Source organism: Zingiber officinale, chromosome 1B, assembly GCF_018446385.1.
Source record: "Zingiber officinale cultivar Zhangliang chromosome 1B, Zo_v1.1, whole genome shotgun sequence".
Classification (NCBI taxonomy): Eukaryota; Viridiplantae; Streptophyta; class Magnoliopsida; order Zingiberales; family Zingiberaceae; genus Zingiber; species Zingiber officinale.
In genome coordinates, this window is record NC_055986.1 from 164,848,854 (window position 1) to 164,920,942 (window position 72,089).

Sequence of the window (72,089 nt, forward strand, 5' to 3'; positions counted from 1 at the left end):
AAGCGGGGCACTTCACGCGACATCCTCCGATGCATCAGTGCAGCGATTCTTCTTCCTTCTTCGTGATCCATCTCCTCCACTCCCAAGGACCAACGGCAACCTCCTCTCCACTGCCGACCGGCCGTCACCACACCTCATCTTCTAAAGCACCTACAATCATCCCTAACCTTCAACTCAAAGCCAACACAAAAGCCCTCTTCTCACGCGGACACACTCCCAATGCCAAGCACCTAACACCAGAACTCCTTCATCATCTTCTTCTTCCACCCATCGCCAACACCATCAAAGCTCCCCACCTCCTCTTCGAGTTAGAAGAGGAGAGCTTCTTCCTTCCTCTTCATCCTCCCAACCACGTCGTGAGTCCCTTCTTTGGGTAAGAAGAAGGGATCCATCCGACCATTTTCTCTAACAGCATCTCCAGCCATCCACATAGATCTTTCCTTCGGGCTAAAAGGGAAGCGCTCCCACCTTCCAGCAATTCCACCCAGAGCTCACAGCCACCTCTCCTCTTTGGATTAGAAGAGGAGAGCAAGGATAAATATGAGGATGTAACGATTAGAGTAAATACGTCAAACAGATTAACTGAAGCATTTTTAATAAGGATAAGGTTACATCAAGGATCAACTCTAAGTCTCTATCTTTTTACACCAATATGGACGAACTCATTGGACACATTCAAGATACAGTATCATGGTGCATGTTGTGTACAGATATTATTTTGATAGATAAAATATGTGAAGAAGTAAATGCTAAATAAGAATCTTAGCGAGAAATACTAGAAGTTAAAGGTTTTAGACTTAGTAGAGTACAGATAGAAGATATGGAATTTAAATTTAGCAATATTAGAAGTAATGAGAAATTATTAAGATATGAGATGACGAATTGTTTGGATTGAGAGTTTTAAGTATTTAGAATCATTTTATAAAATGATGGGGAAATTAAGAGAGATGTCTTACATATAATACAAGTAAAATGGTTGAAACGGAGGTTAACATCGGGTGTTTTATGTGATCATAAAGTACCTCCATAACTCAAAAGGGAGTTCTATAAAATGACAGTTAGACCTGTTATATTTTATGACTCTAAATGTTCGATTATAACTCAGGCACATGAGTAGAAAATGAAAGTTACAGAGATAAAGATGTTAAGGTAGATGTGTGAACATACAAGGATGAATAGAATAAGGAATGAAAGCATTTGAGAGAAAGTCGGAGTTGTATCTATTGAGGAAAAACTTTGAGAGACACATTTAAAATGATATGAATATGTACTTAGATAGTCAATAAATGTCCCAGTTAGGTGATGCGAAACTATAACAAATACACACATCAAACAAGGGAGAGAGACTAAAAAAGACTTGATTAGTTATATTAAAATAAGATAAAATTTATTTAAATATAAATGATGATATAATAGTGAATAAAGCACAATAACATAGAAGGATCCATATAGTTGACCCATGTAATGGAATAATATTTGATTATTATTATTGTATCATAGTAATTACAAAATCTCATGATACTTCAATTCTAAACAATAATAATAAATTGTATTATAATAGCTACCATTTGTATTATTTAATCCTACGAGATAGTACTAATGACAATAATGTAAATAATTTCTAATTGATTTCAATCAATTGAGATTTATTATATTTGGTACACAATCAAGATCGACATGAATCAAATAGTAAAAATAATATTTCCAAGTCCATTCTATGACTATGTTTATAATTATTATGATTGTATGCCTTATTTAAACTTTCCATTATTGTTTTGGACAATTTGTATAAATAAGTCTATTGGCTTTAGTAATAAGATTATCAAAACGTTTTAGTAATTTGCATCATGAGTATCGTTGCCTCCATGTTTCGACCGGACGGATATATATTTCTCGACATGTTACTTTTGATGAATCTCTTTTTCCGTTTGCAGTTGCTACCTCGGATCCTCCTTCAAATAATAAAGGCACATTTCTAATATCACTGAGTAATATATTAGAATCCCCACAGATTGCTCCATCTGGACATATTGAAAGAACAAGGGGGATCGTATCTTGGGTCCTGCTTCATCTCCATAAATTCCTGAAGACTCAGCGGCTAGTGGTGATCCACTCTCTAGTTCTGATTCCCATGCTCCATCTCCATAAATTCCTATGGACTCAGTGACTAGAGGAGATCCACTCTCTAGTTTTGATTCTCGTACGTCTGACCACTCATCTCCGAGTAGCTCTGATGATGATATTCCTCAGCGGATGCTTCCTCTAAGCGATATTTATACACGATGTCAACCAGTTTCCACTCGTTATCCTCTTCTGCGTGCTCTTCTTGCTTCTTCAAAGTTTTACACAGGCAATCAAAGATCCAAATTGGCGTGTTGCGATGGCTACAGAATTTGATGATCTTCTTCGTAATGCAACCTGGAGCTTAGTCCCTTATAACTCATCCATGAATATTGTGGGCTCTAAATGGGTTTATCGAATTAAGTATCGTGCAGATGGTTCTATTGAACGTTACAAAGCTCGCCTTGTTACTAAAGGCTTTAATCAACAGTCAGGTATTGACTTTAATGATACCTTTAGTCCAGTCGTTAAAATTACAACTATCATATTGTTACTATCTATAGTTGTAAGCTCTAATTGGCCAATACGCCAATTAGATGTTTCCAATGCTTTCCTTCCTGGGCACCTTGAAGAAACTGTTTATATAGAGCAACCTCCTGGATTCATTCACCCGCAACTTTCAACACATATGTGTCAACTTCAGAAGTCTATATATGGTCTTCGACAAGCACCTCGTGCATGGTTTAATCATCTATCTACCTGGCTTCATACTTAGAGATTTTCTGACTCAAAAATAGACTCTTCCCTATTCTTCAAATGTAATGAGAAATTTTCAATATTTGTTCTTATTTATGTGGATGATATATTAATAACTGCTAGTGATCAAAATGATATTATTACTTTACTACATCTTTTCCGTCAAGAGTTTCCTATTCGAGATCTTGACAATGCTCGTTTTTTCCTTGACATAGAGTTTCTCTCACATTCTGAAAGTTGTCTTCTCTCTCAGAGCAAATACATTACTGGGCTCCTACAACGAACTAAAATGGATGGTGCACGTCCTATCTCGACACCAATCATTAAGGGTGGTTTCACTGCACCTTTATCCTCCTCTTCGATGTCTGACCCCAGATCTACCGTAGTATTATTGGTGCCCTACAATATCTCACAATTACATGACCTGATATTGCTTTCGCTGTGAATCATGCCTGCCAATTTATGCATGCTCCTACTGAACATCATTGGGAAGGTGTTAAGAGAATTCTTCGATATCTTAAAGGCACTATTCTACATGGTCTTTTGTTATATCGTCAGTCTTCACGAGAATTGATTGCCTACAATGATGCAGATTGGGCTGGATCTCCCGAAGATAGACATTCTACTAGTGGATATGCTATATTTCTTGGGCGAACTTATTTCCTGGCTTTCAAAGAAGCAACCTACATTCTCTCGCTCGAGCACTGAAGCCGAATATAAAGCTATCGCTAACGCAACGTCAGAAATTATTTGACTACAATATCTTCTTTCAGAATTACACTTTTTCCCAACTGCTATGCCTAAAATATGGTGTGATAATATTGAAGCAACTTATCTTGCAGCAAATCCTATTTTTCATGCTCGTACCAAGCATGTAGAGATTGATTTTCATTTTGTTCGCGAGCGTGTGGCGACTCGATAACTTTCAGTTTCTTATATCTCTACGGAAGATCAAATTACTGATATATTTACCAAGTCATTATCTAGACAATGTTTCACCAAGTTAGCATTCAAACTCAATATTCAGGCACTCCCGTTGAGTTTGTCGGGGGTAATGACAATAATAAAAATAATCTCTAATTGATTTCAATCAATTATGATTTATTATATTTGGCACACAATCAAGATCGACATGAATCAAATAGTAAAAATAATATTTTCAAATTTATTCTATTACTATATTTATAATTATTATGATTGTATGCTTTATTTAAATTTTTCATTATTATTTTGGACAATTTATCTAAATAAACCTATTAACAAGATTATTAAAAAACATTTATATTATTTGTTTCCTCTACGAGTACAGTTAGATATGTTTCTCAACTCCCTATGTAAAGTTATGGAACTAACTATGCATGAGTAAACGTTATATAATTATAATTGTTAATAAAAATGTTTTTTAAAATTTAAAAAAAAAATCAAGGTTGATAATAAAAAAAAATATCTTTTTGATAATTTTAATAAAAAAAATCCCCTGGAACTTTTTATTGTCTTCTTTCTTACTGCAGACATGCTCGTCAAATACGGGGCAACAACGCGTATGATAATAAAGAGTTGACATCAAAATAGGGGCAACAACGCGTCTGAAAGATTGCAAAATCAACCCATTGTTCAAAATATCTTATTGGTTGACTACCAAATTAATTAATCATTTGGCGACTGATTCAATTCTGTATATCCACAACGACGCGCTGGTCTTTTGTTTCAATATCAGACGAGGCAACTAACAAGAGACGGCGACGACCTGCTACCTTCAAGTATTAACAAGAGACGACTCCGTCCCTGAGTGCATTACTATAAATAGAGCCCTGCAACTGATCCGCAATATTCAAACACATCTCATCATTCCTTCCTTCCTTTGCAATTTGTTAATTACTCCATCTCTGTAAAATGGCAGCCTCCTCAGTCATTCCTTCCTTGCTCCTCTTCCTCTTCGTAGCTGCCGCTGCCGCTGCCGCTGCCTCCTCCAACCCCAATGGCTACATGCACCTGCGCTTCTACAACCACGAGAGAATCCTTGGCTCCGGTCCCAGCGCCACTGTCGTCTACGCCGTCCAGCGTCGTGACTCCAACTCTGGGGCTGGCTTCGGTAACGTCATTGTCTACGACAACCTTCTGCGGTCCGGGGTGGAGACAGACTCGCCCATCGTCGGCCGAAACCAGGGCATGGGAGTGGGCTCGAGCTTGGCCGAGAACTCTGGCCTCACCAATTTCCAGCTAGTGTTCACTGCCGGCAAGTACAACGGCAGCTCCCTCGCCCTGCAGGGGTTGTTCCCGGTCGCCCCGCTCGGGACCGTGTTCGAACGGGCGATCACCGGAGGCACAGGAAAGTTCCGTTTGGCCAGAGGATACCTCTTGACCACCGAAGTTTGTGCTACCAACACGACCCTCACTGGACAACTCGACGCTTATATCACCTTCCGTTGAGACTTGAGATCAACATTTATATATGTAACTATTCTTTTCTACTCATTTATAATTCATTATTTCATAATCCTTGATTTTATGTATAGAAATACATTTATGTTAATAATTAAGCTAAATTGTATTATAAAAGTTCATGATTGTTTTGGATGATCAAAAAGATTGGATGTTACATGATTAATTACTTCTGTTTCATCTTTTTCGTCCCCTTGAGGTGATGCGATGGTTAAGACATGGGATGTTGTCACATGAGGTCTTGAGGTCGAAACTCGGCGTGACCTAGCATAACCTCCCCCATGTCTTGGACATTTGCACTAATGGCTAATAGTCACCCGTAATTTACTTTCTCCGTATTACCTTTTGCCACACAAGTTAAAGATCACAATCAAATTAAAACTTGAAAAGTTACATATGAAAGAAAAAAATGGATTATATACAACTGTTTTACAAAAGAATGTGTTACCGATATTGGGATGGGCTAAATTCCCTTTTTGACTTTGGCCACGCATGCTGCTACTAGATTCATTTCCATTAGTCTGGTCGCCCTTGTTTCACCTCATGATGTGGATCATATATAACCATTTTATCAAAGAATGTGTTCCGATCTAGGGATGGGTCAACTCCTGCGTACTCGAGTTTTTAAAAATTGAAAAAGAAGTATTTTGAAAACCACATGATTCATCCCCCCTCTCTCTTTCACGTGCATTACAATCCAACATGAGGTACTACGGAAGAGTACATCGACGGATGAGAATGACGTGTGTGACGTTCGAGAAACGAGAAACTGGGAGGAAGACCGCTCAAGGAGAAGGCCGAAGTTGGGTTTGGGTGAGCTCAACTCTGGAAGGTCGGAGGATCACCCAAGCGACCGGAGACAAAGCAAGCGATCAAAGAAGGCGTCGGACGGTCATCACGAGGTTGACTGATCCGAGCGCCCGGATCGTATGGGCTCCCAAACAAGATGGTCCGAGCTCTCGGACCACCAAGGTGCCCAGCGGTCACCTCATCGCAGTGGATCGCTTTTTGTGTCCACGTCAGCAACAGTCCGAGCACTCAGAGAGGGTCTAGGCGCCCGGACATGCAAAACTTCATCTTTCAGCCATTACGCGAAGCCTGCTCAAGGAGAAGACCGGAGTTGGATTTGGAGGAGCTCAACTCTAGAAGGTCGGAGGATCAGCCAAGAGACCGGAGACAAAGCAAGCGACCGAAGAAGGCGTCGGACGGTCATCACGAGGCTAACCGATCGATCCAAATGCCCGGACTATCCGAGCGCCTAAACAAGATGGTCGAGGCTCTCAGACAACCAAGGTGCCCAGCGGATGCCTTATCACAATGGATCACTTTTCGGGTCCACGTCAACAACGGTCTGAGCGCCCAGAAAGGGTCTAGGTGCCCTGACATGCAAAACTTCATCTTCCAGCCGTTGCACGAAGTCGTTGCATGGAGATAAAATTTTTCACCTTGGGAGCACCCAGAGAGGGTCAAGACGTTCGGACTATGCCACATCAGCAACGGATAAATTTCGCCAGAAGCTATAAATAGAGCCCTGGTCTTAATAGTTCAATACAACACACTCTGTAATCTTTATTATTTCGAACTTCTATACTCTCAACGTTGTAAGAGGTTTATCCGCCTTCAACAAAGGAGAACTTTTTACTAGAGCTTTAACTGTCTTAGATTAGCAACTTTCCCGATTGTAAATCAAGTAAACCCAGAGTTTTCTCATAATATTTATGTCATTACTTTTGATTTAATAATGTGTGTTTGTTTTTACTAAATAAAAAGTAAAAGAAAGTGTTTTATTTTATTTCAAGACAATTTATCTCTCTCTTACCGCGGGACCCACATAAATTGTTAGCCTTATTATTTTTATCCGGATTTTGTTTTTATATTTAGTGTAACATAGTACAACTAATCACATAGTTAAGATAAAAATAATATTTTTTAAAATTCTTAATTCTAATTTACAAAATTAATTAAAAATTTTATAAGAGGCTTTTATTTTTTTTTTTTATTTTTTTTTTTTTTGTCTTTTCTCAACTTTTTATCTTATTTCAAAGAGTTTAAAAAAATACAAGTACTCATAGTTTTGTTATTAGGCAAAAAAAAAAAAAAACACACACACACAGAAGTGTATTCTTTCTCATTTATTATTAAAATAACATCTCATCTCTTTAGTAAAAAGTAAAATTCACCTTCCGCCTTCCCTGTGGCCCCATATGATTAGCCTTGCAGTCATCTATGAGGAGGTAAATCGGGAAGTTGGCCATTGCAAGGAAGGGTATTTTTCTTGGCTTTGCTAAGATTCAACCCCTGCCCATTATAGCAATATTTATCTCATAGTAGCCAACTCAACCATAACGCGGGGACAAATAATATCTCATCTAGTTTCAATGTTGGTGTCATTGACATCGGGTCAAAATTAATTAGATTGACCAAGCTCAAGTTGACTCAAATTAGATTTAGATGTCTGATCAATAGTTGGTAGAGTTAAGTAAGTCAAGGTTATTCAGATATTTGACAAGAAGTGAAAAGTCCAATTGAGTCATTGTTGACCGGATATTTGGCAATCGGAAGTCCAATAAGGAGTTGATATGAGAAAATCCAACGAGATTATGTACTTGAGATCAACATTTATATATGTAAGTATTCTTGACCACGGAAGTTCGTGCTACCAACGCGACCCTCACTGGACAACTTGATGCTTATATAACCTTCCGTTGAGAATTGAGATCAGCATTTATGCAATTTATTCTTTTCTACTCATTTATAATTATTTCATAATCCTTGATTTTATGTATACAAATACATTCATCTTAATAATTAAGCTAAATTGTATTGTCAAAGATCGTGATTATTTTGGGTGATCAAAAAGGTTGGTACATGATTAATTAGTTCTGTTTTATCTTTTCATACTGAGCAAATTAAAGACAGCAATCAAATTAAAACTTGAAGAGTTAAATATGAAGGAAAAGTGGATCATATGCAATTATTTTATCCCTCTCTAGGCGCTTAAAATCCTTTCAGGCGTCCCGATCATACACTATAAATGCAGCCCTGATCCCAGAAGCTAAAAACAACACTTGTAACTTATTAGGGTTGATCAAATGTTGCACAAACGAAATCTTGATAGGTTGAGATTAATTGAATACTAGACAAGATGAGAATTCATCTTTGGTAAAACTGAAACAATAGTATTAATTGATTGATGGATTGTAAACCTTGAAAATTAGGATTTTAGGTGTTTTATGGTTTGCTATAGTAATTGTTACAAAAACTTTTGGGTTTATTACATTAACTGAGTTTTGGATCCTCCTGGTTCAAGATTGTATCCTTGTTTGCTAAGCTGTGCTACATCAATAATAGTCAAAACACGTATGTATTACTAATGAAGAATTTGGAGTATTTTAAGCTCTACACAATCTCTTAGTTATAAATGGATAATAACTGATAGACAAAACTAGCGGATAGATCTAAAAAATTTTAAATTATTTTACACGAACACAGTTTTTAAAGAAGAGTTGACATCAATGTAGAGCGCCGGGGCAACAACGCGTCCGCGTCTGAATAAGAGAGAGAAAGAGACAGAAAGGGCTGCTAAATCAACTAATCGTGCAAAAGATCTTATTGGTTGACCAAATTAATTAATCATTTGGCGACTGATTCAATTCTGTATGTCCACAACGACGCGCTGGTCTTTTGTTTCAATATCAGACGAGGCAACTAACAAGAGACGGCGACGACCTGCTACCTTCAAGTATTAAGTATTAACAAGAGACGACTCCGTCCCTGAGTGCATTACTATAAATAGAGCCCTGCAACTGATCCGCAATATTCAAACACATCTCATCATTCCTTCCTTCCTTTGCAATTTGTTAATTACTCCATCTCTGTAAAATGGCAGCCTCCTCAGTCATTCCTTCCTTGCTCCTCTTCCTCTTCGTAGCTGCCGCTGCCGCTGCCTCCTCCAACTCCAATGGCTACATGCACCTGCGCTTCTACAACCACGAGAGAATCCTTGGCTCCGGTCCCAGCGCCACTGTCGTCTACGCCGTCCAGCGACGTGACTCCAACTCTGGGGCTGGTTTCGGAAACGTCATCGTCTACGACAACCTTCTGCGGTCCGGGGTGGAGACAGACTCGCCCATCGTCGGCCGAAACCAGGGCATGGGAGTGGGCTCGAGCTTGGCCGAGAACTCTGGCCTCACCAATTTCCAGCTGGTGTTCACCGCCGGCAAGTACACCGGCAGCTCCCTCGCCCTGCAGGGGTTGTTCCCGGTCGCCCCACTCGGGACCGTGTTCGAACGGGCGATCACCGGAGGCACAGGAAAGTTCCGTTTGGCCAGAGGATACCTATTGACCACAGAAGTTCGTGCTACCAACACGACCCTCACAGGACAGCTCGACGCTTATATCACCTTCCGTTGAGACTTGAGATCAACATTTATATATGCAATTATTCTTTTCTACTCATTTGTAATTACTTATTTCATAATCCTTGATTTTATGTATAGTCGTATAGAAATACATATATCTTAATAATTAAGCTAAATTGTATTATAAAAGTTCATAATTATTTTGGATCATCAAAAAGGTTGGATGGTACATGATTAATTACTTCTGTTTTATCTTTTCGTAATGAGCAAGTTAAAGACCGCAACCAAATTAAAACTTGAAAAGTTACATATCAAGGAAAAAAGTGGATTATATACCACCATTTTACAAGAGAATGTGTTCTGATATTTGGATGGGCCAATTCCCACGTAAATTCCGTTTTTGACTTTGGCCACGCATTCATTTCCATTAGTCTGGTCGGTCTTGTTTCACCTCATGATGTGGATCATATATAACCATTTTATCAAAGAATATGTTCCGATCTAGGGATAGGTCAACTCCTGTGTAAGTTCCTTTTTTTGACTTTGGCCACGCCTGTTGCTACTAGATTCGTTTCCTTTAGTCGAGTCGGCCTTGTTTCACCTCGCTGAGCACTCTCCTTCCTTTTTGAAAAAGATTTAACCGAGGTTAAGGGTAGACCAAGGAGCACTTTAGCATGATCCTTCCAACTTGAGCCTCGAAGAAGGGAACAAAGTAGTACATGAAGAACAAGAGTCAAAATGGGGATGTTGTGAAGAATTGAGCATATTGTTAGGACCTTCGGATAGCGGCTAGAGAGAGGGGGGTGTGAATAGCCGACCCCAAATTCTCGTTTCTTCCTATAATTTGAGTTAGCGCAACGGAAATAAAAGATAGAAACGAGACGGGAGAAGATCAAACCTCAAACGCGACGATATAACGAGATTCGGAGATGATACTCCTACTCCTCGGCGTGTCCGTAAGGTGGACGAATCCTATCAATCCGTCGGTGGATGAGACCCCGGAGAACCGGCTAATAAAAACTCCTTCTAGGTGGAGAAACCTCGCCACAATCTATCTTGCAACAGCAAGATCAGCGTACAAGAAATACAGCAAGAAGCCTAGAACAATATGAATGTAAAAACACTAGTTTGCTTGCCTTCTTGTCGACTGTTGATGAAGCAGCAACTTCACGGAGGCCAACCACAGCAGCAACTATCAGTTGGAGACCCAGCCGAGGGAAGCTCACACGAAGATTCAGTAATGGAGAGCTCAACAAAGCTCAGATCGCAGGAGCAAGAAGAAGTAAGAGCAACAACAACAACTTACTGTAGAGGCCCTTGATTTATATGAACCTGCGAAGAAGTAGAAAGAAGAAATCTAGCCGTTGTGTCTCAACGGCTAGACCTGGACCGATCAGGCTCCACCCTGATCGGTCCAGGATGGATCTGATCGGTCAGGGGACCGATCAGGCCCTACGTTGATCGGTCCCCAGACCGATCCCAACTCTCACAGAGAGTTGGTTGCGATCCCTAATCGGTCTGTGGACCGATCAGCCTTATTACTGATCGGTCACCAGACCGATCAGATTACTCACAGAATGTTTCTGTGTGGTTATTAATCGGTCCACAGACCGATCAGATAACCAAGGTATCACTGGATCGGTCGACAGACTGATCCAGACAACCAAAGTATCACTGGATCGGTCATCAGACCGATCCAATTTCTCAGCCTTAAACCCAAAGCCTTCCTGATCTAGAGAACGAGTTACCGAGCCCTCTCTGACCTAGTCCGGAGAATGAGCTACCGAGCCCTCTCCGACTTCCACGTCCGGTCCAGAGAACGAGCTACCGAGCCCTCTCTGACCTAGTCCAGAGAACGAGCTACCGAGCCCTCTCCAACTTCGTCCGGTCCAGAGAACGAGCTACCGAGCCCTCTCTGACCTAGTCCGGAGAACGAGCTACCGAGCCCTCTCCAAATTCGTCCGGTCCAGAGAACGAGCTACCGAGCCCTCTCTGACCTAGTCCAGAGAACGAGCTACCGAGCCCTCTCCAACTTCGTCTGGTCCAGAGAACGAGCTATCGAGCCCTCTCTGACCTAGTCTGGAGAACGAGCTACCGAACCCTCTCTGACTCCATCCAGTTCAGAGAACGAGCTACCGAGCCCTCTCCGACCTCCCATGCCAAACTTCCATACTTGGACTTTTCCCCGTGCCAAGCTCCCTGCTTGGACTTTTCCCGTGCCAAACTCCCTGCTTGGACTTTTCCGTGACAAGTCTCCATACTTGGACTTTTCCCGTGCCAAGCTCCCTGCTTGGACTTTTCCCGTGCCAAACTCCCTGCTTGGACTTTTCCCGTGCCAAACTCCCTGCTTGGACTTTTCCGTGCTAAGTCTCCATACTTGGACTTTTCCGGTGCCAAGCTCCCTGCTTGGACTTTTCCGTGCCAAGTCTCCATACTTGGACTTTTCCCGAATCAGTTCAACTCAAGTCGGGTCAACCAGATCAACCTTGACCAAAGGTTGCACCCACAATCCCCCAAGTTCCTATTCTTGTCAAACATCAAAATATAACTTCTCCATTCTTGTCAAACATCAAAATATACCTCGAGTCAGATCAACTCGAGTCGGGTCACCCAAGTCAACCTTGACCTAAGGTTGTACCAACACATACCTTTTCCATGAGAACGATTAACCTATTTATGAATTGGGGATGTTGTTAAGCTTCTTTGAATTCACAAAGCAGTAGAACGAACAACAGTAGTCAAAATGGAGATGTTGTAATGAATTGAGCATACCTTTTCCATGAGAACGATTAACCTATATATGAATTGGGGATGTTGTTAAGCTTCTTTGAATTAAATATTTTGCACACAATGTGCATTGTGCTTTTCATCCTACTTTAGAGCCATAACATTTAAATGTTGAAATTAATAAGGTTTACCCTTCAACAATGCTAACAATTAATCTTTATGATTTCATCATTGATGATAACAATTGTTAGACTATAATAGCCGAAAAGCAATTGAAATGTATATATTACTAATCAAGAAGTTTGGGGTTTTTCAGCTCTACACAATCTCTTTTTTAACATGGATAATAATGTGAAATGATAAATATATATTATCTTTATTGATATTCATAAAAATATAATCTTTTTTTTTCCATTGATATTCATGAAAAGATGAATGAAAGTTTATGGCCTTGTAAATGGGAAAGAAAAATTATGCATGATGATTACATTAACATGTTAAAGATAGAATTGAGGTCATCTGTAATTTTAAGCTTAAAATTAGTCATCAACTTTCTCAAACATATAAAGTGATTTTCATAATTAGTTATTTTATATAATAATAAGCAAGAATTGTTTCCAATTAAAAGTTAAAATTTTAACTTTACACAATGATAAATTGTAAGTACTCTGCGTTAATTTTGATGTGGTCAACAAAGTTAATATAGGTCCTAAATATTTGATCATTGTGTCTAAGTGTGCAGGAGTTTAGGAATACAAGAAGTCGAGCGAAAGACATAGTTAGTGAGAAGGATGGCACGAGAAGGGACTCAATGCGCTCATTACATCTGAGGGACGAGATGCTGCGGAAGAGTAAATCGGCGGACGAGAAGGACATGTGAGGCGTTTGAGGGATGAGAAGTCAAGAGGAAGGCTGTTTGAGGAGAAGACCTAGTTGGGTTTAGGTGAACTCAATGTAACTCTGGAAGGCCGGACGATCACCCAAGCGATCGGAGACGAAGCAAGCGACTGGAGAAGGTGTCGGACGGTCAGCACAAGGCTGACCAATCCGAGCGCCCGGACTAGTTGGTCAGGGCACCCAGATCGACCTCAATCCGAGTGCCCGGACTAGTTGGTCGGGGCACCCGGATTAGCCTCGATCCGGTCGCCCGGACAAGATGGTCCGGGCGCCCTGACCACTAAGGTGCCAAGCAGGCGCCTCATCGTAGTGGATTGCTTTCTAAATCCATATCAACAATGATCCAAGCGCCTAGAGATGGTCAAGTCGTCCGGACATGAAAAACTTCATCTTCCAGCCGTTGCGCGAAGCCGTTGGGTGGAGATAAAATTTGTCACCCTGGGGTGCCCAGAAAGGGTTCAGGCGCTCGGACCGTACCACGTCAGCGACAAATAAAATTCACTAGAGGGCTATAAATAAAGTCCTGGTCTCAGTAGTTCAACACAACTCACTCTGTAATCTTTATTGTTTCAAACTTTTGTACTCTCAACGCTGTAAAAGGCTTCTCCGCCTTCAACGAAAAAGAACTTTCTACGGGAAGTTTAACTACCTTGGATTAGAAATCTTTCCGATTGCAAACCAAGTAAACTCAGAGTTTTTTCTCTTACTTTTTATGTCATTATTTTTGATTAACTAATGTGTGTTTGTCTTTGCTAAATAGAAAGCAAGAGAAAGTGTTTTATTTTATTTCAAGGCAATTCACCCCTTCTTATCGACCATATGGGACCAACAATTATTATCAGAGCGAGGACATTTTAAAAGGACTAACCGCCAACCGAAGCACAAGAAATGGTCGGAGCTAGCATCTACCCACTAGTGTTCGAGGGGGAGTTCGCGTTTTGAAAACGTTGAATAGAGATAAACTGTAAAACCGATTTCGATATTTTACTAATGATTAAGTATGGTTTTGAAATGCCCAAAAGCGAAGAAGGAAAAGAACTTGAGGACCATAGATGGACTGAATTGTAGCGCAACGAATTCATGGCTAATGGTAAGGTTGAGTTCCACCTTTTGAGTGTTCTATCTGCTCAGGAACTCGACAAAATTGGCGCCTACAAGTGTGCAAAAGAACTTTGGAAAAAGTTCTTGAAGCCCTATGAAGAACCAAAAGAAGCAAAATCTAACTCATCGACGGGCACTGAGTCTTCGTCAGAAGAATCTGAGATCGATAAAATTGCTAGAACATCACTTATAGCTGAATACCTACCTGAATACAAAGAAAGCTCATCCGATGTGACCATCAATGAAGGGGGAGAGTTTTTAGAAGAAAACAGCGATGAAGAGGGAGCATTGGACATCGAAATCATAATAGTAAATAAGGTACGTTCTCAATCTACTAAAGAATTATTTGAGTTCATTAAAATACTTTCTAAAAATATGGTTAATCTAGAAAAAGAAAATGTAAAGTTAAAATTAATCTTAGCAAATGCATGTGGACTAGAAGATTTTGATAATTTGAAAATTGAGAATGAAATATTGAAAACACAAATAGACAAATGGAAAAATGACTATGCATGTTACAATATTTATCAAAATTTAAAATTCAAAATTTAAAATTTAAAATTATGATAGGCTTAGTTGGTGTTTTAGATATCATAAAAGTCAAATTACAAAAATAGTTAAAAATATAATTTCTAGAAAATATTTTATTAATCATGTAAGAAATAATATAGTTTGGATTCCAAAATCATACTTAGGTTAAATCAATTCTAATGAGATAAATAAATTCTATTTGATTAAATAATATTTTACTGAGAAAATTTTTCGACTAATATAGATTATTCTGTATAAGTTTGACAAAAAAATTTAGGAATTTTCAAAATTAAAAAGTAATTTTTAAATTATTGTTATCAAAATAGAAGATTAATTAGTAAAAATAGAATATTTTTTGAAAATTATTTCTAAAAAAAATTGGCCTACTTGTAATGCTTGTGATGTACCCCTAGAAAAATATTTCAATTTTTCCTTAACTATTTATTTTGGTTTTTTCTATTTTTTTATTTAATCAAAGTGAGAGAAATAGATACAAGTTAAAGGGGAGTTATGATATTTTTAAATTTTAGAATTTTTATCCTTCTACTTATTTTTCAAAAATCTTTAACTTAATTACATTTTGGTTTTAACCCTAACTTAATTTGGATTGATCCACATCAAAAATGAAAAGATTGTAAGTACCTTGTGTTAATTTTGATGTGGTCAATCAAATTAAGATAGGTCCTGTGTATTTAATTCTTGTGTCTAAGTGTGTATGAGTTTAGGAATACAAGAAGTCAAGTGAAAGACACGGCTAACGAGAAGGATGGCAAGGGAAGGGAGTTGACGGGCTTGGTGCATCCGAGGGACGATATACTACGGAAGGGTACATCGGCGGATGAGAAGGGCGTTGGTGACATTCGAGACATGAGAAGCTTGGAGGAAGATGCTCAAGAAGAAGGTCGGAGTTGGGTTTAGATAAGCTTAACTCTAGAAGGTCGGAGGATCACCCAAGCGACTAGAGACGAAGCAAGCGACCGAAGAAGGCTCCGGACAGTCATCATAAGACTGACCGATCCGAGTGCCCGGACTGTCCAGGCACCCAAACAAGATGGTCCGGGCTCTCGGACCACCAAGGTGTCCAACGGGCGCCTCGTCGCAATGGATCGCTTTTCATGTCCACGTCAGCAACGGTCCAGACGCCCGGAGAGGGTCCAGGTGCCCGAACATGAAAAAATTCACCTTCCTGTCATTGCGTGAAGCCTGCTCAAGGAGAAGGCCAGAGTTGGGGTTGGGTGAGCTCAAATCGGGAAGGCCGAAGGATCACCCAAGTGACCAGAGACGAAACACGCGACTGGAGATGGCGTCGGACGACCATCGAGGCTGACCGATCCAAGTGTCGGACTTGTTGGAGCAATCCGGGTACCTTAAATTTTGATGTTTGGGCAAAGGTTTAAGTTAGGTTTATTATTTTATTTGATATGCATTGTGAGTGTGCAGGATACAGGTACAAGGAAAGTCCAAGTGTGATCTTGGCAAAGGAGAAAAGTCCAAGGATGAGTCTTGGTGGTGTAAGTCCAAGCATGTAGTCTTGACAACGTAAGTCCAAGTGTGACTTGACAATGGATGAAGTCTCAGAGGTGCGACCTCTTGGCAAAGGAAGACTTGACAATAATGACAAGGCCGATGGAAGTACCAGAAGGCAAGACGTGAAGGATGGGGAGACATCCGTGGGACGCAAGGCTGATGGAGGAGGCTAGAAGTCTAGGCCTAGATTGGTCGAGCGAGAACGAGTGTTGAGTGAATGTACTCGGGGTAAAATCCTAGAATTATGGTTTACTGTAGCAATATTGTAGTGTTACTGTAGCAGTACTGTAGCAGTTGACTGGTGGTTTCATCAGTCGACTGGTGCAGTCGACTAGGAGCGAACAGAGGGCTGGTATCGAGCCGTTGGGCTGCAACAGTCGAATTTCCACGAAGGACAGTCGACTGGTAGGCGGGGTTTTCCAACCCGTGGCTTATATAACCAAGCATTGAAAGTTTGATTAAAGTTGACAAAATTAGTGGTGGTTAACCCTAATTAGAGTCTCCTAGTGCCCAAGTGATCTAGCGTGCTTGTACAAGGTTGTGGCGAGGTTTCTCCACTCATAAGGAGCTACACGAGCTAGCCGGAGCTTTTCCGGGGAGTCATCTACCTACGGATCGGGATCATCCACCTTATGGACAGCCATGGATTAGGAGCTTCATCTCTGAACCACGTTACACAACGTGTCATTGGGTTTGCTTCTTGTTTATTGTTTTCTAGGGTTAGCTTTCCTTTTGTTTGTTAGTATTTTTGTTTCCTCTGTGCACTAACAAGCGTAGGAAGCGACGATTTGGGTGAGACGCTATTCACCCCCTCTAACGAACGTCAAGGTCCTAACAAGTGGTATCAGAGCGAGGTTAGCTCTTGTTGGACTAATCGCCAAAAGAGCGGCTAGAGGTAGAAGATGGAGTCGGAGGGACCTCTCAGATGGGACATTCGAATTCCACCTCCATACGAGCGCGAGAACTTCGACTATTGGAGGAAGCGCATGGAGATGTGGTTCCAAATGAATTGGAACCAATGGATTGCATTAGAGGAACCGTTTAAAGCTCCAACGGACAGGAAGGGAAAGCATCTCCGACGTCAATATTGGACCGAGGAGCAAAGGGAGCAATTGGAGACGGACAAGGAGGTAACTAGAATTTTGATTAATTTATTACCTCCTAATGTGATATTGAATGTAGGTGAATACGAGAACGCAAGTGACCTTTGGAAAAAGGTAATTGCGCTTCATGAGAGTCCTACACAAATCCAAGAAGAGGAGGAGCCCAAGGAGAAGGGCTCATTGGTCCAAGAAGAGAAGGACCAATCGGATGTTGACACGTGTTCAACATCCGAGGAGGAGAAGGAAGATAAGGAGGTATCATCCACATCTTCAAGCGAGGAAGAAGTGGAACCGTCCACATCTTCAAGTTAAGAGGAAGAAGAGAAATCCAAGGAAGATGAGATCTTGGAAGCTCAACCCTCCACCTCAACTACCAAGAAGAGCACAAAGGATCACATCAAATGCTTTGAGTGTGGTAAGATGGGACACTACAAGAGTAGATGTCCAATGCTCCAAAAGGTAAGGGAGGTAAAGCCAAAACTCAACAAGGTTGATTTAATTAATGTGAGTTGTAGGAAGGAGAAGAAGCACATTAGGTGTTTCACGTGTGGTGAGTGGGGTCACTATCACAAAAAGTGCCCAAGGAGAGGAGAGCTCAAGAAATTGGCGCACTTGAAGAAGTGAGAGAAAAATAGAGCTTCAAGGGTAAGGGAGGTAAACCCTAATTTGAATTCATGTTCAAATTTAAATTCTTCCATGCATTCTAGAAATAATTTTTATTATTTACCCAAGCATAATCATGGATTTAGATATAATGATAGGAATAGGGTTAATGTAGGAGATAACTCTAGGAGACCTATTCATGCTAAATCTAGTAAGAGTAGACCTAATAAAACTTAAACCACTTTGCCAAAGGGAAGGAAAGTAGGTGAAAACCTAAGCATAAATCCCAAGAAAGGGAGACTTATGCCCAGGAAGGTAGGTAGGTCTAGGGATGTCCAAGGTGGACATGTTGACTTTAGGGTTAGAACCCTAGAATTGGAAAATCAAGCCTTGAAGGCAAAGCTTGAGGATATAGAGAAAGTCCTAGAGACGTTCATTATTGGACCTAAAGGACTTGACATGTATTTGGGTGGTCAAAGATCCAAAAATGTAAAATTGGATCCTTCCAAGACCAAAAGGAGGTCAAGTGCTAAGGTGACACATGACATTGGTAAGGGAGGCGTGACCAAGGATAAGGGAAAGTCATCCAAGGCCAATAAGAAGGAATATGCTAGGGTGACATATAATTATGGCAAGGATGAGGTGTCCAAGGTGAAGGACAAGAAGAAACTAACCGAAGACAAGGTGTCTAAGGTTAAGAAGGTGAGTTTTGTAGGCCAAATGTCACCCGAGGTGCAACGAAGTGGCCTAGCCATAGTAAATGAGTCACCTAGGGAGATGGCTAAGATTAAGAGCTCAAGGGGGAGATTAAAGAGTCTTTGGGACATATGGTAAATGATCTCAACTGAACCAAGATGTGCCAAAGGGATTAGAGATGGATTTGAGTCTCTATTGTAGTTGGTTGGCACAATTGGGTTAAGTTTCATGCATGAAAATATGACATTGGGGGTCATATTACATGAAAATTAGTTTTTGATGCATAGATGTCATATAAACCAATGCTAGGGATGCATTATGGTTTAGTATGGGCAGATACATCAAGAGGAAGCCAAAACTTGGACTTTAGGTCAAGGTTCAATTAAATCATTTAGCTAGTTTTGAATTTTATGTCAATCTTGGGATCTGTGATAAATATATTTATATATATATTTTTTCCAAGTAGACATGGATAAAATAGACCTCTTCACAAAATTTGGAATTTGTTGGAGGTCTGTGGAATTTTTGGCACATTTATGAAAGTGAGTCAAAAAAGTTGATTTTTACCAACATAAAGTACCAGTCGACTGGTAACACTGTTCATGAGCACAGAATGTCTCTGTAAGCTCATTTTGACGATGACAGTTGATTGGGGTTTATACCCGTCGACTGGTAACATTGTTCATGAGCACAGAATGTCTCTGTAAGCTCATTTTGACGATGACAGTCGACTGATACGGTCTGAAAATATTTTTTTTTGCATTAGCAAATGACCAAAAGAGTGGAGAACATGTATGTAATCTTATGGGGGATTAATACATGATATTTATGGTCATTAGAGGTCAAAGAGTCAAATAATTGGGATATTGTTGGAGCTCTTTTTGATATATGGCAAATGGGGAGAAATTTAGGTTTAAGTGGGAAACTTACACACCTTTGCAAGAAATCCTAACTCAAGGGGAAGCTTAAGTGAAGGGGGAGACTAGGATTAGGTTTCATGATTTATGCATGTGTAGATTGCATATTTATTTGCATTATTATTGTTATATTGTTTTCCTAACTTAAACGGGTTGTCAAACATCAAAAAGTGAGAGATTGTTGGAGCAATCTGGGTACCCTAAGTTTTGATATTTGGGCAAAGGTTTAAGTTAAGTTTATTGTTGTATTTGATATGCATTGTAAGTGTGCAGGATACAGGTACAACAAGGAAAGTCCAAGTGTGATCTTGGTAAAGGAGGAAAGTCCAAGGATGAGTCTTGGCGGTGTAAGTCTAAGCATTTAGCCTTGGCAACGTAAGTCCAAGTGTGACTTGACAATGGATGAAGTCCCGGAGGTGCGACCTCTTGGCAAAGGAAGACTCGACAATAATGACAAGGGCGATGGAAGCTCCAGAAGACAAGACGTGAAAGATGGTGAGACATCCGAGGGACGCAAGGCTGATGGAGGAGGCTAAAAGGCTAGGTCTAGATTGGTCGGACGAGAACGAGTGCTAAGTGAATGTACTCGGGTTAAATCCTAGAATTAGGGTTTACTGTAGCAGTACTGTAGCAGTTGGTTGGTAGTTTCATCAGTCGACTGGTGCAATCGACTGGTGCAGCCGACTAGGAGTGAACAGAGGGCTGGTATCGAGCTGTTGGGCTGCAACAGTAGAATTTCCACGAAGGGCAGTCGACTACATGTTTTGGCAGTCGACTGGTAGGCGGATTTTCCAACCCGTGGCTTATATAACCAAGCATTGGAGCTTGGTTAAAGTTGATGAAATTAATCGTGGTTAACCCTAATTAGAGTCTCCTAGTGCCCAAGTGATCTAGCGTGCTTGTACAAGGTTGTGGCGAGGTTTCTCCACCCACAAGGAGCTACATGAGCTAGCCGGAGGTTTCCGGGGAGTCATCCACCGACGGATAGGGATCGTCCACCGTACGGACAGCCGTGGAGTATGAGCTTCATCTCCGAACCACGTTACACAACGTGTCATTGGGTTTGCTTCTTGTTTATTGTTTTCTAGGGTTATCTTTCCTTTTGTTTCTTAGTATTTTTGTTTCCGCTGTGCACTAACAAGCGTAGGAAGCGATGATTTGGGTGAGACGCTATTCACCCCCTCTCTAGCGAATGTCAAGGTCTCAACAGGACTGTCTAGGCGCCCAAACAAGATGGTCCAGGCTCTTGGACGACCAAGGTGCCCAACGGATGCCTCGTCGCAGTGGATCACTTTTCGGGTCCACATCAACAATGGTCCGGGTGCCCGAAGAGGGTCTAGGCGCTCGAACATGCAAAACTTTATCTTCCAACCGTTGCAGGATGCCATTGCATGGAGATAAAATTTGCCACCTTGGGGGCGCCTGGAGAGGGTCCAGGCGCCCAGACCGTGACACATCAACAACGGATAAAATTCACCAGAGGGCTATAAATAGAGTCTGGTCTTCATAATTCAATACAGCACACTCTGTAATCTTTATTGCTTCGAACTTCTATACTCTCAATGCTATAAGTGACTTCTCCGCCTTCAACAAAGAAGAACTTTCTATCAGAGTTTTAACTGTCTTGGATTAACAACCTTCCTGGTTGCAAACCAAGTAAACTTGGAGTTTTGTCATAGTATTTATGTCATTACTTTTGATTAACTAATGTGTGTTTGTTTTTGCTAAATAGAAAGTAAAAGAAAGTGTTTTATTTTATTTCAAGGTAATTCTTTCCTCTTACTGGCCGCACGGGACCAATATAAACTGTTAGCCTTATTATTTTTATTTGATTTTGTTATCATATTTAGTATAATATAGTACAACTAACCACATAGTTAAGATAAAAATAATATTTTTTTAAAATTCTTAATTCTAATTTATAAAATTAATTAAAAATTTTATAAGAGGCTTTTATTTTTTTTTTACCTTTTTCTCAATTTCTTATCTTATTTCAATAAAAAAGAGTTTAGTGAAATACAAGTACTCATAATTTTGATATCAGGCAAACAAAAAACAAACAAAAGAGTATTCTTTCTCATCTATTATTAAAATAACATCTCATCCCTTTAGTAAAAAGTGAAATCCGTCATTCAGTAGTCCCACATGGTCAGTCTCGTGGCCATATATGAGGAAGTAAATCGGGAAGTTGGTCATTGCGAGGAAGGGTATTTTTCTTAACTTTTCTAAGATTCGACCCCCTGCCCATTATAACAATATTTATCTCGCAGTAACCAACTCAACCATGACCGGGGAGCAAATAATCTCTCATCGAGTTTCAATGATGGTGCAATCGGCATTGGATCAAGATTAATTAGATTGGTCAAACTCAAGTTGACTCAAGTTGGGTTTAGATATCTGATCAATATGTTAGTTGGTCGAGTAAGAGTTAAGTAAGTCAAAGTTAATCAGATATTTGACAAGAAGTGAAAAGTCCAAGTGAGTCATTGTTGATCGGATATTTGACAATCGGAAGTCCAATAAGGAGTTGATATGAGAAAATCCAAGGGGGTTGTGGTTGATCAGACACTTGGTGATCAAAGATGACGAAAGTCCAAGTGGGTGACGGTTAACCAGACACTTGGGTTATGAAGAACCAGACACTTGACATGAGAAGTGAAAATCAAGTAGGTCAAGTTTGACAGGACACTTGCAATGTGGTTAAAAGACCTAAATGGCTGGAGAGACTAGATGTTAGGCAGATATAGAAAGTCCCTACCAGGTCACAAAAGACTGAATATTATAGTGAGTGCAGATGTTCAAACATGTCAAGAAAGACTAGATGTTTAGCATATGTGAAGTTCTGATAGGTTAAGGGTGATCGGATATTCGACGCATGAAGTCCAAAGTTATTAGGGTTGATCAAATGTTGCACAAACGAAATCTTGATAGGTTGAGATTAATTGAATACTAGATAAGAGGAGAATTCATCTTTGATAAAACTGAAACAATAGTATTAATTGATTGATGGATTGTAAGCCTTGAAATTAGGATTTTAAGTGTTTTATGGTTTGCTATAGTAATTGAGAAACTTTTGGGTTTATTACACTAACTGAGTTTTGGATCCTCCTGGTTCAAGATTGTATCCTTGTTTGCTAAGCTGTGCTACATCAATAATAGTCAAAACATGTATGTATTACTAATGAAGAATTTTGAGTATTTTAAGCTCTACACAATCTCTTAGTTATAAATGGATAATAACTGATAGACAAAACTAGCGGATAGATCTAAAAAATTTTAAATTATTTTACACGAACACAGTTTTTAAAGAAGAGTTGACATCAATGTAGAGGGCCGGGGCAACAACGCGTCCGCGTCTGAATAAGAGAGAGAAAGAGAGAGAAAGTGCTGCTAAATCAACCCATTGTTCAAAAGATCTTATTGGTTGACCAAATTAATTAATCATTTGACGACTGATTCAATTCTGTATATCCACGACGACTTTAATTTAAGAGACGGCGACGACCTGCTATCTTACAGTATTAACGCGACTCCGTCCCTGAGTCCATTACTATAAATAGAGACCTGCAACTCCCCAATATTCAAACACATCTCATCATTCCTTCCTTCCTTTGCAATTTGTTACTGCATCTCTGTAAAATGGCAGCCTCCTCAGTCATTCCTTCCTTCCTCCTCTTCCTCTTCGTAGCTGCCGCTGCCGCTGCCTCCTCCAACCCCAATGGCTACATGCACCTGCGCTTCTACAACCACGAGAGAATCCTTGGCTCCGGTCCCAGCGCCACTGTCGTCTACGCCGTCCAGCGACGTGACTCCAACTCTGGGGCTGGCTTCGGTAACGTCATCGTCTACGACAACCTTTTGCGGTCCGGGGTGGAGACAGACTCGCCCATCGTCGGCCGAAACCAGGGCATGGGAGTGGGCTCGAGCTTGGCCGAGAACTCTGGCCTCACCAATTTCCAGCTGGTGTTCACCGCCGGCAAGTACAACGGCAGCTCCCTCGCCCTGCAGGGGTTGTTCCCGGTCGCCCCGCTTGGGACCGTGTTCGAACGGGCGATCACCGGAGGCACAGGAAAGTTCCGTTTGGCCAGAGGATACCTCTTGACCACGGAAGTTCGTGCTACCAACACCACCCTCACTGGACAACTCGACGCTTATATCACCTTCCGTTGAGACTTGAGATCAACATTTTTATATGCAATTTATTCTTTTCTACTCATTTATAATTATTTCATAATCCTTGATTTTATGTATAGAAATACATTCATCTTAATAATTAAGCTAAATTGTATTATAAAAGATTGTGATTGTTTTGGGTGATAAAAAGGTTAATTGGTACATGATTAATTAGTTTTGTTTTATCTTTTCATACTGAGCAAATTAAAGATAGCAACCAAATTAAAACTTGAAGAGTTAAATATGAAGGAAAAAGTGGATCATATACAACCATTTTATAAAAAAATGTGTTAAAACTCTACGTAAATTCCTCTTTTTGGACTTTGGCCACGTCCGCTGCTACTAGATCGAGTAGCTTCCTTCAGTTGGGTCGACCTTGTTTCACCTCGCTGAGCACCCTCCTTCCTTTTTGAAAAAGATTTACCATAGGTTAAGTATGGACCAAGGCGCACCTTGACATAGTAATAGAATGCAAAATGGGGACGCTGTGATGAATTGGGCATACCTTTTCCGTTGAAACGATTAACCTATTCATAGAGAAGGAGAAGAAAATGCATTCCTTCTTTCTATCTTGGTAGCCTCCTTTCCTTCATGTGACGTCTTTATTTCATATATGCTGCGATATCATTTCAAGCAATGACTCTAATTTACCGTAACTCTAGCCCTCCATAACTATTGTAATCAGTGCCTCATTGTTTTGCCTTCATTTGTTACTAACACCTCTTTTCCTGCACCTGTAACCGTCGCTCATTGATGGAGTCAAGCCCTTAACATCTATTCCAAACCGATGTGCCTCCCTTTGTTCTGCATTTATCAATTGTCCAATGGGTGCATTGATATTCATGAAAAGATGATTGAATGTTTATGGCCTTAGAAATGTGAAAGAAAAAGTATGCATGATGATTACATTAACTTGTTAAAGATAGAATTGAGGTCATCTTTAATGTTAAGCTTAAAATTAGACTCCAACTTTCACAAAGATATACACCCTGTTTGGAATCCTATGGAATTGAATTCTATGGTAATTGGAATTCAATTCTATAGTTTGGAATAAATTTTTGAGATGAATTTGATATGGAATTCAATTCCATTCAAAACGTGAATAGTAAATCAGATCTCAAATGGTCAGATTTAGATAGGGATTTACCATGAACAACTAAAATTACTTAATTGCCCTTTTAACTTAAAACCATTTTTTTCATCTGCCGACTCTCTTGTTTTCTCTTGCCTTTCTCCCGTGCGCCGTTTCTCCTTGTGTCGAAAATTTCTCCTTGCACCGTTTCTCTCGTGCACCACCTTCTTCATACTGCTGTCTTAACTGTGCGATCCTTTCCTATTCTCCAATACTTAACTTGATTATTAAATGATTAGTTATGAGGATAAAATGATAAATGTATAAGAATGAAATTCAATTCAAATAGATTCCAAATTAAGGAATTCAATTCAATTCTATTATTCACTAATCCATTCCAAACATAGGAATTGAATTCAATTCCTGTCAGAATTCAATTCCTAATGGAATTCAATTCAATTCCTTCACTTAAGTTGTTTCTAAACAGGGTGATAAAGTGATTTTCATTATTAGTTATTTTGTCTAATAATAAGCAAGAGGTTCAAATTACAAGTTAAAATTTTAAATTTACACAAGGATAAACGGTTAACCTTATTATTTTTATCCTGATTTTGTTTTTATATTTAGTGTAACATAGCACAACTCCATCACATAGTTAAGATAAAAATAATATTTTTTTAAAACTCTTAATTTTAATTTACAAAATTAATTAAAAATTTTATAAGAGGCCTTTATTTTTGCCTTTTTCTCAACTTTTTATCTTATTTCAATAAAAAAATAGCTCAATAAAATACAAGTACTCATAATTTTGATATCGGGGAAAAAAAATAAAAAAAGAGTATTCCTTCCTCATTTATTATTAAAATAGCATCCCATCCCGTTTCAATGTTGGGGCAATCGACATCGGGTGAAGATTGACTATATTGACCAAGCTCAAGTCAACTCGAGTTGGGTTTAGATGTCTGATGAATATGTTAGTTGGTTGAGTAAGAATTAAGTAAGAGGGTGTTTGGCTCAGTTTATAAGTTCTACAAAATAGTTTATAAGCTGTTGTAAAGCTTATAAATTGTTTTAGAGCATATAAGCTCTTCAAATCTGTTTGGTAAAATTTTTTACAAATAGCTTATAAGTTGTTTTTAAAAAAAAGTAAGGGAGACCCTATTTTTTCAAAAAAGATCTTATTTTAATAATTTTTGTCTCTAAACTATCCTTATATATTTTTATTAATCCTCATCTTATCCTCCACAGATTTTTACAAACCTAACAACTCTCTCTGTGCAACGCCCGCCCTCTCCACCACTCAGAAAGCAAGAAAGGACGGGGTTACTTGAAACATACATACATGCATATAAGGCAGCGGAAGTAAATAAATCTTTTTTTTTTCTTTCCGTTGAAACAAACTAGACTAACTAAAGCATATAATCATGTTATCATAAAAGCATGTCCATTATCATAGAGCATATATCCAAACATATCATGTGAACATGAAAACATAAGTTCATAGTGGGTAACCACCAATAAGTATCATCCATCAAACGTTATGTAGCAAAATAAGATCACACGTAAAGTTTTAGAATATATAAGCAAGAAGCAGATCTATTCCACCATGCCACTGCCACACACATTCTTGCCCTTCCTGCTGCTCCCTTTTAGTTCAACCATTCTTTTCCTTTATCTGCAGTACAAGGGAACTAAACTATAAGCACATAGGTTTAGTAAGATTCTTTCCTACTCACAAAACATAAATCATGCATCTAAACATAAAGTGGTGACATGTTCATTTAACCAACATCCAGATATAACTTTGCATGCTAGCATAAAGTAGAGTCATACTCATGTAAGTAAATCATAACATAGCATGTGAGAGCTCATACATAAAGTAGTAGCATGATCATCTAGGCATCATAGACATATTTTTCAAAAAACATCTTACTAAAACATAAAGAAAACATTTAGCATGAATAGGTATATGCAAGATGTCCTTTTGAAAACATGTATCATGAAATGAGCACATGCAAGATGTCCTTTGAAAACATATATATCATATAAATACTTAAACATAATCTCATCATGAGGGCCCGGCTTTGTACCACATACATGAATTTGCGCGCATCCTAAATAGATCCGAGGTAGCTAATCCCGAACCTATTAGGAACTAGACATGTTTCCTTGACCATCGACCTAGGGGCACTTAGGAGCTCATCCCTTACTAGGCCCGTTTCTTTGACCATCGACCTAGGGGCAACTTAGGAGTCCATCCCCGGTACAAGCCATACAAAGTAAAATAACATATCATGTTTCATATCATATCATAGCATATCATGTTCTTGTCATATCATGGCATATCATATTCTTGGCATATCATGAAGAGTGCTCTTAGTCCCAACTTAAGGGAAGCATCTCTTAGGCTTTTCATCATACATAAGCCTTGCATAACATAATGACATAAAGTGCACATAACATATAGCATTTCCTAGAGAAAACATACATGATGGCATAAATGCACATAACATTTAGCATATCATAGAGAAAACATAACACGATGACACAAGTGTACATAACATATAACATGGTGACATAAAATCCATATCACATCATAAGAAGTCATTATCATGCATGGTTAGGGTTTTGATCTTCCTACAAAACCTAAATCATAACTTAGCCGAAACCTAGAGGTAGGATTCTAGGTTTTTTAACCCAACATGAAGCACGGAAACTTAAACTAATCATATATCAAGAATCATACATCATGAGGAAACATAAACAAGCATAGTTAGGTTTTAAAACTTTTCCCTAAACCTTTCATTCAATCTTGGCCGAACCCTAAGGGTAAGGTTCTTAAACTTTTAATACAACAAGAAGTATGAAAACTTAAACTACAACATATAAGAGATCATACATCATGAAAAAGCATAAACAAGCATGATTAGATTTCAAACTTTGCTCTAAGCCTTATATTCCATCTTGGCCGAAACCTAAAGGTAGGGTTCTAAACTTTTTGGTACAACATGTAGCATGAAAACTTAAACTAACAACATATCACTACAACAAAAATATTAAAAGACAACGGTTAAAAACCGTTGTCATAGGCCCTTTAAACCCGTTGTAACTGACACTGTTGTTAAATGTGCAGTAAAAGACAACGGTTTGAAACCGTTGTCTTTGACCACATTAGACAACAGTCATGCAACGGATTTAAAGTGTTGTCTTTTAATACCAAAGACAACAGTTCTGCAACAGTATAAAACCGTTGTAATTGCCAGTTTTGCAAAAATTTGATCTCAGATATGCTTTTGACAACAAATACACTGTTGTCTTTCTTCAAAATTTAGTTTAAAATCATTGTCTTTGAATACTTTTCACAACGGTTAAAAAATCGTTGTCTATGTTGATTAGAAAATGCATCACGAATAGATAAAACATTATAATTCTTTTGCACACAAACTGGTACAACATATATACATTCACAAAAACTGTTTTCAACATATATACATTCAGTTGTCTTTTATACATCTTGTCTCAATCAAAAACTGGTACAACATATATGTACATTCACTTAAATTTATAAACTTCTACAATTACTACAAGCTATCCAAACATGACCACAAGTAGTTTATCAGACCATAACCACAAAAGATAAGACCATAAAATTAAGTTTATCAGACCACAACAATCTTCACGTACTGGTCCATTTTCTGCATACAGAATTTCATAGACTTAGCTTGCAAACCCAGCTTTCTCCCTTTTCTGAAAATAAAATATAATTAAAGCCATAGAAAAAAAGTATAAACATGCATGTATAAACTGATAATCATTGCAAACTGATAATTGAAACGAATAAATCTAATAAACCACTACAAACTAAATTGATAATTGAAACAAACAAGCTCCAAAAGTAGAAAACTTATCAACATGTATAAATAATTATAAACTTCTTGCAGCTTTGCATCTTTGCATCTTTTGTACAGTATAAATCAAATTGTGAAGTACGTACATAAATCTGGACCTTCTGAAATGTTTAAGTAAAATAATGGCCAAATAAGCACGAGAAACGTTACCGCTTCACATTTTCATGAGTAGTCAAGCAAGTGAGCATGAAAAAAGTTGATGAATATATAAACTTGACATTATATCTTAAACCATGTATTATGTGAAAGCAGCTAGATCGAATAGCTAACAGCAGCAACAAAAAGAAGGAATCATAGAGGAAGTCATGTACCTTATGTCTCAACATTACAACAGCAACACTCTAGTAAGATCTCAAAGCTTGAGGATGTACAGTTTGCATAAAAACCACAAAGCAGTATACTGAGCAACTACCTTTTTCATCAGTATTTAAGTCGCATGCACCATTTCTGAACATTGCTTTAAGTTTCCATATGCGTTCAACATTTGAAGAATTTTTTTCAATCAATATATAAGAATTGGCAACCACTGTTATAGCCTTGCATATAACAAAATGAATAAAGCTCAATGGAGTGAATAGCTTCATGTAGCTGAAACCAAAAAATTGGGACAAGCATAGCTTAATGGAGATGATGTAAGAATTGGCAACAAGTTAATTCCAATAAACTGACCAGTCCTGCCCCAACATGATCACGAATGAAAGTTGCATCGATGTATCGCTCTTCCTCTATAGCTCTCTGTGGCAACAAGAGTGCTTAGAATATAAATTAAATACAATAAGTGTATAAGACAAGTTTCATACATTCATAATAGTCAATGCTGCTCCAACAATATCCTTTTTGTAGCACCAGTTATGGCCAACTTCAGCTTTGCAGCTTCTCCATAATCCTCTCTTAAAATAGCCTCATTCAATTGTGACTGAAATAAGGCCATCACATAGCATGAAACTATCAGCAAAACTAAAGCCACAGTAGTATGAACAAAATTGTACACTAGAACATAATAAACTTGACTCTAACAAGAGGAAATCAAGTTTGGTATATTTAGTTAAGCTTCAACTTCTAATTTAGTGGTGTTGTTTGTGCTACTCTCTTTGGGCATAATAAGCCAGAGTGACCATGGTCCAAAACTTTGAACAAGACTGATTTTACCAGCTAGTTGATGGCCTATACCATGTGAATCATTTTCATATAACCTTTACAAACCTATAATAAGATCTGAACTAACATTGGCATAAACCAAATTGTGCTAACTATACCAATTTTATGGATCAGTATAACTGTTAGACTTACTCAAGTGGGGATTTGAAAACAAAGAAGCATGCACCAATTGCCAAGTAGCACAGCAAGGGAACAAGCCCCTTTAAGTAATGTGAAGTTCCATCCTGTAAAAGTACCATTAGTTGAGTCTTGCAGGAAGAATTTTGGTTGAATCCTAGCATTTCAAAATAACTGAAAAACAACAACAGAAGTTAGTGTAACTAACAAGCATACCCCAATGAGTTACCTGTAACGTGAATGCTATTACTAGTATTGCCATGATCAATGAGCCAGTTTTTAACAGATTAAGATCAAGATCCATCTTGATTCCCGTTATCCAAGCCACCATAACACATAATGGAACCTTAAAGGGCAAATTAGTACATTGTAAGCTATTCTTTAACATATACACAACATTTCATTTCAAAGCTACATCAAATTAAATCCTTACAACAAACATGGAGATCTGGGTTGCTGAACCAAGGGAAACACCAAGAGTAATATCCTGTGTGAGTTCAACAAGAAAAAATAATTATCACCATGAGAACAATCGTGTTTGACATTTGTTTTCCTTTATTCTTTGATTTGGGTGGATAAGCTAATTCATACGAGCAATGCAAATGTAAGTAATAGAAATGCATTTAGCAGCATCACAAATATGAAAACAATTTGATATGAAATATTATGTTTTAAGAAATTTATACTGACATATTTTCCTTGTGTTGCTCAACAAGTTATGCACCTTCATGCATCAATATCAGAAACAGTATGATCTCACACATAATGCCCAAATGTTCTTGTGAGTCCAGCTATGTGTATCTATTATGAGAAAATATACAAAGACCAAGTCATTTAAAGTTTAGTGTTCCAAAAGAAATAAACACGTCGAGTTAGTATAATTTAACCGTTAGCAAGCTCATGATAACATGCACATCAACAACAAAAGAGTCATGAATTAGAATTGCGTACAGATTACTAAAACAATTTTATAAGATAAATTGGCTACATATTGTGATTGCTAACATAAAATGCAGATCATTTGTCTGTAAGTGTTGAAGTACCAATCACAACGCAAGCAGTAGGCAATAAGATCCATCGAACCACCAAACACAAGACGGTTAAGTGGACCAAACACAAGACGGTTAAGTGGTTACCCATAAATTGGTTTGATACTCCATGGAGAATGAGCAACAGAAACTAGAAACTGTGATGAAGAAGGCGATAACTTCAGTATGTCTTTCATCTGGTAAGAAATTGCAGTACACACAAAGGATCTGAAACCCTGCCAAAGTATATAAAAATGACGATCGAAATTACGTCTTTTATAGAGAAACAAGATCAATGAAAACTACCAAAAAGGCAGGTACAAGAATGAATCGACAAAGAAGCCCTACTCTACAAGGTCGGAAATAAGAGCCAAAGGAAGGGAACCTGAGTGAAGTAGACCAAAGTGACGAGCCAAAGGAAGAAAGCTCCGAAGGAGGCCCGCATCCGCGTCGCCCAGGAAATCCACATCTCGATCTGTCGTACGGTGCTCAACTAACGCAGCCCTGAAAACTGGGGGGCGAACAAATCAAGAATGCACTCGACGGCGAGATGACGGGGAAGATTTGCTCCGGAGATTTGGTTTTCCCCTTGGGGATTGGCTTCGGTTCGTCCCCTCTTCGCCCCCCTCACCCAAACTCCTCCACAATGATGACGAGTTCATGTTCGGAGATCTCAACGACAACATCCTCATCAAGAAGCAGGTAAGATGAAACCCTAATGAGTAAGCAAAGGAAAGAGGTGAAGGGAGACATTAACCTGATGACACTTCCACCGGACAAAAGAGAGAGCATCGACCATGCCCTAGACGCAGTCAAGCTAGCAAACAAGGTTCGGCGAGTTCTCATCATTGGCGCATGTTCCGGTGAACAAACTCATCACCTTCCTCCACCTCCTCTCCACTTAAAAATTTGTGGAGAGGGGTTCGCCGGAGAGGGGTTGAATGAAGATGCTTAGGTTTTCGGTAGCAGGAGCGTGAAGAGATCGTATAGAGAGAGGGAAATAAAAATGGATAAGAGGGGTTCAGGAAGGCTAAGGCGGAAAACACGGCGCCAAAAATTTTTCACGGAGAGGGAAAAACACCGAAAGAATAAAGTAAAAGACAACGGTTTACAAAACTGTTGTCGTATCGCCTAAAAAAAGTGCTTAAAGACAACGGTTTTAGATAACCGTTGTAAAATGCGTTGTTGATTTAAAAAAATATTGCTCAACGACAACGGTTTTCACAAAACCGTTGTCTTTTGTATTTTATGGGAGCTCAAAGACAACGGTTTTATCTAAAACTGTTGTCTTTTGCCAATTTTACAACAGTTTCTTCTAAAACCGTTGTCTTTGTGGTGTTGTCGTTTAACATTTTTGTTGTAGTGTATAAGAGAATCATACATCATGAAGAAGCATAAACAAGCATGATTAGATTTCAAAACTTTGCTCTAAGCCTTATATTCCATCTTGGCCGAAACCTAAAGGTAGGGTTCTAAACTTTTTAATACAACATGTAGCATGAAAACTTAAACTAACAACATATAAGAGATCATACATCATGAAGAAACATAAACAAGCATGATTAGGTTTTAAACTTTGCTCTAAGCCTTATATTCCATCTTGGCCGAAACCTAAAGGTAGGGTTCTAAACTTTTTAATACAACATGTAGCATGAAAACTTAAACTAACAACATATAAGAGATCATACATCATGAAGAAGCATAAACAGGCATGATTAGATTTCAAAACTTTGCTCTAAGCCTTATATTCCATCTTGGCCGAAACCTAAAGGTAGGGTTCTAAACTTTTTAATTCAACATGTAGCATGAAAACTTAAACTAACAACATATAAGAGATCATACATCATGAAGAAGCATAACAAGCAGGATTAGGTTTTAAAACTTATCCCTAAACCTTGTATCCATCATTGACCGAAACCTAAAAGTAAGGTTCTAATCTTTTTATACCACATGTAGCATGAAAATTTAAACTAATCACATATAAGAGATCATACATCATGAAGAAGCATAAACAAGCATGATTAGGTTTTAAACTTTGCTCTAAGCCTTATATTCCATCTTGGCCGAAACCTAAAGGTAGGGTTCTAAACTTTTTAATACAACATGTAGCATGAAAACTTAAACTAACAACATATAAGAGATCATACATCATGAAGAAGCATAAACAAGCATGATTAGATTTTAAAACTTTGCTCTAAGCCTTATATTCCATCTTGGTTGAAACCTAAAGGTAGGGTTCTAAACTTTTTAATACAACATGTAGCATGAAAACTTAAACTAGCTAACAACATATAAGAGATCATACATCATGAAGAAGCATAACAAGCAGGATTAGGTTTTAAAACTTATCCCTAAACCTTGTATCCATCATTGACCGAAACCTAAAAGTAAGGTTCTAATCTTTTTATACCACATGTAGCATGAAAATTTAAACTAATCACATATAAGAGATCATACATCATGAAGAAGCATAAACAAGCATGATTAGGTTTTAAACTTTGCTCTAAGCCTTATATTCCATCTTGGCCGAAACCTAAAGGTAGGGTTCTAAACTTTTTAATACAACATGTAGCATGAAAACTTAAACTAACAACATATAAGAGATCATACATCATGAAGAAGCATAAACAAGCATGATTAGATTTTAAAACTTTGCTCTAAGCCTTATATTCCATCTTGGTTGAAACCTAAAGGTAGGGTTCTAAACTTTTTAATACAACATGTAGCATGAAAACTTAAACTAGCTAACAACATATAAGAGATCATACATCATGAAGAAGCCTTATTTCTTTTTTTATTTTCGAAAAATCTACATAAAGCCTATTTTAATCATGGGAAAATAATTCATAAAATTGCTAGGGATCCTATGGGTGTTACACTCTGTCTATGTTGACTTCTTATCCAAGAGCACTCTGTCATGTTCTTTTCCCAACACACGAAGTCTGTGACACTCCCCTTCATTTCTTCTCTCCCCGGTGCACAAATTCTCTAACTCAGTTAGAATTTGATTTTTTTATCATCTAACTTTTTCTAAGGATTTAAAAAATAAAAGTATCAAATATATTATTGATCAATTTTTAACTACAGTTTTTATTTAAAATATATATATATATATATAATAAAAAGATCTAAACACTTTAACAGCTTATTTTTAATAATAAAAGTATCAAATATATATAATAAAAGTATCAAATTCATCTAAACACTTTAACAACTTATTTTTAATATAAGATATTTTTAATATAAGACCTAACAACTTATAAACTCCTAAAACAACTTATAAGTTGTACGAGCTTATAAGCTATTTTTAATAAGTTTAACCAAATACCCTCTAAGTCAAGGTTAACAAGATACTTGATAAGAAGTGAAAAGTCCAAGTGGATTATTGTTGATCCGATATTTGGCACTTAGAAGTCCAACAAAGAATTGATAAGAGAAAAATCCAAAGGGGTTGTGATTGATCAGACACTTGGTGATCGGATATGACCAAAGACCAAATAGATCATGGTTAACTAGACACTTGGGTTATGAAGAACCATACACTTGACATGAGAAGAGAAAACTAAGTAGGCCAAGTTTGACCAGACACTTGCAATGTGGATGAAAACCTTAAATGGTCAGGGAGACTAGATGTTAGGAAAAAATGGAAATTCCTACCATGTCACAAAAGATCGGATGTTACAGTGAGTGCATAAGTTCAAACATGTCAGGAAAGACTAGATGTTTAGCATAGTAAAAGTCCTAATAAGTCAAGAGTGATCGAATGTTAAGCGCATGAAATCCTGACTTATCAGGGTTGACCAATTGTCAGACAAAGAAAATCTTGATAGGTTGAGGTCAATTGAATACTAAACAAGATGAGAATATATCTTTGGTAAAACTGAAATAGAAGTATTAGTTGATTGATAGGGTGTAGCAATCGGTTTGCTAGCTATAGTAATTGCTACAGTAACTTTGGGGTTTATTACAATAACTAGTCTACGATTTTTTCCTATAATAGCAGTCAATTGTTGAGTTCCCACAATCAACTGTTGGCACTGTACTAGAGATAAAATGTAACAACGAACATAGTATGCATAACTACAATCTCTGAGAAATAATGACTGAAGTTCATTCTATGTGCACCATTAATCCTAGGCCTCTGACTTTCTTAACTTGGAGGTTATGATAAACAAGAACAATTGATATCGCTTTTTAGAGAATCCATGAGGTAGTGTCACTAATGCAGAATCAACCCAATATGACCTCTTGAACTTCAAACAGTATAAATTTTGACTTGGAACTCGGCATCAAACTATATCTGTCGTCATGTGTACATAATTTAAAAAACTACATTTAGGCCTAAATTCTGAGCCTAAACCGAGTACCCATAACTGTAACAAGGATTAACCCAATAGGTACATGTAACTATTAATTTTTAGGCCCAAATTCCATTATTTAGGCCCTCAACCGATCCTCTAAAATTTTATTATTATTTTTAGTAATTTCTATTTTTTTTATATTTAGGATATTTTTAGTATTCCTGGTAATTATGGGTCATAATTAGTCTATAACAGCATCCTATTTTATTATTTTTAATTTCTATTTAAAAGATCTTCCTTTCTGGAAAGATCTTTTTTTTTTCTTTACAATATTGAAATTGAGGCTCATATATTAAGATTTCTTTTCTTTTTTTTAGGAACTAGAATCTATAGAAACACTTCTCTAGTTGTACGAGGATTAATCCCTATTTTATTTATAAAATTTTCAATTTTAGTAAATTTGATGAGTTTTCCTATTTTTGGCATTCTCCCTTCTTGAGTTTCTCCTCAAATCTCCCCTCTTATTAGCCTGCAGAATAATCGCTATCCTGTCCAGTGTCAGTCACTAACACTTTTGATGGTGAAACCTCAAATTAATGGCCTTGCTCCCATTTGATACATCTCATGCTTCATCAACAAGAATACATAAGCATTTATCTTCAACTTCTTCATAAATCATATGTCGTACTCTATTGGCCAGAATATGTAAAATGTCTTTCTAAATTTCTAAAACGATATATTAGGCATTTTTTGGAGCATTCTCAAGAACAATTTCATCAATTTTTATACTCATTTTTACAAAAGCCTTCATCAATCCAAGAAAATTCGCACGATTAAATGAAGATAGAGATTCATCGTTAATGTCTCTAAAGACACAACCATGAATTGTTTGCCAATGAACAGTTACAACTGAGGTTTTCAAACGCAAACAATTTTTCTCCTTTTCCTCTTTAGATTAAAGATGCATCATATTATCAATATGTTGCGAAGGTCTCATCAAATTTTCAATACTTCTCCCATAGATAGTATGAGGCGAAGAAGCTGTAGAACCAATATGGACAAGAAATGCATATGTTTTCCTTAGTTTACCCTTTTCAGATTATCAAATCCTTCAATAACCCGTGCTAAAATATTATACAAATTAACATCATTCAAAAAGGAAATAATAAAAATAATATGCCCTTATTTGTTGAAGATGAATACTCCAAGCCAATGAAATTTTTATAACACTTTTTTCTATAACCCACTATTCTAATTTCTAAATTTTGTACATGAATACTCCAACATATTTGATAACTCTAGATACCAATTGACGTCAGGCGGAAAAATGATTATCCAACGGGCTATATTGATTATGTTGGTTCGACTTCTAATGTAGCAATCAATCGTCTAAAACTTATTGATTCAGAAGAGTACCAAGAAATAAGAAAATAAACGGTATTACTAAAAATATTATTAAACTAAAAATTTCTTCTAAAATCAACTAAATAATTGTTTAAATAGACCTAAAATTTTAAGATGCAAAAGAAAAGAAAAAATTCTAAAGAAAAAAATTCTTAATAGGAAGGAAAAAAATCTTAACATACTAAAAATCCTAAACAAACTCAAAATTCCAAAAATTGTAAAAGAGTAAAACAATTCTACAAAAGACAAAATCTTCAAATCATCTTGCATTAGAATTGTATCCTGTTCGTTCAGCTGTGCTACATCATTAGTATTCAAAACAAAAATTGAAATGTAAGCATTACTAATGAAGAAGTTGGAGTATTTTCGGCTCTACACAATCTCTTAGTTTTAAATGGATAATAATAAGAAAGACGCGCGATAAAAAAAATATCTTTATCGATATTATCACTCACATTCATAAAAAGATAGTCTTTTTTTCAATTGATATTCATGAAAAGATGATGTGCAGATATTCATAAAAAGATAAAGTAAAGTTTATAACCTTAGAAATATGGTAGAAAAATTATGCATGATGATTACGTTAAACATGTTAAAGATAGAATTGATGTCATTTTTAACTTTAAGCTTAAAATTAATCCACAACTTTCTCGAAGATAATGATTTTACATTCTCATAGATAATGATTTTCGTTAATAGTTATTTTGTCTAATAATAAGCAAGATTCAAAAGGTTTCAAATTAAAAGGTTTCCAATTAAAAGTTAAAATTTTAAATTTACAACTCCGGCGCTGGCTTTGGCAACGTCATCATCTACGACAACTTCCTCCGGGTCAGGATCGAGCCCGACTCGACCATCGTCGACCGAAACCAGTGTTAGTGTGTGCACTTATGTATTTTGTGGATAATTATTTAATAAAGGTAAGAATTTATCATTAGTTATTTATTTTTCTATACGTATATGATTAATGATAAAGTCTCACAGATTAATCGGTATATTAATCTGAAAATAATCCTTGATCGGATAGATATCTAGAGGGGGCATGGATATCTAGATCAACGCTGAGTATGATTAGGTCGAGATAGACCGGAGGAATGGATATCTAAGTTGTACTTGAGGGTGCCTTGAGTTTAGAAGTACACTGGACACGACCCGCTCAAGAGAAGACCACATATTAAGCATCATTGGTTATTCCTCTTATGAACGAGTGTAACTGATCTTTTGACTTGAGACCTTTATTTATTCTATACGTAGAGTTATGTGCTTTGACGCCGTTAAAAGCAGTCTTTAATCGGATTGTGATTAATACGGTAGTTGGGTATATGACAAAACGTAGAGAGAATAGTGTTGAGTCAATAGAGAATTCATCACTCTCTTGGATTATGAGTTAACATCCTAGCCGCTTGATAGAAATATTAGTGACTCAAAATCCATGGTCATGGGAGGAATGATTTATCATTCAAGAGGAGTCTATTATATCTTGGAAATCAAGTAAAACAATTAATTTTGTAATGATGCATAATGTATCGAATTAATTGGGATGTAGGCTTAGATGAAGAGATTGAATTACACAGTAATCGGTTTATAGTGGTTTACAATTTATGACTTATATTAATTTTATCGTGTTGGGTGGCTAAAAATTATTGCTAGACGGTTACCTTAGTCTGTGTATGGATTTATACTGTCTTCGTGTATAAAACCTAGAGGGTCGCACACATAGCACGTAGACATGAACAATGATATCGGAAGCTAGTCGAGATCAAGATCAAATATGAATTTATATATATTTATAAAAGAAGAGAGAATTTGAATAGCCATAATCATGGTGATTAATGGAGAATTCGAAAAGTCATCATAATGATAATTAATGAAGAATTTGAAGAGTTATCATAATGAAAGTTATAAATGAAGAATTTATGGAGCCTATAACTCTTCATCTTACTAATTAATAAAGATCATAAATGATGAATTTATTGAGAACTTAACTCTTCGTATTCCTTGGAGGCTATAAGTAGTCATCCTCGGAAAGATGCAAGAGAGGAATTCCTTCTCTTGATTTCTCCCTCGTCAACTTCTTCTTCGTTGACCTTCCATCGGAAGAGATCAGTAGTGCTTCCAAAATTTTGTCGATCCAAGAGGCTAGCACCTAACGGATTGTGTCAAGTTCGTGATCTAGTGCGCGTGGATACCGCTAGAGGAGTCACACGTGAGACTCTTATCTGTCTTATTTGTCTGTGATATTATTCACACCTATCGAGGACTCGATGTATGTTTTTATATAATTTTGTGTAAAACTATATGTACCACGAAAGATCCATGATTCATTATATGTCTTCCGTTGCACTCCGAACCTAACAACCAGGGCATGAGAGTGGCTCGAGCTTGGCCAACAACTCCGGCAAGTACAATGGCAGCTCCCTCGCCCTACATGGGTTGTTCTCGATCTCCCCACTCAGGACCGTGTTTGAACGGACTATCACTGGAGCACGGAAAGTTTCGTTTGGCCAGAGGATACCTCTTGACCACGAAAGTTCCTGCTACCAACACGACCCTCACCGGACAACTCGAGGCTTACATCAAATTTCGCTAATGAGTTATTTGATCTGTCATTATTTCAGTAAAATGTATTTAGGAAATCTAACATATTAAATTTCATCAACATTTTGATGGAAAGATAAATTCATTTATATATATTCACTTCATCTTATTAAATGGGCCTTCTAAATTTGGGCTGTCCAATCATAAGCCTAATACATAAGGAACAAACCGACCGACTTACTAGATTCTGACATCGACGCACTAAATCTCATCCCTCTGCCACGTGTTCCCCTTCCCTGCGCCAAACATCATCACCGACGCGTCATTCCTCACCAAGCCGCCACCGTTCGGAAGCACGACACGTTTGACGCATGTCGTGTCGGCGGACACTCAGACGCCTTGAGGACGCCTCTGAAGCAATGAGGAGACGGGTGCACAATGGGTGACGCCACAATGGGCTTTACTATTTTAGCCAAAATTAGGGAATGGCGCCGACACGGTTCCCGCGCAAGTCCCACCGGATTTTGAACCCGGCACGTGGAAACGCGTTTCCAGATAAGAGAGTGTGGCAGGTCCCACCGCCATTCCTGGCTTCCACGAGGCCTCCTTCGTAGCTTCCGGAGAACGCCAGAGCCGCGAGGCCGCCCGCTATATAACCACCAACACTCCCTCCCCCAAAATTTCCAACTTAATTTTCAATCCAAAAGAAAATATAAATGGAGGTGATGAGGTTGAAGGTGGAGCTGCGATGCGAGGCGGAGGAGGAGGAGGAGGAGATGGCGACGACGGCGTGCGGGTGGGAGACGCCGAAGAGGGCGGAGTGCCGGATACCGACGCCAGTCCGCTGCCCGGCGCCGCCCAAGAAGAAGGCGCTGGTGGCGGCGGCGGGGTTCGGGAAGAGGAGAGAGCCGCCGAAGAATGGGTACTTCCACCCGCCCGATCTCGAGGCGGTGTTCACATTGGGGCCCAGTAGAGGAGCCTGTGCGTGAGTAAAAGCAAGCAGAGACGTTCGTTCTTTCTTCTCTCCTGTAAATGATCAACAGCGACCACTGCAGTGGCGCTCTGCTTGTGATCGCGTCAGGGTAGATTAGATTTGTATCTTCTTCCGTACGTGGTTAGGATTCTACATTAGCTATTTAAGCACGAGTCGTTTTGCTTTCGCATGCTAGTTAATTAAGCCTTGTAACTTTATGGACTTCCAACTTTCACAGATTTTGAATACACGTGGCTTCCGTCTCATATTTGCTCCTTATGGATTTCGATATATTGTATTTGCATGGTTTAATTACTTTCATAAAGGTACATTTCTTTTAAGGGAGTGGGCATTATAATCTCCACTCACAAAAGGAGAAGAGAGAGGGGACATGTTCAGAAGCCTTCATTCCTCCTATGTTTTTCAAACGATAATAATCTATTTTTGTATATATTTTTTTTCACGGTTTAAGTTTGTATTTTATATTATTTTATTTATTTATAATTTATTTATTTTTATTTAATTTAAAGTAAATTTTAAAAATTTATTTCCATAAATATGTATACATATTTTTATTTTAATTCACTACACTCTCTAATATTTTCTCTATCTATTTTTTAAATTCTTATCATTTTATTTCTATTGAAATAATGAAAATAATAAGATATTTTTATAAATTTTTTTGAATTCAACGAACATTCAGTAAGAATATTTATCTTTCTAAAATTTACAAATTTCACACCATTATTAATAGGGGTGGGCATCGGTCGGTTCGGTTTGGATTGCTCTACTACGGTTCGGTTTTTCGGTTTTCAATTTGAAAATATTTGGTCCGAAATTGAACTATTTTTTATTACGATTCGGTTCATTTTTTATAATACAACCCACTTTTTCGATCGATTATATACAACTATAATACTTAATTAAACTATTCCTCATTTGATTAATGTAATACAAAATATAGATTCAAGTCACTCAACAACAATAAAATATAAATTGTTCTAATATCAAAGAAGTAATTCTAATAATTAAATAAGATAACTTGTTACTACTAAATATAAAAAGAACATTTAAAGGCTTAAATGTATGGTCTATAGTTCATAAAATATGAGTAAATTATTAAATACCTAAATATATGTCCAATATTTCAAAAAGAGTGAAAACGGTATTGGAAAATTTGACCGAAAAATATTGAAAAGAAAGTTTCTTCAGTTTTTTTGGCCGGTTCGGTTTTTGCGGTTTGGTCGGTTTATTCGGTGCGGTCGGTTTATGCCCACCCCTAATTATTAATATCCACATCCATTATCAAATATATTATTTCCTTCATAAAATCTTCAAAATTTTCAAAATTTTAGAAATTTTATGAATTATCCGAATTATGCCCTTTCAAAGTCCATATCAACTGCTTCCAGTCGAATATTGATAAAACATGAGTCATTCGTATTTCACGCTGTTAGTTGTTCATGAATATGGTACCCCACACATAACTAATATGTCTTTCACATATTCGATGTCGAATGAACCTCCAACTTCAACTTTTGCATCGAAGACTCAACTTTCCAACCATGAATTCCCAATTGAGGTGGTCAATTTTTTTTAAAAAAAATGATTTCAAATGTTGAGGGCACAATAAAGTGTTCAAGTTGGACAAAGGTTGAATACAAGGTAATAGTGAGAAGTTTTGTCACTATCAGCGATGATTCAATAATCGACAATGATCAAAAGGCAGATACTTTTTGGGGACGTGTTGCGAGCTACTACAATGAGAATCGTCCCCCAGGTTCAAACACCAGAAGTACAAATGTTATATGGTCACATTGGCACAATACAATCCAAAAGAAGGTATATCGATTCAACGCAAATTACAATTACAATAGTATTTACAGTTCATATCGAAGTAGTCACAGTGACGAAGATATATTGAGATTTGCGTATGAAAAATATCTATCCGAAAACAATGGTGTTGCATTCAATCTCGAGTATGTGTGGAGAATTGTCAAAAATCGTCTAATATTTACTCCACAATCCGATCACTTTGTGGCCACAAAGAAGATGACGACATCAGAGTCGAGAGCAAGTAACACCTGCTCCAACCAAGATGTGAGCATATACCTGGATGATAAAGATACTCGTCTAATGGGACAGAAGATAGCATAAATAAAGGGAAAAGACAAAGTAAAATTGACCATGGAGGATTTGACAGTAAACTACAATAATATTTTTGCAAAGTCACTAAGTACACAAGCATGAAGAAGTTCGAAATCGATCTGAAACAAAAATAACTTGAAGTAGAGGAGATTAAGATAAAAGCTACCTTAACCAAATTTGAAGCTAAGAATCATGAGTTGAAGGAATATGAAATCTTGAACAAAGACACCTCACAGATGATAAAGAAGTAACTTATCATACATGAATGTATATGCTAGGATATTAGATCGAGATGGAATATCTAAATTGTTTACTCAACGTTATTTTCTAATATTATTGTATTTTCGAGTGATTATAATTTTTAATTATTGTATTTCTTATTTCGATTAATGTAATTTTTAATTATCATAATTTTGAAAAATAATCGATGAGCAAGCTTATGATCCGGGTGAAGAACTGATGTTATTGATCTTCAACAACACCAACAACTTATGAAGGCATATCAGAGGAGGGAAACACACAAAAGAAGGTCTCTCTAAAGAAATCATGAAGTCAAGCATAAGAGGCTCGTCAATGATTATTTATCTATAAACTCGATGTATCACGATGAATTATTTCGAAGACGATTTCGAATGCAAAGAGAGTTATTCCTTCGCATAGTGAATATGAGAATCATTCAGTGTTTTTTCAACATAGGGACGATGTTGTGCAAAGAAAATAGTTGTCACCACTACAAAAATGCACCGCTGTGATTCGTCAACTGGCTTACATAGTCCCCACCGACCATCTTGAGGAGGACCTACGTATGGGTGAATCAACTGTCATTATGTGTCTTTTCAAATTCTACGAATATGTGGTTGAAATTTTGGTGATAGGTACTTGAGAAGGTCAAATGTTGATGATGTTTAACGTCTTCTTCAAATGCATAATGAGATATACGGCTTCCCTAGCATGTTGGGTAGCCTTAATTGTATGGACTGGAAATGGAAAAATTGTCTAGTTGCTTGAAAAGGTCAATTTACAAGGGGAGTGGGTCACCAACAATCGTGCTTGAAGCGATCGTGTCTCATGACTTGTGGATATATGGCAAGCATTCTTTGAGGTCCCCGGTTCACGTAACAATATTAACGTGTTATATGAATCTCTCATATTCAACAACTTGCAAAGAAATGCGCCGAAGATTAATTTCACAATGAATGGAACTACACATACAAAGGGTTATTATCTAATAGATGGAATATACCACAAGCTCGAGTGGACTACTTTCGTTAAAGCTTTTCCTTGCCCGGAGGATCCCAAGAGGAAGTTGTTTAAGGAAAGATAGAAGTTTGCAAGAAAAGATGTCGAAAAGGCATTTATGGTGCTCCAATCTCGATGGACAATTGTCAGAGGTCTAACTCATTATTGGTATAGGAAAAAGTTAAAAACAAATCATGTTAGCATGCATTATTTTGAATAACATGATTGATGAGGATGAGGGAGGTCACATGACAAATTGGTACAATGATGAAGGTGACAAACCCGCACAACCTATCTGTTGGTGCAACCTTAGGTCAAGGTTGACCTGGTTGACCAGACTCGAGTTGACTTGACTCGAGTTGTGTTTTGATGTTTGACGAGTTGTGTTTGACAATGGTTGTATCTTGATGTTTGACAAGGATACAAGCTTGGGAGATTGTGAGTGCAACCCGTGGTCAAGGTTGACCTGGATGACCCGAGGTGAGTTGACCTGACTCGGAAAAGTCCTGGTGAGTGAAGCCAGGCAGACGGGAAAGTCCTGGAGAGTGAAGCCAGGCAGACGGGAAAGTCCTGGTGAGTGAAGCCAGGCAGTTGTGAAAACCCTAGTGAGTGAAGCTAGGTGAAAGTCCTGGTGAGTGAAGCCAGGCAGTTGGAAAGTCCTGGTAAGTGAAGCCGGGCAGATTGAAAATCCTGGTGAGTGAAGCCAGGTGAAAATCCTAGTGAGTGAAGCTAGGTGAAAGTCCTGGTGAGTGAAGTCGGGCAAGGGAAAATCCAGATGGATCAAGGGTGATCGGACATCTGGTGTTGAGAAGGTCAAGTAGGTCAAGGGAGTGACCGGATACTTGACACGAAGAGAAAAGTCCAAGTGGGTCAAAGGGATTGACCGGACACTTGGTAGGGAGTCTTAGCAGGTCAAGGGAGTGACCAGATGCTAAGCATGAGATACCAATAGGTCAAGGTTGACCGGATATTGGTTTGGAAGGCTTGGGACTTGATTTGAGCAAAAACCAAGCTCTGGATCGATCAGTGGATCGATCCAGTGATACGCTGGGTATCTGGATCGGTCTGGTGACCGATCAGTAACCAAACAGTAGCCTACTGAGTGTTATCTGATCGGTCTGCAGACCGATCAGGAAACAACGATCAGAAGGCAAAAAGCTCGGGAGAAAAGGAAGAGGATCGGTCCCTGGACCGATCAGAGAAAGCTCTGATCAGTCCCCAGGACCGATCAGGATGAAGCCTGATCGGTCCAGGTCCTAGCCGTTGCGTAGCAACGGCTAGTTTCTTCGCTGTCTTCTTCGCAGGTATAAAGGGGTCGAGGGCTGCTGCTGCACTGTAACTTCTTTTCTGCTAGAACTTCTGTTCTTCTGCTGCTGAAGCTTCTGCTTCAACAGAGCTTTGATTGAGCTCGCCTCCGAAGCTTCGCGTGAGCTTCCAGTCGTCGACCAGCTGCTGCGTTTGGGTTGTGAAGTTGCTGCTTCACCTCCAGTCGACAAGAAAGCAAGCAATTGGTAGAGTGCTATTGTATTCATATTGTATTGCTTTTCTTACTGTTCTTGTACTCTTTGTTTGCTGTTGCAAACGTTTGTGGCGAGGTTTCTCCACCCACAAGGAGTATATTGTATTAGCCGGTTCTCTGGGGACTCATCCACCGACGGATTGACTGGACTCGTCCACCCTACGGACACGCCGAGGAGTAGGAGCCCTAATCTCCGAACCTCGTTACATCCTTGTGTTAAGGTTTGGTTTTCTTCTCTTTCGTTTCTTTGTATTTTCCGTTGCGCTAACACGTTTTGTAGAAAGAAACGACGATTTGGGGTCGGCTATTCACACCCCCCCCTCTCTAGCCGCGACCATCGGTCCTAACACTATCCATGGCTCAAACCAAGGATTTCAGGATTATTTTCGGATAAATTCTGAGCTACAACTTTGTGCGACTTAGCTGAACATATCTGGGGCAATACAACAATAATTTATGAATTAGTATTTCATATATGTTATTTTTAATTTCATCATAGTGTGGTTTATTCTAAGTTATTGTTGCATTTCAATTTTATAATTACATGATAATTTTAAATAAATTTTGTTTTCTCAATTTTATAATTTTATCCGCTCAGTTGTCTTAAGGCATGTCCACGTCTTATGCCAAATCTTCTTCTAGTTTGACTGCTTCAGGTTCTCTTCAAAGGAAAATACAACAGAAGAAGTATTTAGACAAGGTGTGTCCACGCCTTGATTAATACTTCTTCTATTATGATATTTCTCACTAACATCTATTTTATTTAATAAATATATTTTTAAAAAATAATATTATTTTTTAAAAATAGTAAAGTTATTTTCAAAAAGTAAGATTATTATTAAAAATAATAATAGTAATTAAAATATTTTAAAATATATTTTAAATATATTTATTTAATATTATATAATTTTAAGATAATTGAGTGAATTGTAAGATCATGTTAATGTTAAAAAGAATATGAATGAAAGAGATATATTATTATAATAAGTATATGACAGTAGACTATATTATTTTTATAAGATATGAATATTACAACAGAGTAGATTATAGATGTTGTCGAACTTATTCATGTTATGTCATCATCACATGCCACATCATCATCATGTAAAAAAAATCATACCTAATCTGACATATTTCTCTATAAAAAATATCTAAATAACCACTTCTTTAATATATTTATTTTATCTTACATATAAATAAAATTTAAATTTATAAATTACCACTAAATAATATTAATAATTAAAAATAAATTACATTAAGTAAAAAATATAAATAAATTTTTTTTATTTATTTTATTTAAATTTAAAAATTATTTAAATTAAAAAAAAAAAAAAAAAAAAAAAAAAAAAGGAAAGGAGCAGCTTTCCGAAAATGCTGGAATTCCCTCCACTATGAAAGGGAGCTCGATCTATATCACCACATGTATAATGGCAACTCCAATGTGATAAAAAAAGAAAAACTGATTGACTCACTCAGTGTTTTCAGTTAATTTATTCTTAAATTAATACGAAGAAGATAAATCATAAATATCTATTAATCATTAATATAAATGTTAAGATATAAAAAAATATATGTTCAACATACTGAATTTCAATCCCAATGAAAGTTCCGAGCTTCTATTATGGATGGCTCGAATGAGAGAACTCAACTCCCTCATTTTTGGCAGGCAACTCCCAATTTAGGGAGCGGTCTTCCTGTTTATTTTGTTAATTTTCTTTTAAGTGTCGCTTTTTAAAAAAAAAATTAAAATAATAAAATATTTAAAAGTAATAATTTGTGAGAAAATTGGAGGTTTCTTTTATAATAGTGAAATATGTAAAAAAAAAATTATTTTTGACATCAGGGAAGGGAGCTTGGAGAGCTCCCACGGATGCCCTTAGTCGTTCCTTTATTTGGAGCTTTCTATCCTGCTTAATAGGAATGGTAATAGGATGGATTAATTTTGACCCCGTATTAAATTTGTTTTAGGGTAAAGTTTAAATCCATTAAATGAGTTATGAGATGGATCTAAGTCCATTAAATAGATTTAGAAGCGGATTCAAGGTGAATTACGAATTTCAATGAACCCGTTCCGAATCTGTCATTATAATAATAATAATAATAATAATAATAATAATATTTATGTTTTATATGTTAGAGTATATACTGAAAGTCTAAGATTTTGTAGACATTTATTTTGAATAAAGAACCACTACATTTATTTGTAGTTGTTCAATTAATTTATATTGTAGATAATATAATATGTGATGTCACATACAGAAGATAATGTTATCAGTACCTTATAAATTATAAACAGTAGCTCACGACCAAGATGGAAAGGAACAAACCATTGGAAGGTCGTAGTGTAATTAGGTATTAGTTTATCTTAACTATATAATTACACTAGTACACTTAGAGTGTATTGAGTAGGACCATTAGATGTCGTTTCTTTTATACTGACTTTATAAAGGAACAAAGACCTCAGTTATTATGGAAGTGTGTGCTCTTAATCCTAATATAATAACAAACACATATATTTGATATTTATTTCTTTAATTTATCAATGAGTGAGATTTAGTTTGATAAATCAATAAGCCCGATAAGTTGGGAAATGATATCACTTATAGTGTGTTGTTGATTATAAAAGGAAAGTGTGTCCTAGAAATCTAGGTTGAGAATGTTCCCAAGAGGAGCTCATAAGGATTGTCATGTTAAACCCTGCAGGTGGACTTAGTCCGACATGATAATAAGGTTGAGTGGTACTACTCTTGGACTAAGATATTAATTAAGTGAGTTGTTAGTAATTCATTTAAGTAGTGGACATTCATTATCTTAAACACAGGGAGACTAACACACTCATAATAAGAAAGAGCTAAAAAATATAATTTGGGATTGGTGCGGTAGTTTAATAATAGTTCTCTAGTGGAATGAATTATTATTGATAAAATTAAGTGTTGGTGCAACCTTAGGTCAAGGTTGACCTGGTTGACCTGACTCGAGTTGACCTGACTCGAGTTGTATTTTGATGTTTGACGAGAATAGAAAAGTTCTATTATGATGTTTGACGAGAATAGAAAAAAAAGTTCTATTATGATGTTTGACGAGAATAGAAAAGTTCTATTCTGATGTTTGACGAGAATAGAAAAAAGTTCTGTTATGATGTTTGACGAGAATAGAAAAGTTGTATTATGATGTATGACAGAATACAAACTTGGGAGATTGTGGGTGCAATCTTTGGTCAAGGTTGACCTGGTTGACTCGAGGTGAGTCGACCTGATTCGGGAAATCCTGGTAAGTGAAGCTAGGTGAAAGTCCTGATGAGTGAAGCCAGGCAAGGGAAAGTCCTGGTGAGTGAAGCCAGGCAGTTGGAAAATCCTGATAAGTGAAGCCAGGTGAAAGTCCTGGTGAGTGAAGCCAGGCAAGGGAAAGTCCTGGTGAGTGAAGCCAGGCAAGGGAAATCCAGATAGGTCAAGGTTGACCAGACATCTGGTGAAAAGTCCAAGTATGGAAGCTTGGCACGAGAAAAGTCCAAGTATGGAGACTTGGCACGGAAAAGTTCAAGCAGGGAGCTTGGCACGGGAGAAGTCCAAGTATGAAAGCTTGGCATGGGAAGTCAGAGAGGGCTCGGTAGCTCGGTAGCTCGGTAGCTCGTAGCTCGGCAGCTCGCTCTCCGAACTAGGTCAGAGAGGGCTCGGTAGCTCGTTCTCTGGACCGGATGGAGTCGGAGAGGGCTCGGTAGCTCGTTCTCCGGACGAAGTCGGAGAGAGCTCGGTAGCTCGGTAGCTCGTTAGCTCGTTAGCTCGGTAGCTCGGTAGCTCGTAGCTCGGCAGGTCGCTCTCCGGACTAGGTCAGAGAGGGCTCGGTAGCTCGTTCTCTGGATCGGATGGAGTCAGAGAGGGCTCGGTAGCTCGTTCTCCGGACGAAGTCGGAGAGAGCTCGGTAGCTCGGTAGCTCGTTAGCTCGTTAGCTCGGTAGCCCGGTAGCTCTGTAGCTCGGTAGCTTTGACTAGGTCAGAGAGGGCTCGGTAGCTCGTTCTCAGGACCAGGTAGGGTTTAGGGTTGGGAGCTCTAAACCTGGATCAGTCTGGTGACCGATCAGTAATCATACAGAAGTGAAGAAGATCGGAGAAGAAAGAGGGGGATCGGTCTGTGGACCGATCCACCTGAGTCTTGATCGGTCCACAGACCGATCAGCACCATCCCAGACCGATCAGGATGTGTCATGATCGGTCCAGAGAACCATGGATCGGTCTGCTGACCGATCCACAGCGATGTCGTTTGTATTCTGCTGTTTTTCTGCAACTTCTGATTTCTCTGAACTAACGATCTTCTGTGAGCTTTTTGAGTTACAGGTTGCAGGTATCATGACGATGCTTGAATTCAAATTAAGGTCTATCAGAGGAATAAGACAAAATGGTTTTTCTACTGAGCTTGGCTGCAAATGGTGCATTTGAAGCATCAACGGATACTGACGATCTGGGTATGTTCTGGCTGCAATCAGCTTGACTCCTTGGCATTGGTTCGAGCTCAGAAGACACCAGTGAAGACCATGGATGGTATTGGTGTGAGTTCAGAGGACCAGATGAGGAGGAGGAGTGATTGGCGACGCCTGAGTTGATTGCAGTGATTCGATACAGGTTGCAGCGATTCTATGCATCTTGCAGTGATTCGATACAGGTTGCAGCGATTCTATGCAGCTTGCAGTGATTCGATGTAGGCAAACGCAGTGAAGAAAGCAGAGAAATAAGAAGGAGAAAGAAGAGAGGTTGGGGTAATGTTTTTCCATTGAAAACTCTCTGTTGTCGATTAAGCAAGAGTGCCGTGTGGAGCTCTTCGCTGAGGATCCGCTTCTTTAAGCTCTGCTTTCATTGTGGCTGTAAGTTAATTGTACATTCATAGTAGCCACCAAACTCTGTAAGTCTTGTGCTTCATTTAAATCCTTTTGAGACTTTGTGGAGAGGTTTCTCCACCGAGAAGGAGAAATACTTAGCCGGAATCTGTCCGGGGGTTGATCTACCGAAAGATCAAGGGATCGTCCACCTTACGGACACGCCGAAGAGTAGGGGCAAGTTATCCCCGAACCTCGTACATCATTGTGTTAGTGGTGTTTTGTTTTCTTCCTTGTATTAGTTTATTTTTGCTTATTTCCGCTGTGCTAACAAAGTTCTGGAAGAAAATTTGTGTAAGTTTGCGAAGAGGCTATTCACACCCCCCCCTCTCTAGCCATCCGAAGGTCCTAACAAGTGGTATCAGAGCTTGGCGCTCTTCATCCGGACTAACACCCTAAAGAGCAAGAAGATGACTATGAAGGAAGGCTTTAGCACCAATCGTCCACTCTACTTCGACGGAGCGGACTTCCAATATTGGAAGAGCCGCATGGAGTATTACCTCAAGACCGACATCTCCATGTGGTTCTCGGTCAAGGAAGGTTTCACACCTCCAAAGGACGAAGAAGGTAAGGAACTAGACTCGTCAAGGTGGTCCGCCGAGCAAACTCTCAAAGGACAAGCCGATGCCAAGGCGGTGGTAACTCTACAATGTGGGATAGCCCAAGATCAACTCGTCAAGGTAGGTCCAATTACGAGTGCAAGAGATTTATGGAACAAGCTCATCGAGCTCCAATAAGGAACCCGAGACTCTCGGATCGCCAAGAGAGACTTGTTCCTAAACCAACTACAAAACCTCACCATGAAGAAGAACGAAACGGTAAGTGAACTACACGGAAGGTTCAAAGAGATCCTCAATGGTCTTCATTCCGTAGATGAACGCGTAGAGAATCGCGATCTCGTAAGGTATGCACTCAAAGCCTTTCCAAGGAATGCCTTGTGGTCATCTATGGTAGATGCCTACAAGGTTTCCAAGGACCTTTCAATTGTTAAGTTAGATGAATTTTTCTGTGAAATGGAACTTCATGAACTTGCTAACCAAGGTCAAAAAGAGAAAGGTATTGCCTTAGTTGCAGGAGAAAAGAGCAAGGATGGAAGAAGAAAGAAAGAAAAGAAGAAGGAGAAAGAGATCCCTACATCCTCATCCTCCTCCGAGTCCGATGATGAAGGAGGATCATCATCAAGCGAGATGGCGAATTTTGTAAGGAGGATCATGAGAAGGAGCCGAAGATACAAAGGGAAAGGTAAACCTACTGATCAAAATATTGATAAAACTAATGTTACTTGTTATGAGTGTAGCAAGAAAGGACACTATCGGATCGAGTGTCCAAAACTCAAGAAGAAGGAGGAAAGGGCCAAGAAGAAGAAAGCTCTCAAAGCTACTTGGGATGAATCCTCCTCAAGCTCATCGGAGGAAGAGAAGAAGGAGAAAAGCACACGTCAACTAGCGCTCATGGCAAGGGAGGAAGCGGATTCCGGAAGTGATGGTGACACAAGTGACATGTCAGCCGCGGCTTCATCATCTTCGGATGATGAAGAGAAGAAGAATCGTGGCTTTGGCATAGGAGGTTGGCCCACGTAAACATGAAGAACATTCGAAAGCTGGTCAACAAAGGATTAGTGCGAGGTCTACCAAGCATCAAGTACCAAAAGTCAAAACTATGTGATGCATGTCAAAAGGGTAAGCAAACAAAAGCGCCTCATAAAGGTAAGAGCATTGTAAGTACATCTACTGCTTTAGATTTATTGCATATGGACTTGTTTGATTGCAGTAATGTTATTTCATTGAATGGAAGTAGATATTGCTTAGTAATCATTGATGATTTTACTAGATTTACATGGACTTTCTTTTTGAAAAATAAGGACCAAACCATAGATATTTTTATTTCCTTTTGTAGAAGAACTGAAAATGAAAAATCAACAACAATTAAAACAATTAGAAGTGATCATGGTGGAGAATTTCAAAACCATAGATTTTTAGAATTTTGTCAAGAAAAAGGATATAGGCATGAGTTCTCTACTCCAAGGACCCCACAACAAAATGAGGTTGTGGAGAGAAAGAATCGAGTCTTACAAGAGGCTGCACGAAGCATGCTCAATGAGTACTCTCTACCGAGCTACCTATGGGCTGAAGCTATAAATACAGCTTGCTATGTGCAGAACCGGGTCTTGATACATAGGTTTTTAGGAAAGACTCCCCATGAACTTTGGTTTGGGAAACCCCCTACAATCAAACATCTTAGGGTATTTGGTTGTAAGATATTTATCTTGAACACCAAGGATCATCTTGGAAAGTTCACGGCTAAGGCTGATGAAGGGATACTGGTCGGGTGCCTATCGAGTCTACAACAATAGGACTAAGTTGATTGAAGAGTCCTCGGATGTAGCTTTTGAAGAAATCCCTAAATCAAATGATCAATCAAGGGATGTAGGAGAAATTCAATTTGAACTTAGAAATCTAAGTTTAAATGATCAAAACATAGAAAGAGTCCAAATTGACTCCGATGACGATGAGCAAAGGCAAGAGAGAGCTCAGTCTGATCCTTTACCTGATACTGAGCCCTTGCCTGTGTCTAGTGAGATCACTCATGAGGCACCATCGACACCAAGGCAATCAAGGATAGCCTCCAGTCATCCCCAAGATCAGATTGTGGGAGACATTCAACAAGGGGTTAGGACTAGGTCATTCTTTAGAAATGAGTCTAATGAGGTCGCCTTGATCTCAGAAATCGAACCAAAATTAGTTGATGAGGCATTGCACGATCCTGATTGGATCATAGATATGCAAGATGAGTTAGGTCAATTTGAAAAGAGCCAAGTGTGGGACTTAGTTCCTAGACCTAAGAAGACCACCATTATTGGAACCAAATGGGTCTTCAAAAATAAGTAAAACCAAAAGGGAGAAGTAGTGAGAAACAAGGCAAGACTTGTAGCCAAGGGCTATAGTCAAGTCGAAGGCCTCGATTATGATGAAACTTATGCTCCCGTAGCTCGATTAGAGTCCATTCGTTTAATGCTAGCTTTTGCTGCACATAGAGGTTTCAAGCTCTATCAAATGGACGTTAAATCGACCTTCTTAAATGGTTTCATTAAAGAAAAGGTCTATGTTGAACAACCACCGGGGTTTGTGAATACCGAAGCTCCAAACCACGTGTACAAGCTCAAGAAAGCTCTTTATGGGCTTAAACAAGCACCTCGAGCTTGGTACGAAAGGTTGTCAACTTACCTATTAGAAAAGGGTTTTGTGAGAGGTCAAATAGACCCAACACTATTTCTGCGTAGAGATGGTGAAAACATATTTGTAGCCCAGGTGTATGTCGATGACATAATTTGTGGCTCAAATAACAAGGGCTATTTAAATGAATTTATCACTCACATGGAAAGTGAGTTTGAAATGAGCCTAGTAGGAGAATTTACATTCTTCCTTGGACTTGAAATCAAGCAAACTCGAGATGACATTTATGTCCATCAAACAAAATACACTCAAGAGATGCTCAAGAAATTCAAAATGAGTGACTCTAAGGAAGTATCCACTCCAATGGCGACGAGCACTCGCCTAGACAGTGATGAGAATGGAAAACCAGTTGATCTAACGCAATATAGAAGCATGATTGGTAGTCTTCTATATCTCACAGCTAGTAGACCGGACATACTTTTTGCTGTGGGCATGTGCGCTAGATATCAAGTCTGTGCCAAGGAATCTCATTTAATTGCAGTTAAGAGAATTCTGAGATACCTTAAGGGCACAATTAGAGTGGGTCTATGGTACCCTCGCACGGAGTCTTTTGACTTGATAGGTTATACTGACTCCGATTACGCTGGGTGCAAATTGGATCGGAAAAGCACTAGTGGGGGTTGCCAATTTTTAGGTTCATCATTAGTTAGTTGGTCAAGTCGGAAGCAACATTATGTTGCTCTCTCCACGACCGAGGCTGAATACATTGTCATGGGAGAGAGTGTATCACAATTGTTGTGGATGATCCATACTCTAGAAGATTATAGACTTTCGTATAAGGGAGTGCAAGTGTTGTGTGACAACATCAGCACAATAAACCTAACAAAAAACCCAGTCCATCATTCAAAAACCAAACATATTGAAGTGCGTCACCACTTCATTAGAGATCACGTAGCTAGGGGAGACATTGCACTCACCTATGTTGAGTCAAAGTCAAACCTAGCCGATATTTTCACCAAACCTCTTCCGGAAAATGAATTTAGTCATTTGAGGAGAGAATTGGGAATGTGTTTGGCTCAATAGGCCATTAGGACTTTATCATGATCAATGAGGACAGTTAAAACAACAAGAGAAATTGGGAAATTAATTTGGGCAACTTGGGGACATCTCACACAAACTATAAGGTTTAACAAATAATTTTTGTTTGCTAGAAATGGGGTGAGATGCTAGGATCAGCCGAATTATTCAAAATGTATCATACATCTCTTGAATAATTAGGTTGAAGAGACATTAATTGAGTATGGGGAAGACCATTACATAATTCAAGTGTATTTGGTTCCTAGATCTTACTCATATATTCCAACCAAGGAAACTTGGTTGGATCTTTTCCTATAAATCATGTAACCTTGATTGTTGGACTGTTTGATACCTTTGATCGATACCTTTCGTGATTTTGTTTGAAACTAGGATAAGTCATTGAAATTATGATAGAAATTTGGATATATTTTGACAAACTTGAAACTGAATCTTTAGGACTATAGACAATTTAAGACCATAGGACCTCATCGCTGGGAAATAGTTATGCATATAGACTCTTCAAGGTCTAGATACTGAACTTGGAAGGTTTACTGGAGAAACTTCTACGAATTATCTACGAATTATCTACGAATTTCAGTTACTAAATTTCAGTATCAGACACTGATCGGTCTACAGACCGATCAGGAGAGGGTGGATCGGTATGTCGACCGATCCAAAACCTCTCCAGACCTTTCTGTTTGATATCTGATCGGTCCAGCGACCGATCAGGTTTTTTTCGTACACCAGGAAGCCTACTGATTGTCTTCTGATCGGTCTACAGACCGATCAGGAAGTTCCCTGATCGGTCCAGGGAGGTCTGGATCGGTCACTGGACCGATCCAGAGAAGTGTGGATCGGTCTGGTGACCGATCCAGTGAGGTCTGATCGGTCTGGTGACCGATCAGAGCGTGCAAAAATGCTGATTTTCGACTGTGTTGTCTGAAATTTTAGCTGAAAGTTAAAACACAGTTTGTGTTTTGGATTTCTAAAGGTTTGAAACTCTCCGAGACATTGTTGGTGCAATGGTCAAGGGGGAGTTGACCTTTAGGGGGAGTTTTACCTATTGGTCAGGCGGGAGTTGACTTTTAGGGGGAGTTTTTACTCGTCATGTTTAGTGATATGGGGATTATCACTAAGTTGATTGTTGACTTTAGTATCAAGGGGGAAATTAAGGGTTTCAATGAAAGGTATGGGATTTTCATTAGGAAGAAACTCTTGATCTTGATTCACTCTTTTTGATGTGTGTCAAAAAGGGGGAGAATGTCCAAAGAATGTTCAAGGAAGAACATTAGAGTTTGGGGAGAATGTTCAAGGAAGAACATTGGAAAACCTAAGTTAGGTTATCGGGTCAACCTAACTTGATTATGGTTTTTGTCAAACATCAAAAAGGGGGAGATTGTTGGTGCAACCTTAGGTCAAGGTTGACCTGGTTGACCTGACTCGAGTTGACCTGACTCGAGTTGTATTTTGATGTTTGACGAGAATAGAAAAGTTCTATTTTGATGTTTGACGAGAATAGAAAAAAAAGTTCTATTATGATGTTTGACGAGAATAGAAAAGTTCTATTATGATATTTGACGAGAATAGAAAAAAGTTCTATTATGATGTTTGACGAGAATAGAAAAGTTTTATTCTGATGTATGACAGAATACAAACTTGGGAGATTGTGGGTGCAATCTTTGGTCAAGGTTGACCTGGTTGACCCGAGGTGAGTCGACCTGATTCGGGAAATCCTGGTAAGTGAAGCTAGGTGAAAGTCCTGGTCAGTGAAGCCAGGCAAGGGAAAGTCCTGGTGAGTGAAGCCAGGCAGTTGGAAAATCCTGGTAAGTGAAGTCAGGTGAAAGTCCTGGTGAGTGAAGCCAGGCAAGGGAAAGTCCTGGTGAGTGAAGCCAGGCAAGGGAAATCCAGATAGGTCAAGGTTGACCAGACATCTGGTGAAAAGTCCAAGTATGGAAGCTTGGCACGAGAAAAGTCCAAGTATGGAGACTTGGCACGGAAAAGTCCAAGCAGGGAGCTTGGCACGGGAGAAGTCCAAGTATGGAAGCTTGGCTTGAGAAGTCAGAGAGGGCTCGGTAGCTCGGTAGCTCGTAGCTCGGTAGCTCGCTCTCCGAACTAGGTCAGAGAGGGCTCGATAGCTCGTTCTCTGGACCGGATGGAGTCGGAGAGGGCTCGGTAGCTCATTCTCAGGACGAAGTCGGAGAAAGCTCGGTAGCTCGGTAGCTCGGTAGCTCGTAGCTCGGCGGCTCGCTCTCCGGACTAGGTCAGAGAGGGCTCGGTAGCTCGTTCTCTGGACCGGATGGAGTCGGAGAGGGCTCGGTAGCTCGTTCTCCGGACGAAGTCGGAGAGAGCTCGGTAGCTCGGTAGCTCGTTAGCTCGTTAGCTCGGTAGCCCGGTAGCTCTGTAGCTCGGTAGCTTTGACTAGGTCAGAGAGGGCTCGGTAGCTCGTTCTCAGGACCAGGTAGGGTTTAGGGTACAGAAGCGAAGAAGATCGGAGAAGAAAGAGGGGGATCGGTCTGTGGACCGATCCACCTGAGTCCTGATCGGTCCACAGACCGATCAGCACCATCCCAGACCGATCAGGATGTGTCCTGATCGGTCCAGAGAACCATGGATCGGTCTGCTGACCGATCCACAGCGATGTCGTTTGTATTCTGCTGTTTTTCTGCAACTTCTGATTTCTCTGAACTAACGATCTTCTGTGAGCTTTTTGAGTTACAGGTTGCAGGTATCATGATGATGCTTGAATTCAAATTAAGGTCTATCAGAGGAATAAGACAAAATGGTTTTTCTACTGAGCTTGGCTGCAAATGGTGCATTTGAAGCATCAACGGATACTGGCGATCTGGGTATGTTCTGGTTGCAATCAGCTTGACTCCTTGGCATTGGTTCGAGCTCAGAAGACACCAGTGAAGACCATGGATGGTATTGGTGTGAGTTCAGAGGACCAGATGAGAATGAAGAATTTGGCGACGCCTGAGTTGATTGCAGTGATTCGATACAGGTTGCAGCGATTCTATGCAGCTTGCAGTGATTCGATACAGGTTGCAGCGATTCTATGCAGCTTGCAGTGATTCGATGCAGGCAAACGCAGTGAAGAAAGTAGAGAAATAAGAAGGAGAAAGAAGAGAGGTTGGGGTAATGTTTTTGCATTGAAAACTCTCTGTCGTCGATTAAGCGAGAGTGCCGTGTGGAGCTCTTCGCTGAGGATCCGCTTCTTTAAGCTCTGCTTTCATTGTGGCTGTAAGTTAATTGTGCATTCATAGTAGCCACCAAACTCTGTAAGTCTTGTACTTCATTTAAATCCTTTTGAGACTTTGTGGAGAGGTTTCTCCACCGAGAAGGAGAAATACTTAGCCGGAATCTGTCCGGGGGTTGATCTACCGAAAGATCAAGGGATCGTCCACCTTACGGACACGCCGAGGAGTAGGGGCAAGTTATCCCCGAACCTCGTACATCATTGTGTTAGTGGTGTTTTGTTTTCTTCCTTGTATTAGTTTGTTTTTGCTTATTTCCGCTGTGCTAACAAAGTTCTGGAAGAAAATTTGTGTAAGTTTGCGAAGAGGCTATTCACACCCCCCCTCTCTAGCCATCCGAAGGTCCTAACATTAAGTTGTGTGTTCCGGGCGAACACAGGATGCTTAATTTTATCGAGAGACCAAAACCAATTCCTCCTCTCGGTCCCTATCGTAGCCTCTTAATTATATAGTACTATACCCATCTATACCCACCTTCACACCCATCTAAAGGGGGCCGACCAAGCTTTGCTTGGAGCCCAAGCAAGGGCCAGCCAAACCATGTTTAGATGGGATTGATTGTGGCCGGCCCAAGCATGGGTTCAACCTATGTGTGGTTGGCCATTAAAAATAGAAAAGGAATTTTAATTTTAAATTTTTTCTTATGTGGAATACATGATTTAAAAGAGAGTTTAAAAATTAAAATATTTCCTTTTATAAAATTCTACAAAAGATTAAGAGAAGAGTTAAATCTCTTTCCTTATTTGTAGATTAAAAGGTTGATTTTAATTTTGGTAAAAACTTTCCTTATTTATAAATCATTCACATGTTGAAAAGATAAATTTTAAAATTATAGAAATTTTCTTTTATAGCATCAACCATGAAGGGATTATTAAAGAGAAATTTTATTTTAAAATTTTTCCGGAAGCAAATTAGGAAGCTTTAATTTTTCTAGCGAAAAATTTCCTAGTTTGCTTGTTTGATGTGGCCGGCCATATGCATTAAGAAAAGGATTTTAATTTTAATTAATTAAAATTTTCCTTTTCAATGGAAAAAGAATTAAGGAAGGTTTTATTAAATTTTCCTTATTTGCCAAGGCTAAGGATTATAAAAGAGGGGGTTTGAGTGCCTTCATGAGACACAACCTCTATTCTATTTTCTCCCTCTTTTCTTCCTTGGTGTGGCCGGCTTCTTCAAAGTCTCTCCTCTCCTTGGTGTGGCCGAACCTCTCATCTTTCTTGGAGATCAAGTGGTGGTCGGATCTTAGCTTGGAGAAGAAGGAGAAAAAGCTTGCATCCCTTGGAGCTTGGTTGGTGGAAAAAGTTCTTCATCCTTTGGAAGTTTTGTGCTTGGCCGAAACTTGAAGGAAGAAGAAGAAGGTGCTAGGTGGTTCTCGTCTCAGAAGATCGTTGCCCACACAACGTCCGAGATTAGAAGAGGAATACGGTAGAAGATCAAGAGGTCATTATTCACAAAAAAAGGTATAACTAATAATTATTTTCCGCATCATGTTAGTTTTGTTTCTTTGTAAAAATACCAAATACAAGAGGCATGCGATTCTAGTTTTTCTAATTAGTTTTCGAAGTTGTGTTCTTTTATTTTTTTTCTTTTCCTTGTGATTTGATTGTTCTTAGCGGTTAACCTAGGATTACTATGGGAAGGTTAAATATTTAATTTTCTTAAAAGACTTTGTCTAGTCGGTGGTGGTTGCTCCCATATCCAAGAAGGCCAAGTGCCTCGCCATGCAGTACTGGAAGCCGATTTTGGAAATAGATATTTAATTGTTTTCGTGACCTAGGTGATTTGGATCGAACGTGTTAAGTTCCGCAGGAGATCCAAGTCTAAACCTAAAAGAACAAATAAATTAAACTTAGAATCAAACGTGTTAAGTTCCGTAGGTGATCCAAGTTTAATTTAAAAGAACACATGGTAGCTAGAAAAAGGTTCAGACCTTTATACAAAATTTTTGTACAGTGGAACCATTAGATTTTCCGAGTAACAACCAACATTATATTTATATTATATAATATAAAATATATAATAATAATAATATCTTATTGCTAAATTTGTTGAATTGTATTTTTTTAAAAACTTAGTGGGTTGGCGGATCCAACCTGTTATGGACCCGTAGGATTTTGAGCGGGATCAGAACAGGGTGGATTGAAAAACAAGCGGGACTAATCAAGTTCGGGCCTATTTTTTTTGACAAGGTAAATTCTGGAATTGATTAAACTTGATCCGAATTCGTTCCGTTATCATCCCTAAGCTTGAACCTTTCCATCAGGGTCCCCTCTTTAGATTGCGCTGCATTCAGTTTCCAGCTTGTCGGTGCAGAATGGCTCGACTAAACAAGTGAGAGGAGTACGGTAGTTATTTCCAACTGTGCATTTTTCACCAAACTAATTAAACGCAACAATAAGACATTCAATAATTTAAAACTTATTCAGACCACAGTGAAACGTAGGCCTAAATTTTAATTATCTAAAAGGGCTGATCTACCAGACCAACTCGATTTGTGCCATCCTTTCCCCCTTTCCACCAGAATCACATTTATAGTTCACTACTTTCTTATTTACTTAAAATATAATTTTATGATAATTTATACGATGTCATGTGGTGAAGAACATGAAGAATCATGCATGTGCAAGTAGAGGAATTGGGATTTCACGGCGGCGCCATGTCTTTCCCTCTCCTCCCACTTCACCTGCAGGCTCCTCCATCAAGTACACAAGGAATAAAAGGAAAAAGCTCAACGGATTAATTCAAACAATTTGTCCGTTGCATTAGCTGAATCACATGCCTTCAATGAACGAAAGGTGCCAGATCTAGCGAACTAACTAATTAAGCTTCCTGATGGCGACTGCCATGCATGAAGAGGCAGGCTCTCTCTGTAACATGGCAGCCTCATCAGCAGACTAATTGATCACTTTGTCCTTTTATGCCGTTCTTTATTTTGTTGTAGATTGTGCAGTATCGGTCGAGGCCTCAGTTTTACGTGGTCAAACTGCTTCTTAATGATTCTCCCGAATAGCGTAAGTCGGTCAGTCAACGCCGTGTATTTTGACAGGAAGATTGGCCTCGTCGTCAAAACTTTGACTGGCCCTTACGTGCATCAATGGCTGCCAACAGAAGTTCGTTGCAGGAATAAAGAAGATATCGAACACATGGTGGACGGTAGGTTTGAGATATGCATATTAATTGACTCGTCACCGACTATCGATGTCGATATGACATCCATATATCGCATTGATCTCATGGACTCCGTTAAAAGAGGATTTCTGTATGAATTGATCTGAAATGCGTAGAAATTGATCTCAAAGAAAAGGATCGTCTTTAATGATGAATAAAAAAGATTATAATAAAATAAAAATATAAAATTTTATATAATGAATTATCAGAAAATCTAAACTTTAAATTAAAAAGATAAAAAATTAAATTATCCTCAAGACTATAAACAAATAATTCTAATTATATAACCTAACATCCCCAAACTCAAGATGCTACAACAAAAAACATTGAGAGTTTATCAGATAAAAATCAGAAGTGTGAAGCGGAATGAGCCTTAGTAAATATATCAGCTATCTACAGTGAGGAAGGAACAAAAAGTAATGTGATAGTATCAATCTGTAGATGATGACGAGTGAAATGACAATCTATCTCAATATGCTTCGTTCTCTCATGAAAAACTGTATTGCGCGCAATCTGAATGACACTCTGATTATCACAATGAAGAGTAGTAGGTTTCTGAAGAAAAACTCCCATATCTGCAAGCAACCAATGTACTCAAACAATCTCACAAGTAGCGGTAGCTATGACATGATACTCAGCTTCTATGGAGGATCTCGAAATAATAACTTGCTTCTTATTTTTCCAAGAGATAAGAAAAACTCCAAGAAAAATACAGAAGCCAGTGGTTGACTTACGATCCGTAAGATCACCCGCTCAATCAGCATCAGAGTATGCACAGAGCTCTAATGAGGAAGTAGAAGGGAACAAGAGGCTTTGAAACTGAGTTCCTCGAAGATACCAAAGAATACGAAGAACAGCAACCCAATGAACTGTGATGGGTGCAGTGACAAACTAACTAACCATATGTACAACATACGCAATATCAGGACGAGTCACAGTGAGATAAACCAAGCTTCCCACAACTGAACGGTAGAGGTTAGGATCTGGCAAAGGAGAACCATCTGATGGAGAGTACCTAGCATTAGTCTCAAGGGGAGTATCAACTACTCTGTTGTCAGTGAGACGCGCACGCTCAAATAGATCAGTTATATACTTTGACTGAGATAAGAGATAACCTTTAGGTGAAGAAGTGATTTCAATCCCCAGAAAATATAGCAGTAAACCCAAGTCTTTCATAGCAAAACAATGAGCTAATTCAAATTTCAAAGACTCAATTCCATCAAAATCATCACCAGTAATTATCATATCATCCACATATAAGCTAAAAGTATACGATCTGCATGTGTGCACTTGACAAATAAAGCTGAATCATGATTACTAGGATGAAAACCAAGCGAGGTAACCACCGTGGAGAACTTAGCAAACCAAGCATGTGGTGCTTGCTTGAGTCCATAGAGAGCTTTGCGAAGCCTGGAAACTTCACCAGATCGGTGAGTAAATCCAGGAGGAGGCACCATTTACACTTCTTCTTGAAGATCACCATTAAAGAAAGCATTTTTGACATCCATCTGAGATATCATCCATTGACGAACAGAGGAAACAACAATTAACATACGAACAATGGTCATTTTAGCAACAGGGGCAAAAGTTTTCTCATAATCCATGTCATACTCCTGAGAGTAACATTTAGCAACAAGACGAGCTTTGTACCGTTTGATAGAACCATCATATTTAGTTTTGATCTTATAGACCAAACAAGAACCAATGGCACGTTTCCCTGGTGGCAAAGGTACCAAATCTCAAGTATGAGTATAATGTAGAGCAGTTAATTCCTCGTCCATAGCAATCTGCCAAAGAGGATTACCAACAGCTTCTCTATATGACAAAGGCTCAGAAAGATAATGAATAGAGGCAACAAAAAAGGCAAAGGAAGTAGAATAACAAGAATAAGCAAAATCAGGTAATTTAATAGACTTACGAGGGAGTGTAGACTGACGAATAGGATTGCCTGCAATCTCTAGAGGTGAAGGAACAGTCGTAGGAGGGGGAGGTGGAGATGGAGGAGATGTCTCGAGAATACCAGATTTAGTGAAGCCATCATGTGGAAGAGTAGCCGTGGGGGGAGGCTTCATCGGTGTTGGTACTGAAGGGATCAATGCGAATAAGTTCTGCATGAGTCATGTCATGTGATAGAATAGGTATGGAGTGTTGGTTGCTACTCGGAAAACCTAATGGTTCCACTGTACAAAAATTTTGTATAAAGGTCTGAACCTGTTCCTAGCTACCATGTGTTCTTTTAAATTAAATTTTGGATCACCTGCGGAACTTAACACGTTTGATCCAAAACTTAATTTATTTGTTCTTTTAGGTTTAGACTTGGATCTCCAGCGGAACTTAACACGTTCGATCCAAATCACCTAAGTTATTAATTCCATTAAATATTAATTTTCATAATTGGTTCCCAGTACTGACGTGGCGAGGCACATGGCCTTCTTGGATATGGGAGCAGCCACCACCGACTAGACAAAACCTTTTATGGAAAGCTAATATTTAATTTCCTAAAATAACTTTAGGTTAACCGAAAGGAACAATCAAATCACAAGGAAAAGAAATAAACATAAGAACACTACATCGAAAATAAATTCGAAATACTAGAATCGTAAGCCTCTTGTATTTGGTATTATTTCCAAAAATAACTAGTATGATGCGGAAAGGAAAAATTACTAGTTATACCTTCTAGAAAGACCTCTTGATCTTCTACCGTATTCCTCTTCTAACCTCGGATGTTGTGTGAGCAACGATCTTCCGAGATGAGAAACCACCAATGCACCTTCTTCTCCTCCTAGCTAGGTTCGGCCAAAACAAAAGAGCTTCACCAAGGATGAAAAAAAAGCCACCAACCAAGCTCCAAGGGATACAAGCTTTCTCTCCTTCTTCTTCTTCTTCTCCAAGTAGTATCCGGCCACCACAATAGCTCCAAGCAAGAGGAAGGATTCGGCCACCACAAAGAGGAAGAGAGGGAGAGAGGTTGGCCGGCCACCACACCAAGGAAAAGAGGAAGAAAAATAATAGAGTCGTTCACTCATGAAGGCACCTCTACCCCCTCTTTTATAATCCTTGGTCTTGGCAAATAAGGAAATTTAAATAAAAACTTCCTTAATTCTTTTGCCATGAAAAGGAAATATTTATTTAATTAAAAATAATTTTTCTCTTCTCAATTTACAATGGTCGGCTATATACAAATCTCCAAGCAAATAAAAATTTAAACACAAATTAAAACTTCCTTATTTGCTTCCGGAAATTTATAAAAATTTTCAATAATTTTTATCCCTTCATGATTGGTTAATAAAAAGGAAATTTTATAAATTAAAATCTTTCTTTTAAATATGTGGATAATTTTCCAAAAATGAAAGTTATCTCTAAAAATTAAAATATCTTTTCAATCTACAAATAAGGAAAGATATCAAATCTTTTCTTAATCTTTTGTAGAAACTAATAAAAGAGAATTTTTAATTTTTAAACTTTCTTTTAAATCATGAACATGATTAAAAAGGAAAGTTTTTACCAAAATTAAAATCAACCTTTTAATCTACAAATAAGGAAAGAGATTTAGCTCTTCTCTTAATCTTTTGTAGAATCTTATAAAAGGAAATATTTAAATTTTAAACTCTCTTTTAAATCATATTATCCACATAAGAAAATTTTAAAATAAAAATCCTTTTATTTTAATTTGAGCTGGCCACACCAAGCTTGAACCCAAGCTAGGGCCGGCCACCTTGAAGCACCCATGAACCACACTTTGGCCGGTCCTAGCTTGGTCTCCAAGCTAGCTTGGTCGGCCCCTTATGGGATGGGTAAGAAGGTGGGTATAAGTGGGTATAGTACTCTATAATTAAGAGGCTACTGTTGGTTGCTACTCGGAAAACCTAGAGGTTCCACTGTACAAAAATTTTGTACAAAGGTCTGAACCTTTTCCTAGCTACCATGTGTTCTTTTAAATTAAATTTTGGATCGCCTACGGAACTTAACACGTTTGATCCAAAACTTAATCTATTTGTTCTTTTAGGTTTTGACTTGGATCTCCTGCGGAACTTAACACGTTCGACCCAAGTCACCTTGAGTTATTAATTCCATTAAATATTGATTTCCATAATTGGTTCCCAGTACTGACGTGGCGAGGCACATGACCTTCTTGGATATGGGAGCAACCACCACCGACTAAACAAAACCTTTTATAGAAAGCTAATATTTAATTTCCTAAAATAACTTTAGGTTAACCGAAAAGAACAATCAAATCACAAGGAAAAGAAAAAACAAAAGAACACAACATCGAAAAACATATTCGAAATTCTAGAATCGTAAGCCTCTTGTATTTGGTATTATTTCCATAAATAACTAGTATGATGCGGAAAGAAAAATTACTAGTTATACCTTGTAGAAAAACCTCTTGATCTTCTACCGAATTCCTCTTCTAACCTCGGACGTTGTGTGGGCAACGATCTTCCGAGATGAGAAACCACCAACCACCTTCTTCTCCTCCTAGCTAGGTTCGGCCACAAAAAGCTTAACCAAGGATGAAGAACAAAACACCAACCAAGCTCCAAGAGATGCTAGCTTTCTCTTCTTCTTCTTCTTCTTCTCCAAGTAGTATCCGGCCGCCACAAGAGCTCCAAGCCTTTGAGAGATTCGGCCGTCACAAAGAGGGAGAGAGGAAGAGGATGGCCGGCCACTCCAAGGAATAAAAGAGGCAGAGAAATAATAGAGGTTGTGTCTCATGAAGGCACCCTCACCCCTTCTTTTATATTCCTTGGCCTAGGCAAATTAGGAAATTTAATTACAATAAAATTTCCTTAATTCTCTTGACATGATTTAATTGAGAAAAATAAAATAAAATTTCTCCAATTAATCTCTAATGGCCGGCCACATTAAAAGAGATAAATTAGACAAGTTTTAATCAACAATTAAAACTTCCTAATTTGTTTCCGGAAATTTTAAAAATTAAAATTTCTCTTTAAAAATCTCTTCATGGTTGATAAAAAGAAATTTCTATAATTTTAATTTTATCAACATGTGGATAATTTTAAAGAGAAAATAAAATATCTCACCAATCTACAAATAAGGAAAGAGATCTAATCTCTTTTTTTAATCTTTTATAGATCTTTTACAAGAGAGATATTTTAATTGTAATTCTCTTTAATAAATTATTTATTCCACATAATAAAAATTAAAATTAAATTTTTTTTTTAATTTAATTTGGCCGGCCCCCACTAGCTTGGGTTCAAGCTAGGGCCGGCCACCCCAATTTATACCTAGGCCGACCCTAGCTTGGTTCCCAAGCTAGCTTGGCCGGCCCCCTATTGGTGGGTATAGAAGGTGGGTATAGTACTCTATAAATAAGAGGCTACGATAGGGACCGAGAGGAGGAATTGGTTTTGGTCTCCCGATAAAATTAAGCATCCCGTGTTCGCCCCGAACACACAACTTAATTTTATCAAGAATAATTCATTCCACTAGAGAACTATTATTGAACTATCGCACCAATCCCAAATTACATTTTTGGGCTCCTTCTTATTATGAGTGTGTTAGTCTCCCCGTGTTTAAGATATCGAATGTCCACTAATTAAGTGAGTTACTGACAACTCATTTAATTAATATCTTAGTCCAAGAGTAGTACCACTCAACCTTATCATCATATCGGACTAAGACCACCTGCAGGGTTTAACATGACAATCCTTATGAGCTCCTCTTGAGGACATTATCAACCTAGTATCTCTAGGACACAGTTTCCTTCTATAATCAACAACACACACTATAAGTGATACCATTTCCCAACTTATCGGGTTTATTGATTCATCGAACTAAATCTCACCCATTGATAAATTAAAGAAATAAATATCAAATATATGTGCTTGTTATTATATTAGGATTAAGAGCACACACTTCCATAATAACTGAGATCTTTGTTCCTTTATAAAGTCAGTATAAAAGAAACGACCTCAAATGGTCCTACTCAATACACTCTGAGTGTACTAGTGTAATTATATAGTCAAGATAAACTAATACCTAATTACACTACGACCTTCTAAATGTTTGTTCCTTTCCATTTTGGTCGTGAGCTACTGTTTATAATTTATAAGGTACTGATAACATTATCTTCTGCATGTGACACCACATACTATATAATCTACAATATAAATTAATTGAACAACTACAACTAAATGTAGACAATTTGACCAAATGTGATTCCTTATTCATAATGAATGTTTACAAAGTTTAGGCTTTCAGTATACACTCCAACAGCTACGATAGGGACCGAGAGGAGGAATTGGTTTTGGTCTCCCGATAAAATTAAGCATCCCGTGTTCGCCCCGAACACACAACTTAATTTTATCAATAATAATGCATTCCACTAGAGAACTATTATTGAACTACCGCACCAATCCCAAATTACATTTTGGGCTCCTTCTTATTATGAGTATGTTAGTCTCCCTGTGTTAAGATATCGAATGTCCACTAATTAACTGAGTTACTGACAACTCATTTAATTAATATCTTAGTCCAAGAGTAGTACCACTCAACCTTATCGTCATGTCGAACTAAGTCCACCTGCAGAGTTTAACATGACAATCCTTATGAGCTCCTCTTGGGGGCATTCTCAACCTAGATTACTAGGACACAGTTTCCTTATATAATCAACAACACACACTATAAGTGATATCATTGTTGGGACCGATGTGCCCGCTAGAGGGGGGGTGAATAGCGTCTCACCTCAAATCGATGGCTTCCTAGGTATTCGTTAGTGCGCAAGCGGAATAATACAATACAAATTACGAATACGAAAGCTAAAGATAAAGAAAAGAACAAGCAAACCAATGCACGTCGATGTAACGTGGTTCGGAGATGATGCTCCTACTCCACGGCTGTCCGTAAGGTGGACGATCCCTCAATCCGTCGGTGGATTAGTCCCCGGAAACTTCTGCTAGCTCAAACCGCTCCTTGTGGGTGGAGAAACCTCACCACAACTTCAACAAAGAACACTTGGACACAAGAGATCCTTGAGCACTTTGGTGACTACTAATTAGGCTTTAACCAAGTCTAATTTCGTCACCTTGGCCGGCCATCCCAAGCTCCTTCTTATAGAGCTTGGAACAAATCAGTAAGCTGATTTGCCCGTTACCAGTCGACTGGTCCTTGCACCAGTCGACTGGTGTCATCCCAACGGCTCTCTCAACTGCTCTCTACAGTGCACCAGTTGACTGCTACAGTCATCAGTCGACTGCTATAGTGCTACTACAGTAACGCTACAGTACTGCTACAGTAAACCCTAATTTTACGATTTTACCTCGAGTACATTCACTCAGCACTCGTTCTCGCCCGACCAACCTAGACCTAGCCTTCTAGCCTCCTCCATCAGCCTTGCGTCCCTCGGATGCCTCCCCATCCTTCACGTCTTGCCTTCTAGAGCTTCCATCGGCCTTGTCATTGTTGTCGGGTCTTCCTTTGCCAAAAGGTCGCGTCTCCGGGACTTCATCCATTGCCAAGTCACACTTGGACTTACGTTGCCAAGACTACATACTTGGACTTACACCGCCAAGACTCATCCTTGGACTTTCCTCGTTGTACCTGTATCCTGCACACTCACAATGCATATCAAATACAACAATAAATCTAACTTAAACCTTTGCCCAAACATCAAAACCTAGGGCATCTAGATTGCTTCAACAATCTCCCCCTTTTTGATGTTTGACAACCTGTTTAAGTTAGGGAAACATAAATGTAATACATATGCAAATAAATATGCAAATCAACTCATGCATAAATAATGGAACCTAAATCCCTAGGCTCCCTTTTCACCTAAGCTCTCCCTTGAGCTAGGATTTCCTGCAAAGGTAAACTTCTCCCCCTTTGCCTAAACAATCGCTCCCCCTTCACCTATGCTCCCCCTCGAGTTAGGATTTCTTGCAAAGGTGTATAGGTTTTCCACTTAAACCTAAAATTCTCCCCCTTTGACATACATCAAAAAGAGCTCCAACAATATCCCAATTGTTGAAAACATGTCATCCAAATTGACCCTAAACTCATGTATTTATCTCCCATTGATCTCATACATTTAAACGAGTTGACACGGTCAAGAACAACGTTGAAAAACACGTTTAGGATGGTATCAGTCGACTGCCCTAAGTGCCAGTCGACTGCCCCTTCGACAGAACCTTACAGAAACATTCTGTAGTCGAAATCTACTGTTACCAGTCGACTGGTCTTGGCACCAGTCGACTGACCTCATAAAAATGAGCTTACAGAGACATTCTGTGCTCAAAACACTGTTTCCAGTCGACTGGTATCTGCACCAGTCGACTGACACCCTATTTCTGAAAAAATCAGTCTTTTCTGACCAACTTCAGAAATGCACCAGAAATTCTACAGACCTCCAAAAAATCTCAAATTTTGTGGAGAGGTCTATTTTAACCTTATATACTTGGGAAAAATATATATAAAAATATATTTATCACAGATCCTAAGATTGACACAAAAATTCAAAACTAGCTAAATTGTTCAATTGAACCTTGACCTAAAGTCCTAGTTTTGGCTTCCTCTTGATGTATCTGCCCATACTAAATCACAATACTTTCCTAGCATGGGTTTATATGGCATCTATATATCAAAAACTAATTTTCATGCAATATGAACTCAATTCATATTTCCATGCATAAAACTTAACTCAATTGTGCCAACCAAGTATAGTAGAGACTCAAATCTATCTCTAATCCCTTTGGCACATCTTGGTTCACTTAAGATCATTTACCATATGTCTCAAAGACTCTTTGAGCTCCCCCTTGAGCTCTTAATCTTATCCACCTCCCTAGGTGACTCATTTACTATGACTAGGCCATTTTGGTGCACCTCAGGTGACACTTGGCCTACAAGACTCACCTTCTTAACCTTAGACGCCTTGTCTTTGATTAATTTCTTCTTGTCCTTAATCTTGGACACCTCATCCTTGCTATAATTATATGCTACCCTAGCATATTCCTTCTTATTAGCCTTGGATGACTCTCCTTTGTCCTTGGTAACACCTCTCATACCAATGTCATGTGCTACCTTAACACTTGACCTCCTTTTGGTCTTGGAAAAGATTTTTATGTTTCCAAAGCGTAACTCCCCCTAAAAATATGGTCAAACTTCCATCATTGCACCAACAATGACTTGGGGTTCCTAAATAATTAGGAAAACTAAAACTCGAAGTTTTGAGGTTCAAAATTCAATAATGAAACTAAACCTCAACCAAAACTTCATTTTGGTTTTTCTTAACCAATCCATACTTGTTTTCATCATAAAAACTCATGGAAACAATATTTAGGGTATACTTTATCATGGAAAAATAGTTTTCTATGAAACTATTTCCTATTTTCAAAGATTGACACAAATTTGAAAACTCTTGAAAACTTCAATGTTTTCTCCTAATTTGTATCTAACTTTTCAATGATGATTACTATCAAAAGATAGTCTTCACCAAGGTTTTTCAAAAGTATTTTGAAATCATTTTCAAAACCAATATCCAACCACGTTCTTTGGGCTCAATGCACATGACTTGTACATTAGTTTTCCCAATGATTGGAAGACACATAACTATGTGTTTTGATGAACCTAATGTTAGGATCGATGATCGCGGCTAGAGAGGGGGGGTGTGAATAGCCGACCCCAAATTCTCGTTTCTTCCTACGAATTAGGTTAGCACAGCGGAAATAAACACAAGAAACGAAAACAAGAAGATCAAACCTCAACGCGTCGATGTAACGAGGTTCGGAGATGAAACTCCTACTCCTCGGCGTGTCTGTGAGGTGGACGAAGCCTATCAATCCGTCGGTGGATGAGTCCCCGGAGAACCGGCTACTATCAACTCCTTGTGGGTGGAGAAACCTCACCACAATAACTCGCAACAGCAAGATAGAATACAAGGAATACAAGAAGTAAATACAATGAATGTAACAATACAAGCTTGCCTTCTTGTCGTCGACTGAAGTCCTGGAAGCAACAACTTCACGGACGAATGCAACTGCAAGCCAGTAAAGAAAACTGTCGGGGAAGCTCACGCGAAGCTTCAGCAGCGGTTGAGCTCAGCAAAGCTCGGAGCACTAGAAGAAGCAGAAGCTTCAGGCAGGAGAGAACTTCCAGAAGGAAGAAGAAGAAGCAGAAGAAGCAGGTTCACCGAAGTCCTGTAGCCCTCTTTTATACCTGCGAAGAAGAAGAGCAGAGAACTAGCCGTTGCGTCGCAACGGCTAGATTCCTGATCGGTCCATGGACCGATCAGGGAACCTCCTGATCGGTCCACAGACCGATCAGGCTTCGGTCCCTCGTCTGATCGGCGTCTCCTGATCGGTCTGTGGACCGATCAGGGAACCTCCTGATCGGTCCATAGACCGATCAGGCCATGGGTGGATCGGTCAGCAGACTGATCCACGTCTTTCTTCTCGCGAGGTTGCGTTGCCTCCTGATCGGTCTCCAGACCGATCAGATTACAATCAGTGAGCCACTGATCTGATTCTGATCGGTCACCAGACCGATCAGGGCAAACGCAGTATCACTGGATCGGTCACCAGACCGATCCAAACTTCTCAGCCCTAAACCTAAGGCTTCCACACCAACATCCGGTCAACCTTGACCTGTTGGTACATCATCCCTAGCATCTGGTCACTCCCTTGACCTGCTAGCACTCCCCGCTAAGTGTCCGGTCAATCCCTTTGACCCACTTAGACTTTTCCACACCAGATGTCCGATCATCTCTGATCCATCTGGATTTTCCTCTTCGTGCCAAGTATCCGATCACTCCCTTAATCTACTTGGACTTTCCAACACCAGATGTCCGATCACCCTTGATCCATCTGGATTTTCCCTTGCCTGGCTTCACTCACCAGGACTTTCACCTAGCTTCACTCACTAGGGTTTTCACCTGGCTTTACTCACCAGGATTTCCACACTGCCTAACATCCCTGTTAGGACTTTCCCATTGCCTGGCTTCACTCACCAGGACTTTCCAACTGCCTAACATCCCAGTTAGGACTTTCTCACTGCCTGGCTTCACTCACCAGGACTTTCCCTTGTGCCAAGCTCCCTGCTTGGACTTCTCCGTGCCAAGTCACCATACTTGGACTTTTCCAGTGCCAAGTCTCCATACTTGGACTTTTCCAGTGCCAAGTCTCCATACTTGGACTTTTCCGGTGCCAAGCTCCCTGCTTGGACTTTTCCGTTGCCAAGTCTCCATACTTGGACTTTTCCGGTGCCAAGCTCCCTGCTTGGACTTTTCCGTTGCCAA

The 72,089-nt window shown here is 38.7% G+C and overlaps 4 protein-coding genes and 2 long non-coding RNA genes across 6 annotated transcripts; 4 read left to right on the forward strand and 2 right to left on the reverse strand.

The window, feature by feature from the left end:
- Nucleotides 1–2,380: 2,380 nt before the first annotated feature.
- On the forward strand, nucleotides 2,381–5,247 carry LOC122044345 (dirigent protein 2-like). Its single transcript, XM_042604844.1, has 2 exons — nucleotides 2,381–2,555; nucleotides 4,718–5,247. The coding sequence occupies exons 1-2, from the start codon at nucleotides 2,381–2,383 to the stop codon at nucleotides 5,245–5,247; spliced, it is 705 nt and encodes a 234-aa protein (XP_042460778.1).
- Nucleotides 5,248–9,141: 3,894 nt separating this feature from the next.
- LOC122044353 (dirigent protein 22-like) lies at nucleotides 9,142–9,672 on the forward strand. The gene has a single exon (XM_042604857.1). The coding sequence runs from the start codon at nucleotides 9,142–9,144 to the stop codon at nucleotides 9,670–9,672; it is 531 nt and encodes a 176-aa protein (XP_042460791.1).
- A 13,689-nt stretch (nucleotides 9,673–23,361) lies between these two features.
- LOC122044364 (dirigent protein 22-like) lies at nucleotides 23,362–23,892 on the forward strand. Its single transcript, XM_042604866.1, has one exon. It carries the CDS (start codon nucleotides 23,362–23,364, stop codon nucleotides 23,890–23,892), a length of 531 nt encoding a protein of 176 aa, XP_042460800.1.
- A 5,530-nt stretch (nucleotides 23,893–29,422) lies between these two features.
- On the reverse strand, nucleotides 29,423–29,904 carry LOC122017429. Its single transcript, XR_006121363.1, has 3 exons — nucleotides 29,676–29,904; nucleotides 29,545–29,610; nucleotides 29,423–29,463 (listed from the first exon to the last, which is right to left on the reverse strand). It is a non-coding gene; the product is annotated as an uncharacterized LOC122017429 (long non-coding RNA).
- A 253-nt stretch (nucleotides 29,905–30,157) lies between these two features.
- On the reverse strand, nucleotides 30,158–30,444 carry LOC122017482. The gene is made up of 2 exons (XR_006121387.1): nucleotides 30,380–30,444; nucleotides 30,158–30,257 (listed from the first exon to the last, which is right to left on the reverse strand). It is a non-coding gene; the product is annotated as an uncharacterized LOC122017482 (long non-coding RNA).
- A 9,668-nt stretch (nucleotides 30,445–40,112) lies between these two features.
- On the forward strand, nucleotides 40,113–40,660 carry LOC122017542 (cyclin-dependent protein kinase inhibitor SMR4-like). The gene has a single exon (XM_042575219.1). It carries the CDS (start codon nucleotides 40,138–40,140, stop codon nucleotides 40,408–40,410), a length of 273 nt encoding a protein of 90 aa, XP_042431153.1. The 5' UTR covers nucleotides 40,113–40,137; the 3' UTR covers nucleotides 40,411–40,660.
- The last annotated feature ends 31,429 nt before the right edge of the window (nucleotides 40,661–72,089 follow it).

Excerpts from the sequence above, each read along its gene's own strand:
- LOC122017542 (XM_042575219.1), top strand. The coding sequence starts at position 40,138 with ATGGAGGTGATGAGGTTGAAGGTGGAGCTGCGATGCGAGGCGGAGGAG.
- LOC122044353 (XM_042604857.1), top strand. The coding sequence starts at position 9,142 with ATGGCAGCCTCCTCAGTCATTCCTTCCTTGCTCCTCTTCCTCTTCGTA.
- LOC122044345 (XM_042604844.1), top strand. The coding sequence starts at position 2,381 with ATGGCTACAGAATTTGATGATCTTCTTCGTAATGCAACCTGGAGCTTA. Across the intron at positions 2,556-4,717 it reads AGGCTTTAATCAACAGTCAG|CCTCCTCAGTCATTCCTTCC; the intron begins GTATTGACTTTA and ends GTAAAATGGCAG.
- LOC122044364 (XM_042604866.1), top strand. The coding sequence starts at position 23,362 with ATGGCAGCCTCCTCAGTCATTCCTTCCTTCCTCCTCTTCCTCTTCGTA.